Source organism: Euphorbia lathyris, chromosome 2 (genome assembly GCF_963576675.1).
Source record: "Euphorbia lathyris chromosome 2, ddEupLath1.1, whole genome shotgun sequence".
NCBI lineage: Eukaryota > Viridiplantae > Streptophyta > Magnoliopsida > Malpighiales > Euphorbiaceae > Euphorbia > Euphorbia lathyris.
This window is the reverse complement of record NC_088911.1, coordinates 70,132,914-70,205,002: the sequence shown is the minus strand read 5'-3', so window position 1 is coordinate 70,205,002 and position 72,089 is coordinate 70,132,914. Positions and strand designations below refer to the sequence as shown.

The 72,089-nt window shown below is 36.5% G+C and overlaps 2 protein-coding genes across 14 annotated transcripts; one reads left to right on the top strand and one right to left on the bottom strand.

Moving 5' to 3' along the window:
- The first annotated feature begins 15,170 nt into the window (after nt 1-15,170).
- LOC136218557 (protein FAR1-RELATED SEQUENCE 11-like) lies at nt 15,171-22,189 on the top strand. 10 transcript variants are annotated; one of them, XM_066005510.1, is made up of 8 exons: nt 15,171-15,277; nt 15,408-16,631; nt 16,717-16,767; nt 16,865-17,012; nt 17,368-17,379; nt 17,472-19,334; nt 19,436-19,876; nt 20,441-21,469. In XM_066005510.1, the coding sequence occupies exons 6-8, from the start codon at nt 18,732-18,734 to the stop codon at nt 20,648-20,650; spliced, it is 1,254 nt and encodes a 417-aa protein (XP_065861582.1). In that variant the 5' UTR covers nt 15,171-15,277; nt 15,408-16,631; nt 16,717-16,767; nt 16,865-17,012; nt 17,368-17,379; nt 17,472-18,731; the 3' UTR covers nt 20,651-21,469. The 10 variants fall into 10 exon arrangements, 9 of the variants coding, with proteins under 9 accessions (XP_065861582.1, XP_065861580.1, XP_065861581.1 ...); XM_066005508.1 differs by adding an exon at nt 17,086-17,196 and having other exon boundaries at nt 17,368-19,334; XM_066005509.1 differs by having other exon boundaries at nt 16,865-17,196.
- A 34,219-nt stretch (nt 22,190-56,408) lies between these two features.
- On the bottom strand, nt 56,409-61,619 carry LOC136218556 (uncharacterized protein At4g26450). 4 transcript variants are annotated; one of them, XM_066005502.1, is made up of 5 exons: nt 61,448-61,619; nt 57,818-59,724; nt 57,415-57,598; nt 57,126-57,180; nt 56,409-56,605 (listed from the first exon to the last, which is right to left on the bottom strand). In XM_066005502.1, the coding sequence occupies exons 2-5, from the start codon at nt 59,698-59,700 to the stop codon at nt 56,550-56,552; spliced, it is 2,178 nt and encodes a 725-aa protein (XP_065861574.1). In that variant the 5' UTR covers nt 59,701-59,724; nt 61,448-61,619; the 3' UTR covers nt 56,409-56,549. The 4 variants fall into 4 exon arrangements, with proteins under 4 accessions (XP_065861574.1, XP_065861572.1, XP_065861571.1 ...); XM_066005500.1 differs by having other exon boundaries at nt 57,818-59,721; XM_066005499.1 differs by having other exon boundaries at nt 57,818-59,707; nt 61,448-61,618.
- Nucleotides 61,620-72,089: the final 10,470 nt, after the last annotated feature.

Here is a 72,089-nt window from a genome sequence, read left to right as displayed (position 1 = left end):
TGTATACCAACCAAGTGTGGACTTTGGTTGATCCACCCAAAGGGATAAAACCCATTGGGTGCAGATGGATCTTCAAAAAGAAGACTGACATGGATGGAAAGGTTAGCACCTACAAAGCTAGGTTAGTAGCGAAAGGATATCGTCAGAAGCAAGGAATTGATTATGACGAAACTTTCTCTCCTGTGGCTATGTCCAAATCAATCAGAATAATGTTTGCTATTGCCGCTCACTATGATTATGAGATTTGGCAAATGGATGTGAAAACAGCTTTCCTAAACGGAAACCTGCTTGAGGATGTATACATGATGCAACCTGAAGGTTTCATATCAAAGGATGCAAACAAGGTTTGCAAACTTCAGAGATCCATTTATGGACTCAAGCAAGCATCTAGAAGCTGGAACAAGCGTTTTGATGAAACCATAAAACAATTTGGTTTCGAACAAAATTGCGAAGAAGCTTGCATTTACAAGAAAGCAAGTGGGAGCTATATAGCATTTCTGATATTATATGTGGACGATATATTATTAATGGGAAATGACGTAGCTCTACTACAGTCGGTAAAAGTTTGGTTATCTGGTAACTTCTCAATGAAAGACCTCGGTAAAGCAGCTTATATACTTGGTATAAAGATCTACAGAGATAGATCACGAAGACTGCTTGGTCTTTCACAGGCTACATACATCGAAAAGGTGCTAAAGAGGTTTAGCATGCTTGAATCGAAACGAGGTAACTTACCCATGCTACATGGAGTAAAGTTAAACAATCATCAATGTCCTAAAATCGATGATGATAAGAAGCGCATGGCTGTAGTCCCGTACGCCAGCGCAATCGGTTCGATTATGTATGCTATGCTATGCACTAGACCTGACGTAGCGTTCACGTTATCTGTAACGAGTCGTTACCAAGGAAATCCGGGAGACGAGCACTGGATTGCCGTAAAAAACATTCTTAAGTACTTGATAAGAACTAAAGATATGTTCCTAGTGTACGGAGAAGGGGATCTGAAAATAGAAGGATTTTCAGATGCAAGTCATCTCACAGATGAGAACGATTTTAAGTCCCAATCGGGATACCTGTTTATCCTAAATGGGGGCGCGGTCAGCTGGAAGAGTTCCAAGCAAGGAAGCGTAGCTTTCTCCACGACCGAGTCAGAGTATATCGCTGCTGCGGAAGCAGCAAAGGAAGCAGTTTGGATTAGAAAGTTCATTACTGAACTTGGTGTGGTGCCTGACATTGTAAATCCCATTACACTGTATTGTGATAACAATGGAGCCATTGCGCAAGCAAAGGAACCACGGTCTCATAATGCATCCAAGCATTACCTTATGCGATACCACATTATAAGAGAAATTGTGGCAAGAGGAGATGTGAGAATAGAAAGAGTACCTACAGAGGACAACGTTGCAGATCCGTTGAGCAAGCCAGCTTCACTCTGAGCAAGCCAGAACCAATGCTCAACTCTCTTCCTCCTCCCAATGCTCCATTGAGCAAATTAGTGATGCTGTCCGTTTACTCAACTTGAGTAAGGAAGAGATGGAAACTGACCAACTCAAGACAAATGAGCTTCTGTAATACTCCCAATCCATCTTCAAACATGTGCGTCACATGAATGCTCAACGTCAGTATTATGACTCGGCTCTGCTTAAAATGTTTCATCAAGCTTATGCCACGCTGACTGGCACTATCACCTGGGTTGGGAAGTCTCAAGAATACATTCTGAGTATGCTCAGTGCCTCGGTCAGGGTTCCCCGTTCTGTCTTGGATGATGGTGTTCCTGTTTTTTATGGTCTAAATGAAAGCACGCGTAAGCTTAAGGCATTCTCTGTACGGTTAACTCGTGCTGCCCTCAATGACACCTTCATTCCTCCTCCACCTGATGCTGGCAAAACGGGGGAGAAAGAACAAGCTGGTAGAACTCAGCATACAGGAGAAGCATCTGGCAGTCAGCAGAAACAAAAGGGAAAAGCCAAAGAGCATTTTGCCCAAGTCAACTACAAGAAAAAATAGCTTGACTAGAATGGCTAGATTTAGCTTTTAAAACTTGTATTCTTTTCCTGATGTATTTTGTTGTGCTGACCATTAATCCAAAACTATGCATGCATCTAATTTTCAAATTGACTAATCTTATGTGATGCTTACTTATGTTTTATGCTAAACATTAACGTATCTTCATTAATTCAACTGTGTTATTTGTTTACATTGCTTCATGATTGTCTGCTGTGTTGATCTATACATTGACCTCTTTTATATGTCCTCTTAACTAAAACTCATTGAACAAAGATATACTCAGCGTACTCTGATATCTAAATCTTCCGCATAACTTAACTGAGTTAAAAAGAAAATGTTCCATGAGCTGACCTAATTCTGAAAACTGACCTTAGACTTACTTGATTAAACCTTGAAATGTTTAAAGTAAAACTAAGTCAGTAGCTCAACCCTTACGGGGGAGTATCTTGAGAAAAACAAGGTCAACTATCATGGGGGAGCTCAACACTGAGTTCCTTACTGAATATTTTTGCCAACATAAAAATGTGGGAGTTTGTTGAAACACCTTTCCACATGATTTTGATTTGACAAAATTATTTATGTGAATGATAAAAATATTCCAACACATTAAATTTAAATGCTTTAATTTATTCACACTAATGTGTTTGTTCAATGTTGAGTTAATTGATTTATAAGACATTAAGATAAAAAGCCTAAAGGCCCATAAGAGGAAGTCAAGCCCAAGTCAACAGATCAAGACCTCACGGCCCAGGAAGACAAAACGCAGTCGTATCAAGTAAAACACCAGCTCAGCATGAAGAAGGATCGAGAAGCTTTCGACCAAATAGCTTCAAGACGAAGCTGCTGAGTTAAGCGACAAGGTAGTCAGGTCAGCGGCAGAACAAAACCAACTTAGAGACAAAGTATTTCTACTTTGGGTAAAGCTCAGAAGATGCAGTAAGCTGTCTAGAAGTCTTTACTATAAATGTCGAAACATTATGTTCATCTGACGAAAAGCTGCTGAGCACTGCCGTAGACAGAAGATGCAAGAATCTCATTGGCCAACGACACTGAGCACGTCCTGAGTGAAAGCGACAGGAAGCCATTAGCCTCCAACGGTTATTTCGAAATTCGAAATCACTGGTGCTTGAAGTGTCACTATAAATAGGCCCTTCAAATGCTTCATTCTAGGCAGATCTTCAATCAAGTCGAAACGCTGACCAAATTCATACTTGAAGTTCTGTGAGAAAAGCAAAGCAAATCTTACACCAATTCCAATCATTGTGTAAAAGTCTAGAGTGATTTTATTCATCTAAAGTGTCTTAGCAATTGTTGTTTAGGACAAACACTTATCATTTTTAGAAGAATAGAAAGGAGAAGCTGAGTACTCGGTTATAGTACTCAGCGGTAGTTATAGGAGTGAGTAGAGGAATAGAGGAAGGTACTCTTGTATACTCAGCTTCTGTTGTAAAAGGTTTCGTGCTCTACTTTTAAAGAGCTCAGTAGAGGATTCAAAAAGCTCGGAACGAGTTCCCAGGACTGGATGTAGGCGGAGAGGCCGAACCAGGATATGTCTGCTGAGTAACATATTTCTAACCTTTAAACTCCTTTATATATTGCTTGCTATAAAACTGACTAAGTAACAAACTCACGCTGAGTTGAGTGCACTAAGAAGCTGAGTTCAGGAATAGACTTAAGTGCTATCTCCTGACTCAAGGAAAGAAACAGACTTAGTCACCAGTTGACTAAGCTTGTGTCTTAAAACTACTTAGCGCCGCTGTGTAAACATTTTCTCAAAGAAAAGAAGTCAGCCTTAACGGACAAAATTTTAAATAGTTCCTATCCCCCCCTTGGAACTAACCTTGTCACGTTATACGGGACCAACACATATGATACATGTTTTAGAACATACGATTTAATCTTTCCAATATACAATTTATTGTCACAGAATTATTTTTTTTTTCTATGTAAGAAGTTGAAACATAAATATTTTCTTATGTGGTACACTATCTTGATGACAAAGCGGATCTAACATGTTTATAGTGGATCTAAAGATGTATAGCAGTAAAATTTAACTTCAAGCTTCTTATGCTATTCTGATGAATTTCCATATGATTACACATATTTTGTTAAACAAGCCTCTAAGCTACACACATTTCCACTCTAAACAAATATATCCGATCTACTCAGGAAATTCCCAAATCCTAGCAATTCAGTTGTTGAACAAAATCACAATTCATGGTTTGGCTCTCTAGACCTGTTTCCCCCATTGAATTTCTAACTTCCATTTCAACATTCTCTGTAAATTACAATCTTCATCACCCTGTACCCATCTCCAATCTTCATAATTATCAACCTAATCAATTTTACTGCTGTCATTTGGTTCTCATTATATCCTTCATTCTCAACACTGAGATATGACATCCAGAAAAAGAAACCTCTATTTCATCCAATCTAATTCAAAATATGTGTTTCAAACACTTCATTGCTGTTATCAAAATCGTGTATGTTCCAAAAAATATGTTTTATGTTCCAAATAATGTGTCTTATGTTTTAACATATATAACATGTTCAAAAATAAAACACAAACTTTGTCAACAGAAACTTCTACAATATATTTTATAAAAATTACAATAACTATCCCATATATATTACAAATTATAACTAACTGAACTAATAATACTTGTACAAAAAATATTCTAAAATTCTAAAATACAATGCTAGAAATATTTACAGCAATTACACAATATAAAATTATTTTATTTGTTCATTCTTCCATTTTAATGCATTCTCATTAACAGCAGCAACTTCTTTGTTTCCAGAATCTGACAAAATCTTCCAACAGTACTCAACTCTAAAATTCTTCAACTGATCAACCTGCAATATTACAAAATCAATATTATTAACCGTCTCAAAATAATAACATAAGCCTATCATAAAAAATATTTTAAAAAAACTCACATTGTTATCTCCAACTCCAATATCCTAATGATTAACATCTTGTCCAAAATAGGATTCCATATGCTTCATAAGGAAAACACCACAATCATCATTGTTGGTTGTGTCTTTCCACTTCAACTTCAAATGTCTTGCACTATAAGCACTGATATCATTCAAGCACTCAGGCTTTCTCTTTTAATATAAAGTGAATATGCTTTCACCTGGAAAACATAAAACAACATCTTATCAATATTAAAACATAGCATCAACTATTCAGAACATACAGTTAGTTTTTCCGAACATGACAATAAATATATAGAACACAATAACAAAACTAAAAAACAGTTGAGTAATATTACCAAAGCCTTTGGAAAACCCTTATATTTACTATAAACTTGTACACCTTTCTCAAGAGCCTTGTTGTCAATAGCGTCTATCTTTCCAGAAAAATGGTTGATAACAAAAAGATAGAAATGTGCAGCATAAACAACCGGAAAGAACACCTAAAAAAATAAACCATTAGCAATCATAATAATTTCAAACAAAAATTATAGTAAAACACAATTTACTTTTAATATAATTACCAAGTGATAACTCTGTAAACTATCTACTTTAGTCTCACGAAGTTCATAACTAATCCTGTCAAAAAAAAGCATTGTGTCTTTCGCTGTACTTAGTAGTTCCAGGAACTCCCTTATCAGTACATAGTATCGCCTATGCAAAAATACAACATTCATATTAATATAATCCAATTTCTTTTTAACAAAAAAAAATATCAAAAAGTAAAAACACATACAAATGGTACAGTAGAGAAGAAGAATCTATGCACAACAGTTTGACCCTTGCTCTTCCTTTCACAATTCAATATTCGAGACCACGCATCAACCAGATTACTGACCAAATGATTGTTTCCTGACAAGGTCATAATCTCGTCTCTATTGATTGTGGACAAACAATCACTATACAACAACTCACTTCAAAAAAAGCAAACAGAATAAAATAAAAACAATAAGTATATCTTAAAGAAAATTCAAATTAACACAAACAACATTCAATTAAGATCTTACTATGGGTCTTCACTACAGAAAGCATATTCCACTAACATTCTCCTCAAACCAAGCATATTCTTTAGTAAATGCTCAGACTCAAGATAAAATGGAGACTGTAGATATACAGGCAACTTTGAAATCCTTTTTGCATGATTTCCAACACCAACTTCTTGCGCTTTCTCAACTACATCTTTGTCTACTCTCCTATTAACAACATAAAAAAAATAACAAAAGGGAAAAAATTATCCATGTTCCAAAACAGAAACCACATACTCTTAAATTCTATTCTCATGTTCTAAAATATAAACCATATGTTCCAAAAACACATACACATGATCTAAATTACAAAAATTCTTAAATATCACTTACATTGCATTACTAGCAGAAACATCATCAGCAAAGCATTCATCAAGTCCAGTAACTCCTACTCTCAACACTTTTTCCACAAACTCTTTCCGAACTTCATCCAAATCAATTTGACTATATTTCATACCACACATACTTTTCCACTACAAAATATAACAAAATTAAAACCATAAAACAAACTATAATTTCAAAATAATGCAACAAAACCTTTATTATAAGTGCACTATACATTTTCAGCAAACTTCAAATCATTGTCCATCACAATATTTCTCATGTACCGTATTACAAAAAAGCCACATGTTTTATGATCTTTCTGCTCTGGCACACCCTACAACACAACAAGCACAACATTAAAATCATGTACATCAATCTAACCTTTATGTTCTAAAAAATTTCACACATGTACAAAACTAATATACAAGTTAAGAGTTACCAAAAGTGCAGTCCATTTGACTTTAATTTGATCATTCTCAGAGCATAATAGAAGAGCGCTGTTAAAATGAAATTCATTAAAATCAGGTACATAATCTTAATCTTAAAACATAATTATATATCAAATAAACTATAAAACAAAATATAAACAAAAAACATACTCATTCACAACATCCATCCATACATCTCCCTTTGGCAAACGCCTTGTCAACGGATCCAACCAATAAGCTCTAAAATTCATCACATCGATAACTGACAACGTCCAGTGTCCACTGAAAATAATACTATTATTATTTCAAAATAAAGAAAATTACTTACAAAAATATTAAATAAAATAACTAAAATATTCTGTATTATATGGACACAAAAAGATAGACTTATCCATCGTGGACATCTTCAATCGATTCATCAACTCATATGAGCGTTGGCTTACTGTTTTAGTACTTCCAATTGAATAAGTGTAATGAGGATCAACAAAATAAAACAATTTGTCCATTCCTCTTTTCTTCAACAAATTAAACAAGTAGCTACATAAAAACACAAAAGTACATAGTAAGAATCAACTACAACTAATATAAATAAAACTATAATATTTCAAAAACAAAATACCTCATATAGAAAATTATAACGTTGAAAGTTATCTCTTCCATATGAACCATAGAATATATATTCTGCCTCAACAATAATGCTTTAGCATCATGTCCAAACAATTCTTCACCAACAACATAGCTCACAAAATTCCCTTTCACCAACTCCACATTAACCCATTTGCACAGCATCTGTAACTTATCTGGAATATTGCTAGGCAAAGCTTGCAAATCTACATCCACTGCAACTTGTATCACCACGTTATCAACTTCATCATCAACAACAAACCTGTTGACAAAACAAACCACCATAAAACATAAAAAAGGAATAACATAATCAGAAACATAAAACGTATGTCCTAAACAATAAGACATATGTTCTAAAATATAACAAACATTAAAAAACATAAACAAAATATAAAATAATTCTTATCACATACATTACTTCAGGATCAGAATTATTCTTCACGTCTGCAACATCCACTTTCTCAACAAATTTTTTTGCTTGTGTAGATCCACCTTCAGTTCCAACAAAATTATGCAACTCTTGACTCAACAAATTAAAATTTGGACAAGAATATTTTTCTTCAGATTTCTTCATTGGAGTTTCACTTTCTTTCTGATCTTTCTTCTCTCTTTTTATTCTTTCAACCAAAGCATCTATCTCATCAAAAAATTCAGAATTAAGATAAGGATGACTATCTTGACTAGACAAATCACATTCAAATTCTCCAGTCATTCCTGTATCTTTTTTACTTTCCGCTTTGTTCTCATTAACTACTTCTTCTTTCCCTCCTTCACTTTGAGTAACCGGATCTTCATTGCCTCGAGTATATTTACTCCATAAGCTCTTGATTAGATTACCCATCTCAACACTTGTACCATCTTCACCAAAAACAACATTAGCTTCTTTCAAAATACAGTACATTTCATTAACTTTAGAACCCAGTTTTTTAGCTAATGATTGGAACTTAGTAAGAAATTCCTGCATATACAAATCCATAATAAAAAACAGGGCATGTTATAAATAATATTAAGCGTGTTCTAAAATTTAATAAGCATCTTCTAAAATTTAATAAGAATGTTCTAAAATTTAAAAACAAAGGGAAAGCTGTAATAACGTACAAAAATTTCAGCTGGTCCACTAGAAGAAGCTTCTCCATATTCTTTCCTATTGGCTCCTTCAGCATCTTGATTATCTTCATTCCTATTCGCTGCTTCTCTTTGCAAATTTTCTTCATCCCTATCCATACTTTCTCTTACCAAATTTTCTCCTACCAATATTCTCTTTAACACAATCCCACTTCCAAATCCCCTCAACTTCTCCAAACTCATCCTCTTTTGTATTCGTTCTTTATTCCAAACAGATATCAATGGATAATCTCTTGGATTAATAACATTAGCTCGTTGAAGCCTATCAAAAATAACTTATCTAGAAAAAATAACAAAAATGAACAAGTTATACACAAATTAAAAAATAAACAACCAACAAATATTGTCAAACACATAATCAAAAAAAGAAAACTATACTTACCAACAAGAAAGGAAGGGGTCTGTGAAAAAAGTAGGACTCCTCTTCCAATCACTGACAGAATCCAACAAATGCTTATATGTAAAAGAACACCAGTCCAGATTTGCAATCTCATTAACATTCCTACAACTATAAAGAAATTTATAGTTCATAGCCTGGTTCTTGGTTGAACGAATACAACAATTCATTGCACAAAATACAAAATGCAACAAAAACTCATCACACAATGGTTTCGTCTTCAGATCATTCAGCTTAGCAATCACAGTACTTTTAATTGGACTTCCACTCTCAAGTCCAAAATACAACCTCCATTGAGCAAAAAAATCTGAACAATCATCTTCCCCAACATCTTGTGGCTCATCAATCTCTACACCTCCACAAGGCAAGCCATAAACAGCTTGAAAATCATCCTTAACAAATTTGAATTCTTCACTATTATCCAGCATAAGGCTACACCTATCAACATTAAAACTATTGACAAGTTTTTCACAAAAAGAAGCATTGTGAACATCTAAACTTAGATGCAAAAAACCAAAAATCCAATCCGTCGAATTGTATCCTTATGAGTCTCCGGAATATCATGAAGAATACCCATAAACTGTTTAGGAGGTATTCTTTGACCAAGAGCAACCTTATTCCTTTTAGAAATATTTTCATCATCACTTACACTATCAACCTTCTTCCGCTTCTTTAAAAACCTAGAAGCAACAGATAGGTTTCTTTCAAACTTCACTTTCTTTACCTTCCTAGCATCAACATCTTCCTTTAAAGCATCAACAGAAGGTTCAGAAACTTGAGAAGAATAAAAACCTTTGCTAGATAGACTTCTTGTTTGCCGCCTAAACGTACCTTTGCTAGATGTACTTGTTTCCCGCCTCAACGCACCTTTGATAGATTGACTCCTTGTTTGCCGCCTCAACAAATTATTAGACGGAACGACATAACTAGAGAGCAAATCATTGTCAGCAGGAATGGCTGACATTGAAGGTCTTTTAGAAATTGAAGGTCTTTTAGAAGTCCTCTTAAATCTTCCAGATGTATGTCTTTTTGCACTTGTATCTTCAACAGGAACAACACTTTTACCTTTTTTCTTATTTTTCATATCTTCATCAGAACCATATTCTTCAATAATTTCATCAAGCAAATTCTGATCAATCACGTTACTTGGAAAAATCTCTTCTCCATTGCCGCCCTATACTCAACATTTTAGAACAAACAAATGCAAATATAAAACAAATATAGAACAAAACATAAAACAAATGCAATAACTCATCAACAAAACATAAAGTAATTTAACAAAGCAATAACTCATCAACATAACATATGTTTAATATTTTAGAACAACAAATGCAAAAATATAAAACAAAAATAGAACAAACATAAAAACGTTCTAAAACTGACTACATTTGAATACAAAAACCATACAAAATCATATCACAACAAACTTTGAAAGTTCAAACAAGCGAAAACCCCAAACAAACCAATATCTCATTAACAGAACAATTGTTCAAAATTTTAGAACAAACACAAGCAAATATAGAACAAACATAGAACAAAAATAAAATCATTTTGGAACTCACTAAATTTGAAAATCAAACCACAACAAACTTACAGATTTCAAACAAATGAAAGACCTACAAATCAAAAAGCAACAAAAATTAGGTCTCAAAACTTAAAAATACAGAACAAACATAAAACAAAACAATATCTCATTAACAGAACATAGGTTCATAATTTTAGAACAACAAATACAAAATATAAAACAATAATAGAACAACATAAAAACATTCTCAAACTGAATACATTTGAATACAAAAAGCATAGAAAAACATACAGAAACTTCTTTATAAAGTTCAAACAAATTAAATCCTAGAAAATAAAAAAACTATAGAAAATCGCTCTCAAAATCAAAGAAGAACATAAAACAACAAAATAAACGAAGAACATAAAGCAGCAAACCTCGTTCAAACGAACAAATTCACGGAAAAAAAACAAAAAAAAACGAAAAAATACAAACAAAAACAATGAACAGAAAAAACGAAGAAGATAAGCAACTAACCAAAGTTCAGAGGAACAAATGCACGGTATAATCGATGAAATACAGAAAGCAAATCTTCTATCAAAACCAAAGTTGATCGACTGTAGATTAGAAGCGAAATGAGAGAAGATAGAAATGAGGAAGGAGTCGAGGAAGAAGTCGAGGAACGAAGCGACAAAACTTTTCAACTTCAAAGAGTCGCACCACTTCACACCAAAAACTCACCGTTTTTGTTAAAACAATACCCTTAAAACGATGTAGTTTTAGGTGGTTCTCACCTAAGGAAGTGTCCTCACCTAAGAAAAGGTTCTCACAAGAGCCCTCTCCTATATATATATATATATATATAATTTATTTAGATAATTATAATTGAATTATAATTGTGGTTAAATTAATTATAGGATAAATGAGTTAGGAGATTTAATGTGATTACATCTCTAACTAATAATTCATAATATCCTATCTAAAATAAATATATATATTATGGATAATTAATTTATTTAGATAATTATAATTAGATTATAATTATGGTTAAATTAATTATAGGATAAAATTAGTTAGGTGATTTAATTTAATTAAATCCCTAATTATTATCATATCAATAATAAATATTATTTATTATATTTAGATATAATTATAGATGATATTAATATTAACTAAATAAGAGTGCTATTTGGAATAGGACTCTAATTAAGTGTTCTAATTCAATCTAACTAGGGATTAGAATTAAGAGGCTATAAATACCCCTCTATATGTGAATTTCGGCCTACACTATATTCCAAGAGTTGGAAATTTCGACCAACATAGATTGAGGAAGAAATCATCCCACTCGTCTCCATTCGATTAATTGCTATCTCTATTTCTTTTTCCTTGATCTTGTGTTGATTTGTTAGAGGCAATCTTTATTGATTGCTATTACTTGGTTGGGATTCTAATCGTTTACTTGTTGTTTTGTTTGTGTTCGTGAAACTCGGGATTAAGAGTTGTGGGAATTTCGTTTGCAACTGTAGATAGATCGTCAATAAAGGTATTTCGTTGATATTAATATTATCTATAATTACTAAAGCGGGCTATAATCTTATTTAACATTGAATACAACTCAACTAAACGTCCATGAGTCGAGCCATACTTCATGAAAATGTGCGTTTTGGTAATAGTCGGAGCGACCGAGCTATCAGAAAAAGGCATAGATTCATCCATATGACATGCTTATGTGGTTTTGTTTGACTTAGTTTTATATCTTTAGATGATGTATATACCGATTTACTAAGTATATTAATGGATCGCTTCATTTTCTTTAATCGTATTTGGATTGACATGTATCGTGGTAAAGTGAAACACGAATCACACATATATCATATCAAAATTTGTAACAGGTAATCCTAAGGAAAACTTCTAAGGCTAGTATATGCTGACACGGCTCATCGCGGGACCTCATAACAAAGCCCAAACTACCCCTATCGACCGGAATGAGATAATCCGACGCTTTATCATAAAGCGGAACTTGCGCTAGCTTCTTTTGAGTGACGAATGGACCTCGTTAGAAGTTTCGTGAAAATTATCCAAACGGTTTGTATAAATGAAACTGTTATGCATGTGAAAAAGAATAGAACAATCCGTCCCCCATAAAAGTGTCTTTCAGAATCAATTTCTCAACTTCCCCAGCGGAGTCGCCACTGTAGATATCAAGTCTCGCCCGGAAGATCCGAGGGGATGACACTGTTGACGACAACGTGTGATTGAAATGAATTCAATCTAAGAATAAAATTACTCGGCGGGACCAGAGTTCGGAGATAGGAGAGTCGCCACCCATTCGAAAATGGGAAAAAAGGTAACCGGGTTCCTTATGGGAGACCGATTGGGTTCGGGAAATTGGGTACGATACAGGAAGGCTAACTACTTTCCGGAGAAAGGCTATAAGGCACCCCATAATCGCTCGGTTTGAACCACAGGCCTCCTACTTGTTGGTACCTTATGAGATAAAGTCTAGTTCCAAAGAGGGGTGAATGGAACTATTAATAAATTTAAAGCTTTATTAATTTTCTCACGATTAATTTGATCGCTTAAGGCAACTCAGAATCAGAGGCAAACTTAGTTTGCTGTGTTCAACAGAAACTAATTCTGCTTACGTATATTAAACACTTATGCCACGAAAGTGGGAGCAGCCTTTGTGTGACTTGATTGAATATGCTATTGAGTATAATAGTCAGAAGCACAAGTTATACAATTATATCAAAAGTAGAGGGTTAGAGAAAATGTTACGTAGTGATTTATACTGGTTCGACTTCCTGCCTACATCCAGTCCCCAAAGTACCTTCCTCTGAGTTTTAATCCACTAGTAAAGTACCTTCGTTTACACTCAATAGATACAGAGCACAAACCCTTACAATAGATACAGAGCCTTACAATAGATACAGAGCCTCTGTAAAGTACCTTCGTTTACACTCAATATTCAGCTATCTATTCTCCCCTCTTCCTATCTACTTATAACCGAAGCAAATAGAAGAGCTTCTGAACTTTCTAAGCTATTTATGGTTTTTCTTTTAACTTAGAACACAATAGATGAACTTAGAATTTTTACACAAGTGAATACAATGAGTGTGTATGTGATTTTTGCTTTGCTTTTGGAACTTCAATAATGATTCTTTCTTGAATTCAGTGTTGATGATGAAGTCCAAATGTAGGAAGTGATGAGGCTTTTATAGTGACACTTTGAGGCTGGTTATTTTGAATTTCAAAATAACCATTGGAAGGAAACAGCCCTTCTGTCCCTTTCATCCTCAGGGGCCAGTGTCCTTAGCCAATGGTAGTTCTTCACTTTTCCGTTGTGCTGTTTGAAATACCACACTTCTCATCTTGGACAGAGGCAGACAGTTGTCTAACCAAATGAGACAAAGATTCCAGGTTGACCAAGGGACAAACCGTCTAGAGCTTCTACTCCTTTCCTTCTTTAGTTATGCATTGTTAGTTGCATAGAGTCAACATCTGATCTTGTCTCTTATGCCTTGATCTTCTGTCTTTCGAATCAATCTTCTCCTTAGGCATGGCTTTGAGCTTCTGGATCCTTCTTGCTGTTGGGCTGAAGTTGATCCTTGGGCCTTTGATCTATCTTATAAGGCCTTCGTTTATTTCTTTTAATCTTTCATCAAAACACTTAACAAACACATTAGAGTGAAATATATCAAGGGAATTAAATGTCATAATGATATCGAGATATGATCCTTGTGAATAAAAGTTAAGGAAGACAAATGTTACATAAATATGATTCAGGGTTTAGTTGTAACGTCCTTAGTCTTGTTCATGTATCAGAGCTTTAAATGAATGAGTCTCAGAGTTTTAGAATAGTTAGGTCTCAGAGCTTCTTCAAGACTCAAAGGATCATATACGTAAGTGCATTGAGGTTTACATACTTAGAGTGTTTGTCTTTGATTTATTTAGTTTAAGTGTTAATTGATTAGAGTCGATAGCTTATAAGTGTTAAAGATGTGAGATCAGAATGAAAGGCATTAATCAGAAGTAATAAACACATAGATGCAGTATTAAAACAGATAGAAGTATTATACACAACTCAACATACAGCAAATAAGACTAATCAGTCTATAAGCACAATAAAGGAGAACTAATCAATACAAGTCCCTATCTACTTAGGTTTAATGTTGACTTGAACTAAGTTAGACTTCCTAAGTTTAGATGGATGTTGTTGTTGCTGAGTTGTTACTGATGTTTGTCCTCCAGAGGTTGCAGCCTTGTCTTGTTTAGCTTTGTGTTCTTCCTTTGAGGTTTTCTCCCCCTTTTTGCCAGCATCAGTGATGGGAAAGGAACCAAGAGGAGAGGCATAGCTACCAACGCAGCTTTTTAGAGCCACTATGCCATTTTCCCTTTCACATGATACAATATATATGACAGAGATTTGTTTTCGTGTCGTCTGATTATTTTTCGTGACAGTATTTTAACTCTATGTCATCTGAAGGCGAAATAAAAAATGCGCTCGATTCTCAGATGACGTTACGATTACAGTCAGCTGTCATCCCAAAAGAACGCGATTTTGATGGAAAAGTCACTTAACCCTCAGACGACACTTCGAATAATGACTGTCATTGTTATACGAAAATAAAAAAGCGGCAACCAAATAATAGAAAGCGGGGGAGCAAAAACTCTAACTTTCATTTTGCGCGCTTAAAAAAACGGGGTATATAAGGCCAATTTAGCCTAAACCCAGTCTTTGTAACTGCTCTTCTCCTTCCATCTTCACCTCTGCAAAAACCCTAAACACAATTCATCTTCTCCTGCTTGCTTTATCTCTGTCAATCGGGTGAATCGTCTTCTAACTCGTGAATTCTTCATCTCGGTAAGGTTTTTATTTAAGACATTAAATTTAGGGTTTTCTCTTCACTTTGTGAAACTCATCTTTCTTATGGCCTCACAATTGTATATGATTCACCTTGCTTTTTCTTATTTGTGTTATATCTAATTTTTAGGGTTTCTGCTTTAGAGGCTTCTGCATGGAGAGTAAAGCGAAAAAGGATTTTGTAGCCGCCTCGTCAATATTTGTTACAAGTAATAAATTTCACCTTGCTTTTGCTTAACTCTGTTTAGATCATGGATTTACATTCACTTATCTATGTTTTTTAGTTTTTATTTCAATTAGATCTGTATGAGAACTCTCTCTTTCCTATGAACTATTGATGTTTGAGAACTCTCTCTTTCCTATGAACTCTCACTTTTTCTGATTGCATATACTGAGTAGTTATTCTTTGTAAGAAAATGGAATCTACCAGAGAGGTCCGATTCTTTCTATTCTGGTGCATAAAGATGAAGATATCATGACAGAATCTAGTATAAACAAGGAAAATGAGAGCATATCAGCAGTATGTTCGGTTATGTGATTGCTATTATTTTTTATTATGCTCTGCTAGATGGTGTTTATATGTGATAACATTTAATGTGTACTCCTTGTGCATTGTTTCCAAGTTGTATGAGCAGGACAAGTTAACAAGGTTCAGTTATGTGCCCGAGGAGGTGTAGTCCTTGTGACTTTAATCCAAGCTTTCTCTTTGGTTTTTAATTTTCTGTTGTTTCATATTCATTAGTGTAAATGTTTTGATAGTGAAGTAGATATAAGATTCTGACTTTTGGAGCAATCATTTTAGTAAGGGTAAAGTTTAAAGATGTAATTCAAGTTTCAAGTTCTTAGCTAGAGAGGCTAATTCAAGTTTCAAGTTCTAGTTCATTGTTGAATGGATATCATTAGAAGAAAGAAAGTAGTTGAAATGGGTTCTGGTTCTCAGGTTTCCCTTCACAGGTGAATTCCTTCTTCAACGTCTGATATTCCATGCTGCATTTTGTTACTGATATAGCATTTTCATGGTTTTCTATAATCTCTTAGAAATATTTTCTATTTTCTTTTTGCTAAATATATTGTGCTTGATAAATTATTGCATGTGGACTTGACATGGAAAAATATGGTTTGGTCTGTAATAACTATTTGTTTTCTGAATCCATTTATGTACGTGTGTTTTGCTTTCATGATCTGTTGCTTTTGGTTCGTGTAATGAACATTGTTCTTATGTGTCTTCCATTTGGTGATACTCAATCATTTATCAGCAATCATGCTGCAACATTTCTTCAATTAGTTAAGCTTAATTAATAAAGCCGTTGTTGATGCTGAGACAACAATCACCTTGAACCAGCAATGGGAAAAGGTAATCTGAATTTTGAATTTACTCATCATGACTTAAGCATGCATTTCTAAATATTTCTTATTTGGTGTCACTTTGATTGCCACAGGGATATTTCAGAAAAAGTTGTGTGTTAGAGGCGATGGAACAGTATGATGATGTATGCCTGACTATCTTTTGTATCCTATGAATGCATTCTGGATAACATTTTGTAGTTCTGCTCATAGTTTTTCGTTTTTAAATAATTATACAAACAGCTTTGAAATACAACTCTCAGAGCACTGAGGTATCAAGATTAAGAGGATATCCCAATTGGCAAAGGAGAAAAAACGAGCTTTAGAAGTGGAGAGTATGAAGTCTAATGTTGACATGGCTAAGCACCTGGATACTTTGAAATCTAAACTTGTAAGTGTGCTTGCAAAGAAACATGATTAATATTGCACGGACTATGGAGGTGAAGAAGATTAATTTCTTGCAGTCTGAGAAGATTGTATCTGAAGAATGTTGGAAAGAAATTTTCTCTTTCCTTGTTGAGACCATGGAGATGGCTATAAAATCTTGGCATGAAACTTGTAAAGTTGATCCAAAGGTTTACTTTCTTCTTGACAAGGAAAGAACAAAAACAGATAAATATGCTCTAGTTGTCAATATTTTGTTATGTTTCATTGGATAGGACTAGAATTCTACTATCTTTTTTTTTTAATCTCAAACAACTTCTGCCAATGCTCCTTGTGATGTAACTCATATTATACGTTTGCAGGTTGAAGCTAAGGTGTGAAAGTTCCTGAGCTAATTGTTGGCTATACAATCCAGTTTTGTTCTCGAAATTTGCTTTTGTTTATTAATAAACCATCATACATACAGGTGAAGGAAATGAAAGAATTGAGTGAAGGTTACAACATAGTTGGTCTGGTCTCTCTCAGTTTCCACATCTTGAGCTTGATTTCTATTATTTTTATTCTAGTTACTTACTTGAAAGGTGCCTTGATAGATTATAATTCTGCAGCTGGGTTGTGATGGAGTTTTTGTAGGGTCAGGGGTTTTCAAGAGTGGAGATCCATCGAGAAGAGCTCGTGCAATTGTGCAGGCTGTTACAAATTATACTGATCATGATGTGCTTGCTGATGTTAGCTGTGGATTAGGGGAGGCAATGGTTGGAATTAATCTCAATGATGATAAGGCTGAAAGGTATGCAAATCGCTCTCAGTAAATTTCCTCATGATTCAATATTATTTTTCTTTAGTTTCTGAGAGTCATCTTCAGTTTCAGATTTTTTTATGGTATTGAAACAATGGACATGAATAAGTTGAAACTTATAAGATTAGATTGGTCTGTCCAAGAGATCTCATTACATTAGCTTAATTTTGGTATATATGGATTATTTTTTAATGTGTATGACATCAATAAATACTATAGAAAAATATACGCAAATGATATATGCAACCCTAAGGGTTGCATATAAGCATTAAATTTTTTGTTATATTTTCAATAAAAACAAATCTTAATTATAAAATGAATTTATTTATATTGAAAATATAAAAATGTATTAAGGATTTGCCGCCAACTCAAAGTGTAATTTCCCTGTCCGCCTAATGATCTCCTTAATATATATTCTCACATTTGCTGTAACTGAACTTTCACAAAAAAGAAAAAAAAAGATTTGCTTCTCAATACCACCAACAATTGCTTCTCAATACCACCAACAAACATACAAGTAAGTTTTCTAGTCTTAGCATATATCATTTGCCTGATTTTATGTTAATGTTAGTTATATGATTATTTTGGTAATTCTAGGACTTTCTAATTGGGAAATTTATACATATATTTTATTTTAGAATTGAACAATGCTTGATTTGGACTTGAATAAACTTGTAACTGAGGAGGAAGATGATGAACCTTTTATTGGCCAAACCATTGAATGCCAAGAAGAGGCATATATCTTCTATAATAATTATGCAAAAAAACATGGTTTTGTGGCGGTTAAAGATCGTACGAACACTAAACATGGAAGGACAGTTAGACAATTTTCTTTGCTACCGCCATGGAAAACCCCGTTTGAAGGTAGTTGACATGTCCAAGACCCAAAGAAATAAGGGTTCTTCAAAGTGTGATTGACGTGCTCGTATGTGTATTACTCTTAAGAGTTGCTTTGATATATTTTCGGAAGAATGGCATGTCAACGTATTTGTCAAAGAACATAATCATAATATATTGTCACCTGAAGAATTATGTTTTCTTCCGGCAAATCGGAGTATCACTCTTGAGGATGAAAAACAAATTTTTTTGTACAAAGAAGCAGGATTGTCGATTAGACAAATACTCAGAGTCATGGAGCTTGAAAAAAATCTTAAACATAGTGAGTTGGCCTTTTTTGACAGAGACATCCGCAATCTTTATGGTAAAGTTAAGAGAATGCTTGGAGATAATGATGCAAAGAACATAATGCAATATATGAAATCTACAAAGGAAGAGAATAAAATGTTCCAATATGCATTTACATTGGATGAAGAAAGAAGGCTAGAAAATTTATTTTGGTGTCATGCTCAAAGTTTTGAATGGTACCAACAGTATGGTGATGTAGTGGTTTTTGATACCACTTATAAAGTTAATTCATATGATATGCCTTGTGGGATTTTTGTTGGTGTTGACAATCATGGAAAAACAATTTTATTCGGTTGTGCACTCCTTCGCAATGAGACCACGTCTACTTTTAAGTGGTTAATGAAGGTATAACGTTTGAATATTTTACTTTTGATTTAGTTTACACTTTTTTTGCTCATGTGATTACTTACAAATTCTAATTTTTTTTTACTGATTTAAAATGTCAGACTTTTGTTAGTATTATGAAGAAACCACCGAAAACCATCATAACAGATCAAGATCCTTGGATGTCTGAAGCAATTTCATTTGAAATGCCAACTACGAAACACAGCTTTTGTATATGGCACATTACTTCAAAATTTAGTTGTTGGTTTGCAGCTCTTTTACGCAATGATTATCAAAAGTGGTGTGGTGATTTTTACGAGTTATACAAGATGACTATACCTGAAGAGTTTGAGCATAACAGGTGTCTAATTGTTGAGAAATATAATCTCCAAAATAATAAACATGTCCAAGGACTGTATAAAGTGAGACATTTTTGGACACCGGCTTATCTTCGTGATTTCTTTTTCGGAGGAATGATAACTACTGGAAGATCAGAGAGCATAAATGCCTTTATCAAGAGATTTGTTTCTTCTCATACATGCTTAACAGATTTTGCAAAGCAGGTTCTTTTCTTTTCTTAAATAATTAAGGTTGATGTTGCTTTGCTTACAGTAGAGTAGGTTTGTTATTGCTATAGTATAAAGACATTATTTGAGACATGAGACATAATTGACGTTTAAAAAATGGTACTAATATAGGCTTAACGTTTAAAAAATGGTACTAATATAGGCCTCGATAACGAAATGAGACATATAATTGACATTACTTCGTTAAGTTCTGTCAATTGTACGTGGAGGGAGAAAACAGAACTTAATAGAGTAATAGGAATGACATGCCCAATCCGTTCCCGATGCCTAAATTGATACATTTTTTAAACGTTAAGCCTATATTGATGTTATTTTGTACGTGAAGCCTAAATTGATACTTCCTCAAAAATCATAGAACTATTTTGAATCCTTATTCCTTAAATTACTCATTTCAATTAAACTTTAAACTTATTATTGCTATATACTATCATTTTTCTATAAGATGAAAATGTATTAAGGCCGAATAAAAATATAGTTTCATATACCATTTTATCTTTTTTAATGTTGCTGCTTAATTATCTTTATTTGCAAAATTTTCAGTTAGACATAGCAGTTCAAGAAATCAGCCAACAACGTTCACATAATAAAGTGATTGCTACTCTTAGACCTGTTTCTTTGATCACAAAATCGCCTTTGGAAAGACAAGTTTTTGAAGTTTTTACACCATTCGTTTTCAAAAAATTCCAAGAAGAATTTGCAAGGGCTGCTTTATATGCTATAATGAAATTGATAGCAACCAGTACATGGTAAAATATTTTGAAGGGGACACTGCTAGACAACATACAATTTTTTGGAATGGATATACGTTGCTATGCAGTTGCAAAAATTTTGAGTTTTGGGGCATAATCTGTCATCATGCATTGCGCGTATTTATCCATAGAGATTGTTTCAATATCCCATCCTTCTATTTACCTGCACGATGGCATTGTGATGCATTGGAAGTTGCAAATAGTGTCCAAGAAGTGGAAGATGATGTCTTGCCAGAAGAAGAATGCACTCTCACAAACAATACACTTGGAGATGGAGATGTAGTGTTGTGCCCCCCGCAATCAAAGAGAAAAGGACGTCCGAAAAATAAGCGAGATAAGGGTGGAAAAGAATTGGGAATGAAGAAGACTAAATGTTGTTCCATATGTAAACAATCCGGTCACACTAAGCCTACTTGTCCTAAAAAGGAAATTTTTTTCACCCTAAATGCTATAGATGCAGGTATATCATCTACATCATTTCAAAAGGATATATCATCTACATCAGTAAAGAAGCAAAAACAAACTGCAGAAGATGTAGGACTAAATCCTGTTTTTACATTGAAGATATAGGTAATGAAGCAATATTGAAAGTACATGTACGCTACATTGGAGATGTAGGTTTTGTTTTTTTTTTTAATAGATTTTGAAAGCAAATTGAGAGTAATGTCAAACACACAGCTCTTGGACTGGAAAAATGCAAATTTAAAGTATTTAAAAGAATTTTGCTAAATAGTTTGCAGTAGATTTTGTATTCTTAGTTTTGAAAGTTAACAACGTATTTTTGCTTTAGTTCCATAATTTATAATTAAATTTATGTATTGGAATTAGTTTTCTATTTTTTATGAGTATTAATGGTTTAATTTTTAAATATCATTAAATTTTATCATAGATTCTTTTGGAAAGCTAAATAAACATTAATGATAGAAAATCTGTAGGTTTTTATGTACAGCCCTCAGGGCTGTAAATATCAGGACCCAAAAATATATGTGTATATTGTGTGGGACTTACAAGCTACGAACAAGTTAAAAAATTAATATTAGCTTAATAAAAAAAGTGCCACTTAAATTACTTATAAAAATCAATAAAATAACAATCCAAGAAGACACGATAAATCTTGAAGAAAATATAAAATTGTGATTTCAGATGGGTTAATTAGAGTTGGAGTTTTTGCAAAATAAATTAATTCAGTCTCTAATTTCTATCTAATTAGGTAGTTAATCTTTTACAATTATTAATTAGATACTCAATATAGACCTCTATAAGATTTTCAATCTTCAATATGTATGTTGAAACTCTAGTGAGTCGTTTCTTTTACCCTCAATTTATGTCAATACGAATTACATATAATGTCCCTAATTAGGCTATTAAAGTGTGTGGCACAATAGAGGCACTTGGCATTAAGATCGACACTTAATTAACTTGTGTATTTTATGTTGCAGGGAGAAAAGGGATGGAAGGAAACATGCAAAGAATGGGCATAACAAGTAAGGAGATTCAAGGTTTAAGTGTTTAAACTTCTTATATAGTTAAATGTTAGTTTTGTAATGAGAAATCTTTTGTTAGGATTGTGATCTTCACATATGTATAAGTTTATTGTTATATATAAAGGTTATTTGCACATTATTTGCAATTTACTTTGGTTATATATACAGGTTCATGGAAGAGGTAAAAACCAAAAAAACAATGACAAAATTCTTATAAGAAAATGTCATCTTACTTTCTACCTAATGACACAGAACTGATAACAAACTGGCATACTAATTATGTTCCAACGACAGAATTTAATACAAATTATATTATGTGAATTACGTTATGATGACAGTCGAGAAAACAAAAACGGTCATAACATTAACATAACACCTTCATTTCAACTTAATATTTTGACAGATTATTTAAAAATGGTGTCATGAGAACATATATTTCGTGACAGTTGTTATTAGATAATCCGTATATAAGTAGTGGTCAGATGACAGGTCGCTATTTGGTCGCTGTCATGTGAAGCTATTACAGATGACAGAACGTGGTCGTCATCTGAAGCATCAACAGACGGCAGCGAGCCCCGTGACAGTTTTATATCTTGCGGGATGACGGTTTTTAACCGTCATCTGAAGGGGTTTTTGGCATAGTGAGCTTTAATGGCAGATGAAGGATTGTAAGGAGGATGAATTCTCAAGGGTTATAGAGTTTTTGCAATTGACAATGAATGCTTTACAAATTGAAATTCAAACCTATTTATAGGGCAAAAATAGACCCTGAATGCCTAAGTTAACATTACAATTCAAAATAGGAAGATATAGGTTGAAACCCAACTAAATAAGGGGTTGGAATCAATCATTAATGACTGATTCGTAGGTCCAGCTCGCCGAGCTGGACCCCAGGATGACCTTGCTAGACCAAGGATGGGCCAGCTCGCCCCTAAGGGTCCCCAAACGTGAATTTTCCTCGTTTATATGCTAGATGATCTTCCCCTTTCCATATTTGACCTGCAACATCACACTAAAACTCCAAAAATGTTAGTTTTAAGGCTACATTGATTCACCAAACTTAGGCTTTAAGTACCAAATTAATGTATAGTGATATTTGGTGAATCAATTAGCCCAAAAGATTAAAGAAAAATTTAGTTAAGTGCTTAACTTGGCATTATTTTATTCAAAATGATATAAAAGTGATAAAAGTGCTAAAAGTGAACTAAAAACTAAATATTTGATAAAAGTGAAATAAAGCATGGGAAATTGACATTAATTTATTGGAATTACCATAAAAACACTCCAAAAACCGTGCTAAAAGATATGGGGTTTTCACCCCTATCAAGAACTAATCTGTCGTATTAAGGACCAACATCGTAAAGAACATTATTTTATTCTATCTCTAGCTAAGGTGTTTTGTACAAGCTACTTAGACTATGATCATTATCTGCAATTTCCCTTTGAATCTAAGCATGGAAATATATAGTAGGTAAAGTCATAGAGTAATTATTTGCATTGTATGTCTGAGTAGCATATGGAAAAGTTTGTTGGTCCCGTGTCATTAGTTCCAAGGGGGGGAGGGGTTAGGAACTAATATAACTTTTTCTTTTTAATTATGCTGACTTAATATAATTCTTTGAGTTTCACAACTCAGTTTTGGTCAGCACGGCCGAGTGAGGCGTAAGACGGCTTTAGTCAGATACTGACTAGAACTGTTTTACTTGTGAGTTGGGAAATGACACTTTTGTGGTCAGCTTCCAACTCAACACTCTGATTTACTCAGTGTCAGCTTAAACAATTTATATACTGAGTAAATATAACAAGCAACACATACAGATATATATTGAGAGAGAGTTAGAAATTACTCAGCACGACTTATCCTGGTTCGGCCTCTCCGCCTACGTCCAGTCCCCAGAATCCCTCCAGGATTTTTCAATCCAATACTGAGCTCTTTAAAGGTAGAGCACAAACCGTTTACAAGGCAGTTGAATATGCAAGAGTACCGTCCTCTATTCGTCTACTCAACTCCTACTAAGTGCTATAACCGAACACCTAGATTTCTCTATCGCTGAGTACTTAAAACCGAGTACTCAACACAACTCTCTCAATTTTACAATTGATACAAAATTGTTCTTTTTCAGACAAAGAACACTTTAGATGATTACAAAAATCACTCTAGCATTTACACAGATATGGAAATTTGGTGTAAGATCTTTTTCTTGTTTTGATGTGCTTTGTATGTATGCTCTTTTTCTCTTGTATTTCGACCAAGGATCCAAGAAGTGTACTTGTCCTTTTATAGATGAAATCTGAAGCAGAAATGATTTGAATTTGTCTGTTGGATTCAAACGGCTTTTTCTTGCGACATGTTCTGGTCAGCTTCAGATTTGCAGGCCAATCCTGTCGTCTGAATTCCGCAGGCGCCAGACTTGTCTTCTTTTCGCAGGTTTGTCTTCTTGTACAGGTTTCGTCTTTTAGTTAGCGGACAATTGACCCATGCATCTCGAAATTGACTCTTTGCGTAATTCCAAGGTTTCTATTATTGGTACAGACAGTTGTCGGATCTTGTCTTTTAGCAAACGGATCATTCGCGTTGTCCTAAAGATCACTCAGCTTGACTTTGATAGCTGTTGTCTTTGATTGTTGCCAATTCCGATACTGAGTTTCCTTTTACTCAGCTTCCATGGTCAGCTTCGTTCTACAAGATATAGTTCCAAAGAAGACTTTTCTTCTTTTATGATGAGTTGCTTTTCACTCAGCTTCTACGGTCAGCTTCGTTCTGTAAGCTTCAGTCTTGAAGAAGACTTTCCTTCTTTCGTACTGAGTCATTCTTTACTCAGCCCGTGTTATGTTATCATGCTGACTACGTACTATCTTAATTTGATTCATGTTCTTAAATATTTTTATACTTAACATTGAACAAACGCATTAGTACAATTAAATCAAAGCACTTAAATTTAATTGTCTTAATCATGGATTAACTTAAATAATTTTGTCAAATCAAAATCATGTGGAAAGGTGTTTCAACAAAGTTAACTCATGAAAAATAACATCTCAAGTGACTATGAATTTCTTATGCTTTAGATGAAATAACTTGTACCCTTTTGTGTTTGCTAGAAATCCAATAACAATACACACATCAGCTTTGCTATCAAACTTAGACTATCTAGGTCCTTGCTTAGCTGCAAAAGTAAGACAACCAAAAATTCTCAAACTAGATAAATCTAGTTGTTGTTCATATAACATTTGGTATGGATTTTGATTATCTAATAGAGGTGTAGGATGTAAATTTATAAGATAAATTGTATGCATAATACGCTCAGGCCAGAAATGCATAGGTAACTTTGCTTGATGCTTGAAAGATCTTGAAACATTCAGTATATTTTGACGCTTCCGCTACAACTATATTGTTCTGGTTTGGTGTATATGGACAGGAAGTTTGGTGTACTATACCCTTTTCCCTATAGAAATCTACTAACTTCAACTCTGATGCATTATCGGTCCTTATTTTCTTAATCGTAGAACTAAATGAACCTCAACATAATATAAAATTGCACAATGACATCTTTCATTTGAGATTTATTTTTCAACATATACACCCAAGTATACCTAGTATAATCATCCATAATAGTTTCAAAATATTTAAAACTAGAAATTGAAGCAACAAAAACTGGCCCCCATACATCACTATGAATCAATTCAAAACAATGTGATGTTTTAGAAACATTGATAGGAAAGTTGTTCCTCTTTTGTTTCACTAAAGGATATATAGAACATTGAAATTCTGGAAGTTTATATATAGCAATACTAACATGTGATAAATGACCTAGTCTAAAATGCCAAAGAGAAAATTCTAGATACATTTGAAACTAATACATGATGTTTCCTTCTAGGAAAGCTTGTATCACACTGATATAATCCCTATTTCATTTTAATTATAGCAATCATCTTTTGAGTGATAGATTCCTGAAAAATGCACACATTTCCAGTAAAAAGGATACATGTATTATCTACTATTAATTTGCTAACAAATATGAGATTATACTGAAACAAGGCATATATAAGACATTTTAAGCACTAACTTATCTTTCAAATGTACTTCTCCTAACCGTGAAACTAAAATAGTTGTTCCATTGGGTAAAACACAGTAATAGGTCTAATTTTCTTAATAGAACTAAAAGAAGCAAGTGAATAAGCTACATGATCTGTAGCTCCAAAATCAACAATCCAAGAATCAGAACTAGAATTTGCAGAAAAAGAAAAGGTTGAGGGAATAAAAGATTTACCATCAAAGTTACTATGAAGAGCTTGTTGATCCTGCATCCTTTAGAATTAGAAAGTGAAACTATAGAAATAGCATTAACTAAAGACATGTGGTTAATACTATTGTTAGTAATCTCATAATGATCCAATAGCCTAACCAATTTTTTGTATTATCCTGCAGTAAAAGTCATATTAGGAGCAATCTGTGCAGAAGTTGGCACTATATTTTCCTGTATAACAACCTCAGGAAAAGACTCTTTAAGATAACCTTCTGATTGAATATTTGCTACCATCTTCTTCTTTGTAAACTTGAAATTTTGAGGAAACCAATGTTTTCTGTAACACTCATCTACAGTATGGTTTTCTTTTTTACAAAAATTGCAAACCTTCTTAGATTTGTTGTTATATGTCCTCTCAGACCTTCTCTTGTTGAAGTTCTAGCCAGACTAACATTTGACTCTAAAGAGACATTATTAAACCAAATAGCATGCTCTCCTTGCAACTGCCTTTCATGTTGCAGCACAATATTAAAGACCATAGTTATAAAAGGCAACAGATCCATCATAAGAATTTATGACTTTATCCCAGAATAATTGCCATTCAAACCTTTGAGGAACTTGATAATGTAGTCTTGATCTTGATACTTCTTCATTTGCTTTACAGCTAGACAATTCTCATTGTTGTTTTGATCAAGATTATATTTACATATAGGGATGACCCTGAATTTACAAAATTCTTCCCAAAGAACTTGTAATTTGGTGAAATTGTTTGTAATTGACAAATCACCTTAAATAGTTGTTGAATTTCCTCTTGTAACTTATATTTTTAATGTATCTCCTTAAGAAAAAATGATACTTCATGTTTATCCACACTTCTGATGCATTCTCAAACCACAAAATACTTTGCACAATAGAAGGTGAAACAGATTATGATATCTAAGGAAGTAGCATTTCATTGCAATGCTTCCAGGCAAGTAGATTTGTTTGTTCTACCTGTGCATATGGAAGAGTACTATCTGTAATAGAACGAGAGCATGAATTATAATTTCGATCATTGAGAATAAGAGAAACCAAGCAAATCTTGGATTTTCTCCAAGATGAATGTAATGACGACTCATCACATCGGTAAAACAACTTAGAGTTGTAGATGAACTATGATTTCTAACTAGAGGATCTTGATATGTTGGCATGATTTAGTCGCAAAGAAAAAATTTGACCTAGTTGGAAAGAAGAAATTTGATTCCAAATCGATTTGGAAGAAGAAAAATTCCAAAAATGTAGAAGAAGAATGGGGAATTTCACAATCAGAATGAAAAATTGACTGAAAACGAAAATAAAACAATTGATCTCCAACAAAAACAAATGTGAAGACTTCAACCCCAGGGAGCTTTGCTTCAAAGTTAGAGGTGTTGAGTTGAGATGTGGAGATTGGGAGTTTGGACTCCTAAGTGGGTTACGGTTTGGAGATCTAGAAGCATTTAGGGCAAAGTTTAGTGTGCTAAAGAAGCCGGATAGATTTAGAAAGAAGTTTTTTTCACACTACCCTACACCAACTATCAGAGACGTGGACACAATTATGAAGCAAACTAAATGGGCTAAGGAAGATGATCAGGATGCAGTTTCATCTGCCATGTTGTACTTTGTACTTGGTAGTGTGTTGGATAACACTGCCACGAAACAAGCTCTTCCTTGGGTTTTGGAACTTGCAGAATTTCTAACACTGTTTAACGAGTTCCCGTGGGGTGTTGTGGCCTGAGATGAGACCTACAGGTCCCTTGTTAATGGTATACTTGGTGGAAAAGACCGACTGGATCAATTATGTGCTTATAGGGATGGAAAAAGGAAAGCCCGTGTCTCATATAACCTATATGGTTTTGCACGCGTATTTCTATATATACTAGAAATGTTAGTAATAGGCATAAATAATGAATTGGAACTTCGTTGCAGGCTTGGTTGTTTGAAGTATGGGATGCCACTAACGAATGCTTTGTGAAGTCATCCAATTGCATCCCATGATCGCTTCGATGGAAAAAGACCAGTACCCCTACATTGGCCAGAGTTAAAGCCATGTTTGACGTAAGTTGACTAAACATTATGCGATATCAACAATATTATGCCGATATCGACAATATTATGCCTATATCGACAATATTTTGCCGATATCGACAATATTATTTCCGATATCGACAATATTATGCCAACATCTGATCGACTTGTTTAATTGTACATGTGTATTTTAGTCGAGTAAAGGCCCAAATGCAACCAAACTTGTAGCTGAAGATAGGGAGAAAGAAAGCTCCTGGTACCAACATCTTATAGACCATGTCGAGGGTCGGCTGTCTAATTATGACCATTTATTTGCTGATTTGGAAGAGGAGGAAGGGGAGAAAGAGGAGGAAGATGAGGGAAAGGAGGCAGTGATTAGAGATGAAGGAGGAGGGGAGGATGAAGATGATGATAGTGAATCTGAAACTGATAATGAAGAAAAAGGAGATGATGATACTGACACTGATAATGATGAAAATGCCTTCATTGTCTCTCCTAGAGTACATGTCCAGAAGAAGAAACAATCTGATTTAGAACGACTAATGAGGAGGTTGTTTGTTGAGCAATAGAGGAAAATAAATGAACAGTTTGGTGAGCAAGAGAAGAAAATAAATGAACAGTTTGCTGCTTTTGGAAAAAGATTGCCCGTAGTAGTAGAGCGTGATGTGCAGCAACTGAAGGCACAGCAGGGACTAGATGATGTGGAGACCATGGTAGGAGTAGTTGATGTGGTTCATGGGATGGATGAGGAGGTGGTGGATAGGGAGGAGAACGGCCATTGTGGTTCATGGTACGAGTGCTGTTCTCAGCCATTGTGGGGATCAGCTCAAGATAGTTATATCTTGTTCAGTGAGTTGTTAAGCTCCGATACCACTTGTTGGTCCCGTGTAACGTGATAATATTAGTTCCAAGGGGGGGTTAGGAACTATTTAAAAAATTTCACGTAAGGCTGACTATTAATTTTTAACTTAAACTTTCTCGAAGTCTTTTAGCACAGTGGAACTGAGTAAGTTTTAGATACAAGCTTAGTCAACAGGTGACTAAGTCCGAATCTATCCTTGAGTCAGGAAATAGCACTTAAGTCTATTCCTGAACTCAGCTTCTCAGTTCACTCAACTCAGCTTATATTCTTTTTAGCGTTTAACTAGGCAGTGTTATAGCAAGCAATAATTTAAGGAGATAAGGGTTAGAAAGATATTACTCAGTAGACGTATCCTGGTTCGGCCTCTCCGCCTACATCCAGTCCCCGTAATTCCTTCCGAGATTTTTAGAATCCTCTACTGAGCTCTTTAAAGGTAGAGCACAAACCTTTTACAATAGCAAGCTGAGTATACAAGAGTACCTTCCTCTATTCCTCTACTCACTCCTAATTCTACCGCTGAGTACTATGACCGAGTACTCAGCTTCTCCTTTCTATACTTCTAGAAATGATAAGTGTTTGCTTGTCCTAAACAACAATTGCTAAGACACTTTAGATGATTTAGATCACTCTAGACTTTTACACAGAATTGGAATTGGTGTAAGATTTTGCTTTGCTTTTCTCACAGAACTTCAAATATCAATTTGGTCAGCGTTTCGACTTGATTGAAGATATGCATCGAATGAAGCGTTTGAGTGGCCTATTTATAGTGACACTTGATGCACCGGTGATTTCGAATTTCGAAATAACCGTTGGAGGGAAACGGCTTCCTGTCGCTTTCACTCAGTACGTGCTCAGCGTCCTTGGCCAATCAAATTCTTGTATCTTCTGTCTTCGGCAGTGCTCAGCAGCTTTTCGTCAGATAAAACATAATGTTTCCACATTTATGGTAAAGTCTTCCAGACATCTTTCTGCGTCTTCTAAACTTTACTCAAAGTAGAAATACTTTGTCTTCAAGTTTATTCAGGTCAGCCACTGACCTGACTTTCTTGTCGCTCAAGTCAGCAGCTTCGCCTTGAAGCTTTTGGTCGAAGGCTTCTAGATCCTTCTCATTGCTGGGCTTGCGTTTTACTTAGTACGAACTGCGTTTTGATCTGCTTGGGCCGTGAGACTTTGATTCGTTGACTTGGGCTTGACTTTTCTCTTGTGGGCCTTGGGGCCTTTTAACTTAATGTCTTATAAATTAAAGGGAAATTTACATATAAATTCACTTTTAAAAAACTATCTACAACTGTGTCAAGTAATGATTTTGAATTATGTTAAACTAGTAAAATCAGTACTTTTAATATATTTTGAGGATTCGAATTTATAAATTAGGAGTCTAGAATGTATTTTCTAGCGTTTATGATTTGTGAATTGAGGTCTAGAATTTTTAAATCATGGTGTAAAATCATAATATATAGAAAATAATGACATATTAAGAATTAAGTTTGGTGATATGACTTAATTGTAATTTTGTACTTAATTATGATATTCATGTATTTGACCCTAAATTAAATAACTCAACATTGAACAAACACATTAGTATGAATAAATCAAAGCATTTAAATTTAATGTGTTAGAATATTTTTATCCTGGAGATTTAATTAAAATAATTTTGTCAAATCAAAATCATGTGGAAAGGTGTTTCAACAAACTCCCCCATTTTGATGTTGGCAAAACTATTCAATAAGGAACTCAGTGTTGAGCTCCCCCATGATAGTTGACCTTTATTTCTTAAGATACTCCCCCGTAAGGGTTGAACCACTGACTTAGTTTTACTTTAAACATTTTAAGGTTTAATCAAGTAAGTCTAAGGACAGTTTTCAGAGTAAGGTCAGTACTTGGAACATTTTCACTTTACTCAGTTTCTATATTAAGTTAAGCGGAAGTTTAAGTTCAGATATCAGAGTAGGCTGAGTGAAGAGGCTGAGTAGTTTTACTCAGTGGCCAAGTACTTGGTTTAATTCTTGTGTTCATAAGCTTCAGTTACTGTGTTCAATGAGTTTGAGTAAGATGATATGTGAGAAAGGTCATGAATCTAGATCAACACAGCAGATATGCATAAAGTGATAAACAGATGACACAGTTGTTTTAGAAGAAGATATGATAATATTTAATTCAACAAAGCACAAAACATGTCAGCAGCAAATACACAAGTTAAAAATATATATCGCCTAATGTTGACAGAAACTTGGTTCGATTTGGGCTTGGTTTGCTGACTTGACTTTGTTGTATCTTGTTGCTGAGGTTGAGTGCTAGGAGGGACAGCAGAAGTGGAACAAGGATGTTGTTTCTTCGTTTGAGTTCTTGCTAGGTGTTTGTCTTTCTCCCCCTTTTTGCCAGCATCAATAGGCTGAGGGACAATAGCATAAAACTTCCCTTGATCAACAGCACGAGTTAGTAAGGCTGAATATTGTTGGAGTTGGCCCGTACTGTGCTTAAGTCCCTCAAAAACTTTGATACCACCAGCCATGTTGGATGCCAGAATTTCCATATGAGAGCTGATGACGCTGAGTATAAACTCAAGTGACTTGCCCATCCAAGTGATGGAGTCCGTCATTTTGGCATAGGATTGATGGTACATCCTGAGCAGTGCAGCATCATAATGGTGGCGCTGATGAGATTGATGTGTGACGTGCTCATAAGTAGTCTTGGCGAGTTTGAAGATTTCAGATGACTTCGCTTGGTCGGTTTGCATCTCTTCTCTGGATAAGCTGAGCATGCGAATAGCTTCAGCGATTTGCTCTATAGTACATTGAGAGGAAGAGGAAACCAAGTCTCGAGTGGTAGTCAGCTCTGTGAAGACTTGAGCTACTTGAGCTGACTGAGCTACACTGGAGTTTGCGACAGATAAGGCATTCAACTTTCCTTCAGTGGTATCTATGTGATGCACCATGTGTAGATGAAGGTTAGCCATCTTTGTAGCAAACTCCTGCTTTGGATGGTGAGCGACCATATCGGTTAGCACACACAAAAGCTCCTTAAGACTTTTTAGTTCAGTCAGAAGTTGCGTTATGGTGCTCAGTTGAGTAGGCTCAGCAGAATGACACTCAGCATCAGAGGCATGAGTGCGTTGGATGTCTGCGATCAGTTCTTGAGCAGCTTGTAGGATTCTTTTCCCAGAGTGGGAAGTAGTCAGGAAACTCAAGGGGTCAGCTGATGAATTCTCAGGAACTGAACTCTGGTAGGCAGCAAGTGTTTGGACATTTGATTGCTCACCAGGATTGGAGGTGCCTTCTTGATTAAGTGAAGGTTGAGCAATTGGAGTGGCAGACTCAATGTTGAGATCAGCAGCAGGTGCTGACTAATTTGCTAACTGCTCAGTAGGAGGAATGAGTGGTGCAGTGGCATTATCTACATGCTCAGTGTCATTCTGGAGCTGAGTATGGACTTGTGGAGGAGTCAGCTCGAGATTGTCCTGAGCAAGAGTTTTCTCACTTACTTGTTCATATAATTGAATAGTAGGTTCTTCGATCACTTGCTCAGTTGATGCATGAGCAGTGGTGTCGATAGACTTCTGACCTTAAGGAGTGTCAGCTTCGGCATGTTCCTAACTGTGAGAAACAGAGGCTTGTTTTTCCTTGACTGGACTGGGCTTTGTAATTGGTTTTGAAAAGAAGTTGAAATCCAAAGCAGTCAAGTCGATAATAAGGTTACGCAGTGGAGAGTCATCCAGAATGTCAAACACGGGTGGTTTGCGTGACTTCCTTTTGAACCTTTTCTCACTCCCTTCTTTGGATAGGTTTGGAGAAGGGATTTGGTTAGGAGAATTTGTGTTTGTTGACTCAAGATGGACGTCCTCATCCTCAATAGTTGTTGGTAACTCAGTGTCAGCAGTTGGGGATTCAGTTTCAGGTTCAGTAGCTAGTTCTTTGGCAGTTGATTTGCTCGGTGCAGTCTTCTTAGTCTTCTAAGCAGAGACAGACTTATTTTGCTGACAGCTGGGAGTTTGTGCATTTTTATCAGGTTCTTGAGCTCACAGGAAGAAGGAGTCGTCTGGAATAGCAAAATCTAGAGGAGTTGCATTTAATGGTGTAACTCCAGAAGCCTTCTTCCTCTTTAGGGGTGGCTCAGTGTCCTCCGGTTCATCCTCAACCACGTGGACAGCGGCAGGTCGTTTTTGGGCAGCCTTAGTAGGCTCAGCTTTCTTCTTAACCGACTCAGTGGGAGAGGGTTTGGCCAGCACCACTTTAATTCTTTTGGCAGTCTGTATTGCCGGTTGAGCTTTCTGTGAAGCTGACGTGTCTGCTTTTCTCTTTTTCTCTTTACTGGGCAGCTCAACTTCCTCTTCATCTTCTATCACAGTTTCCTTTCCCTTCTTTGATTTAAAGGGAAGGCTGTGTGCGAGTCCAGTAAGGATTTCAACGGTGATTTCCATTCCCACTACACTTTCTTCATTCTTAAAGCTGATCTTGTGATCCTTGAGAATCTCGGTGATGAGTGATCCCATTCGAAGAGCTCCAGTGCTTCGTTTAATTGCCCCAATTAAAAACACATGCATATTTAGGGGTTTGTAATTCAGCATGTGCCATTGAAAACACTGCTCGAAGTTGGATGCAGAGGATGTGGAGTTGACCTTTGGGAACAAGTAGTTGGTCAGGAGATAGTGGGCGTGTCTTTGATGCTGACTAAGTGAGGTGCATGAGACTTCACCAACATGCCCTTCTGGCTTACAGAACGTAGCAGTGTACTTGACCCATTTATAGTCATTGGTTTTTCTTAGCTCAGCCCCTTCGTCCTTTAAGTCTAAGAGTATGGCTAGATATAAGCGGTTGATGATGATTTGCTTGTTATTTACGTATGTGACCAAGAAATCAACATCATCTTTTGCAACGAGTAGGTTTGAGGAGAACTCAGTTACCAGCCGCGGGTAAGTTAGGTCGTTCAGAGAGAAGAGTTTGGTCCACCCGTTCTTGGATATCTAGTCGCTGTAAGGTTTCTCAGCTTCGACGAAGCTCTTAGAGAACCATCGTGAGGGAATGACGTCAAGGCTCTCAACGTCTGAGAACACTGACATAAAGGTTCTCTCCTTAGGTTTCTTACCCTTGTCCTTCTTCTTCTTTGAAGGAGTTGAGTGTTCGGTCCTTGGGTCAATACCAAGGATACTGACTTCATCCATGGGTTTGTCGTGCCGACCATGACTAGTTTGAGCCTCTTCTTCTGAAGTTTCGTCATACTCCTACTGAGGAGGAGAGCTAGGATTAATATCTGATCAGTTGTCTTCGTACTGATCATCGGAGAGGTTCTGGGAATCAGATATGATGTTCTTGAAGAGTTCTTAGGAATTTATCGAAGAGTTTGAGATTTGAGAGAGAGAGAGAGAGAGATCGAGTGCGAAAATCAAGCGTAGAAAGTGAATAGTGAGAAGTCTTTCACTATTTATAGCCGGTAGGTGTTGATTTGATATGTCGGGGAGAACGGTGGGAATTTGAACCATCGATAGTCAGTCATTAATTGCGAGAAATGGCGCATGGTTTTACTAATGATGACGCTTACGTCATCCTAGAGGCTACTTAAATACGCGTGCAAACCCTAATTGTGCAAGTTGCTTTACTCAGCAACGTAGTTACTCAGCAGTTCAAGTGCTAAGTGTATAAGTCAGTTTTATAACTTTGTATAGTAAAAGCACTCAGCATGCATAGCAGTTCAGCATGTAACAAATCACTCAGCATGAATTATACTTAGAATTTATTGAAGAGGATTAAACATACTGATAGCTTCTCTAAGTATGTTGAATTTCTCACGAGCCAGCGGCTTAGTGAAGATATCGGCAAGCTGCTCATCCATTGGGACATAGGTCAGCTTGATCTCACCTTTAAGTACGTGGTCTCTGATGAAGTGATGCCTTATGTTGACATGCTTCATCCTGCTGTGCTGGATTGGGTTCTTTGATAAGTCAATGGCACTTTTGTTATCACATTTGACTTCAATCATTGTGGTCTGAACACCATAATCTTCTAGCTGTTGTTTGATCCAAAGGACTTGGGCAACACAGCTTCCAGCAGCAATGTACTCAGCTTCGGTGGTTGACAAGGCTACTGACGACTGCTTCTTACTGAACCAAGACACAAGACAACTTCCAAGGAAATGACATCCTCCTGAAGTGCTTTTTCGCTCCAACTTATCTAGTCAGCGTCAGTGTATCCGAGAAGTGTAAAATCATGAGTGTTGGGATACCATAAACCTGCATTCACTGAGCCTTGCAAATATCTAAGGATTCTTTTTACAGCTATGTAGTGAGATTCCTTAGGGTTAGATTGATATCTAGCGCAATAACATACTGAGAACTGAATGTCTAGTCTACTAGCTGTTAAGTAAAGTAAAGAGCCAATTATACCTCGATATAATTTTCTATCTACTGACTTACCACTTTCATCAGCACAGAGGACAGTGTCAGTGCCCATTGGAGTAGATATTGGCTTACTGTTTTCAAGTTCATATTTCTTCAATATCTCCTTAGCATACTGATAGGGGTCAAAAACCCCTATCTTTGGGTACGGTTTTAGGACGGTTTTTAGTGTTATTTCGTGAATAAGCGATCAATTCTCGCATTTATATGCTTTTGTGTGAGTTAGTTAGATTTTGGAAATGTTTTATTAACTTTTCGTTGTTTGGGCTCGTTTTCTGATCATTTTAGGCAATTATGGCTAAAATGGCATGTATGTTATAATTCCGTTATCTTTTATAGCGAATTGATCCGCCAAAAGTCGCACCAAACGGAGCGTTTGCTCAAAATGAGCGATTGGCGGGTCAATTTAGCCTTGAGACTAATGCTATTTGGAGTTTTCGTGCATGCGCAGGGATAAGTTCAGGCGAAAGTTACATCATGGGACATCGAGCAACCGTGCGGAAGCATGCAGGGCAAAACCGCTCGTCGGACTGGCCTTTTTAGGCCAGCTCGCCGAGCTGGCTATGCCAGCTCACCGAGCAGGCCTCCAGGGGCCTGCTCGGGCGAGCTGGGGGCCAGCTCGCCGAGTAGCGCGCCTTGCTCGGCGAGCTGACCTGCGGGAATTGGTCAAAAATATCAGTTTTGCCCCCACGACTCCACGACCGGTCCCACGACTTCCCACCTGCATAAGGACACGAAATAGGTCAAAAAGAGGGCCCGAGCTACATCTATAAATAGAACTTTTCCATTGTAAATTAGATATATTTTATCTTTGTAATTTTCTTAGCTTTCACCTTGAGAAATCCTCTCCACCTCCTCCATATCCTTCAAACCTCTATTGAAGACACCTCCGAAGCTCCGCTCACCGAGGATTGCTCAAGCTCCATCCTTATATTCTGTCTAGCCTCTGATCCATGTTATGAATCCTAGGCTCATTGTATCTTCGTGACAATACTCTTCATCTTTGATATATATTATAGTTTTGTTTATTCAATTGCTTTATTGCTTTAATCTTTGTCTTACGCTTTGTCTGATTGGTTTAACTCATTCGATAATCCCAAAATTAAGTTGGCACATATTGCGAGCTCAATCTGACCTAGTCGGTGCCTATAGGATTGACGACCCTATAGAAGATTAAGCCCAAATTACTGAGCCTTAGAGCTAGTTTCGGCCTTACAAGGGAATCACGAACTAGGGACCTCAGGAGGATAGGTAGGGTTAATCGCCTCGGACACAAGTGACTTAGATTAGGTTTTAATTCTGTTGTCTAAACAATCTATTTTCATTATCATCGTATCCCTTCATGTTCCTTCGGATAATTACATTGGTAAAAGATCACCTAGGAGTAGTTTAACTTAATTAGGGGTAGAGTAACTTAATTAGGCGTAGAATAACTTAGTTAGAATTAGATAACTTAGCTAGGAGTAGTATAATTCAACCTAGGAGTAGATTAACTTAAGCAAAACCCAACTCAAAACCCCCAAAGCCTAGATAACATCTGACACCAAGTAGCTTGATACTTGCAGAAATAAATCCTGTGGACGATACCTGGACTTTTCTAGAATTTTATTACTTGATAACGACGGGGTACACTTATCCCTTAGATCGGCCTCAGCGGCGGGAACCGAACGAAAACATCATAAAACCGCTGAGGCCCCGTCACATACTTCGTTTGACTGATGAAGATGCCATTCTTTCCTTGTTTGATTTGAAGTTCAAGGAATAAATTGAGTTCTCCCATCATTGACATTTCAAACTCAGTCTGCATCTGCTTACTAAACTCCTTGCACATAGATTCGTTAGTAGCACCAAAAATGATGTCATCAACATATATTTGAGCCAGCAGGGTGTCTTTACCCTTTCTCTTAATGAATAAGGTTGTATCAGCTTTGCCTCTGACATAATTTCTAGTCAGTAGGAAACTGGTCAGCCTCTCACACCAAGCACGTGGTGATTGCTTGAGACCGTATAGAGCCTTTTTGAGTTTATAAACATGGTTTGGGAATTTAGGATCCTCAAACCCTGGAGGCTGATTAACTCCATTAAGAAATGCACTCTTAACATCCATTTGAAACAATTTAAAATTCATAAAACTGGTATAAGCGCACAATATTCTAATTGCTTCAAGCCTTACCACTGGGGCGAAGGTCTCACCGTAGTCAATACCTTCCTGTTGATTGTAGCCTTGAGCTACAAGTCTTGCTTTGTTTCTGACTACATTCCCTTGTTCATCCAGCTTGTTACGGAAGACCCATCTTGTTCCTATGGTCTTCTGGCTTCTTGGGTTTCGCACCAAGTCCCAAACTTCATTTCTTTTAAACTGATCAAGCTCTTCTTGCATTGCACCCATCCAGAACTCATCGTTCTCAGCTTCTAAAAAATTCTTTGGTTCCAGAACTGAGACGAAAGCTACATTATTGAGGTATCTTCTGAGTTGATTCCTTGTCATCAGGGTATTCTCAGCAGCATCGAAAATGGCGATTTCAGAGTGTCCTCTTGGGATTCTGATTTCTTTCGGTAGTGTGATGTCTTGAGCTGGTTGTGTTTCAACAATCTATGCAGGTATGGATTGGTCAGTGAAAACAATTTGAATGTCGTTTTTACCTTTGGTCAGCCCTTGAAGTGGTGACTCAGCGTCTCCACTTTGGTCAACATCTGCTGAGTGTGGATCATCCTCAGTCGGTTGACTGACCTTCCCTGCAGGGTTAGTTTCATCGAACTCAATATGTACTGACTCTTCTAAGACCTGAGTTCGTTTATTGAAAACCCTATATGCTTTGTCGTTTGTTGAGTAGCCTAAAAAGACAGCTTCATCAGCTTTTGAATCAAACTTAGCAAGGTTGTCTTTAGTATTTAAAATAATAAGTGTTTCGAATCAAACTTAGCAAGGTTGTCTTTAGCCAAATTACCGAGTACTCAGCTTTTCCTTTCTATACTTCTAGAAATGAGTGTTTGCTTGTCCTAAACAACAATTGCTAAGACACTTTAGATGATTTAGATCACTCTAGACTTTTACACAGAATTGGAATTGGTGTAAGATTTTGCTTTGCTTTTCTCACAGAACTTCAAATATCAATTTGGTCAGCGTTTCGACTTGATTGAAGATGTGCATCGAATGAAGCGTTTGAGTGGCCTATTTATAGTGACACTTGATGTACCGGTGATTTCGAATTTCGAAATAACCGTTGGAGGGAAACGGCTTCCTGTCGCTTTCACTCAGTACGTGCTCAACGTCCTTGGCCAATCAAATTCTTGTATCTTCTGCCTTCGGCAGTGCTCAGCAGCTTTTCGTTAGATAAAACAGAATGTTTCCACATTTATGGTGAAGTCTTCTAGACAGCTTTCTGCGTCTTCTAAATTTTACTCAAAGTAGAAATACTTTGTCTTCAAGTTTATGCAGGTCAGCCGCTGACCTGACTTTCTTGTCGCTCAACTCATCAGCTTCGCCTTGAAGCTTTTGGTCGAAGGCTTCTAGATCCTTCTCATTGCTGGGCTTGCGTTTTACTTAGTACGAACTGCGTTTTGATCTGCTTGGGCCGTGAGACTTTGATTCATTGACTTGGGCTTGACTTTTCACTTGTGGGCCTTGGGGCCTTTTAACTTAATGTCTTATAAATTAAATAACTCAACATTGAACAAACACATTAGTATGAATAAATCAAAGCATTTAAATTTAATGTGTTAGAATATTTTTATCATGGAGATTTAATTAAAATAATTTTTTCAAATCAAAATCATGTGGAAAGGTGTTTCAACAGGAGGAGAAGGGGAGGGAGGAGAATGAGAATGAGGGGAGGGAGAGGGAGGAGAAAGAGAAGGAGGAGAAGGAGAGGGAGAAGGAGAAGAGGGAGAGGGAGATGGAGATGGAGGAAAAGGAGAAGGAGGATAAGGAGGATATGGAGAGGGAGAGGGAGAGGGAGAAGAAAGATAAGGAGGAGAATGAGAGGGAGGAGAAGGAGAGGAAGGAGAAGGAGATGGAAATGGAGAGGGAGAGGGAGAAGGAGCAGAAGGAGAAAGAGAAGAAGGAGCAGAAGGATAAAGAGAAGAAGGAGAATGAGCAGAAGGAGAAATTGAAGAAGGAGATGGAGATGGAAATGGAGAGGGAGCAGAAGGAAAAGGAGGAGAAATTAAGGGAGATGGAGAGGCAAATTGGGACTACACCTGCTATTATTGAGATTGATGTAAGTTTGTTTTTATGTTTTAAGTTTCTGATGTGTCGATATCCCAGGGATATCGACACATTATCATTTGTGATGTGTTGATATCACCATGATATCGACACATAATCAGTTATGATATGTCGATATCCATAAAATATCCCTAGGATATCGACACATTATCGATTGTGATGTGTCGATTTCCCTATGATATCGACACACTATCGTTTGTGATGTGTCGATATCATTTGTATATCGACAACTCAAAATGTCGATATCGACATTATCTCCCTCTACTAATATGTGTTTCTACTTGGTTTGCTGTTTTAATAGGATGAGAGCCATAATGCTGATATAGACTATGGACAGCTTAATGTTGTGGTCAATCAGGACATCCAATCATCTTTACATATGCGTCAAGACAAAGAAGAAATAGAAGATTTGACTCTTGAGGAGAAAAAGGAGGAGGAAGGGAAGGGTAAAAGAGGAGGCAGAGGAAGAGGAGGAAGGGAATGAAGAGGGATAGAGAAAGTAGGTGAAGATGAGGAAGGGAATGAAGAGGGATAGAGAAAGTAGGTGAAGATGAGGAATGGAAGGGTAAAAGATGAGGCAGAGGAGGAAGAGAGGGTAGGGATGGAAAAAGGAAAGGGGAAGTTGAAGAGAAAGGGAGACCCAAACGAGAAAGAAAAGCTGGGAAAGTCTGCAAGTCACCGTGGACTGATCCTCGGAACGATTTTCATTTTACTGATGATGATCAGTATCCAATTCCACAACCAGATGGGCGCAATCGTATGAGAGGACACCTCCTACATGACTACGATGAATGGAAGAAGAATACACCCCATGATGAGATGAGGATGGTAGGTGGATGTGACTAGGGACAGACTATAGAGTGGTTTGCAGATGCAGAGATAACTGGAAAGTACATAGACAGCCAAGTAAGATACTACTCACTTTGTCTGTTTTGGGGTATATAATCGTTTGTGATGTGTCGATATCCATATGATATCGACACATTGTCGATTGTGATGTGTCGATATCCCCTTGATATCGACACATTATCGATTGTGATGTGTCGATATCCCTATGATATCAACACATTATCGATAATGTTTTGTCGATATCCCATTGATATCGATAATTCAAAAGGTCAATCGGTCCTTGCTAATATGTGTTTCTACTTATTTTGTCTTTGTTGTAGCTCGTAAATGCATTTTTTTGGTTATTGAACCACAAATATACTGAACAGAGGCCAGATTGGACTGCCATCGACACAAATTTCTTTGGATTCATGGAAATGGCAAATTTGATCGAGAATTACGACACACCCGGAGAATGGGAACACGCTTGGATGTTTATACAACGAATCAATGGACACAAAAAATTTGAGAATCACCCATGGCATGAGGTAAAACATGTGCTAATACCTATCAACTATAAGTCAGAACACTGGATGCTCGGGGTGTTCTATATGGAAGAGATGAGGCTGGAATTGTATGATAGTCTGGAGTCAAATTCCTCTAACGAATCAATAGATAAATGGATGCAACCTCGGTTTCATATAATGATGAGAGCAATGGAAAAGGCCGATTATTGGAAGAACAGTGGGTGTCCTGATAATGGGATTCAATATATAAAGTGGGCGAGGGCTCGCGGGTGCCCACAACAGCTTCACAAATCCAATGATTGTGGTATCTTCTGTTGTATTTTTGCACAACATTATGTTGAAAAAGGTCCATTGAGTACTGACTATGGCTTCTCCGGGTCTGATGGGCGTTACTATAGGTTGCGTGTGTGCTTAGAAATCTTCAACCAACGCTTGTTCGATAATAACGATCTAGTTGCCGGGGCAAATTTGTTTGGATGTGTTTTAGGGCAGCCTTAAATCTTGTAAATGTATATTGGATATTTGTAAATTGTAAATGTTTGTAAATATTTGTAAATGTTTGTAAATATTTGTATATATCGGCAGAAATCGACAATATTTGTCGATATATATGATATATCGACAGATATACCTGTGATATCGACAATTGCATTATGTAAATATGGAAGGATATCGACAAATATACATGTGATATCGACAATTGCATTATGTAAATATGGAAGGATATCGATAAATATAACTGTGATATCGACAATTGTATTATGTAAATATGGAAGGATATCGACAACCATTGTTGATAAACATGCGATATCGGCACGTATTGACAAATTAGTACAGCACATATGTAAAATAACATAAAATACATAAACTCCCAATTCCAAAATCTTCTTACACATTAGTACATCACATATATAAAAAACATAAAATACCATTATTTTCCAGCTGAGGTCTTAGAGCAGCTTGCAGAACTTGAGATTGTAGGTGGAAGCTGTGAAGGAATTCGTAACATACTAGTACAATTCGCTCAATTATGACCAATATTCTCGCACCTGGTACATCTTGTTTGAATTACCTCCTCGCCTCTCGATGGTATTCGGTTTTGACTTCTCGGATGACCCACTCTTAGTGCAGCCTTTTTAGGAGGGAGCACTTTCATAGGAGTCTCACAAACTTTCCATTCAGACTGGTGGCCAAGTGAATGTATGGACTCAACGTATGATAATTGTACAGTCTCATTTTTGTAGTAACGATGTACCCACGCATATGCATTATCTAATCGATGCATTGATGCAATTTTACATAAGTGTTTGTATGGAAACTGTGACAATTGCCATTTCCTACACGTGCATGTTCTCGCACGTAAATTCACAATTTCGCCCTTTCCTTGATCGCCGATTTGAAAATTTTGATTATCGATGGGGTTATGTGAACAACGAATTGATTTATTGACATGATTTTGCATCTTCCTATTATAAAACTCGGACAAATATGTCTCCCGTTCTCCTGAAAACACATTTCTTATGTTAGCCGTATATAATAACTAGATCAACTCTTAGTACCTTATAATAGAAATAAGTACCAATATCAAACCTGCTTTTGTGCGTCTCTTATGAAACCATGATTGGAGGATTGTCCTTATATACTCAATAATCAATGTGATCGGTAAACGTCTACCTTCCCCCATTCTACCGTTGAATGATTCTGATATGTTTTTCATCATAATGTTATACCGACGAGCGCAAAAGTACGAATGTGTCCATTTATCTCTTCGAGCTTCCTCTAGGTAGTCCGCTTCCCCCGGGTATAGTGTACAAAGTCTGGCGAATCTTTCCTCCAAATTAGAGATCTAATAGGCTTTTGCAACTCGCCAATGCACTATGTCTAACTTTTTGCCGCCTCCGAATTTAGCCTTCACATTCTGTTTTAAATGTCGAGCACAACTTCCATATACCGCATTTGGATACACCATATTGACTGCATAATCAATGCTTTTATTCCTGTCTGATATTATGGCTAGATCTTCAACATCACCAATACATTCTTTCAACTTGGTGAAGAAATAAGTCCATGATTCATTACATTCATTCGGACCAATTCCGAATGCAAGTGGATAAATTTGATTATTACCATCTTTGCCAACTGCAATGTACAGTACTCCTCCATATTTAACTTTTAAGTGTGTTCCATCTACACATATAACAGGGCGAATATGTGCTAGAAAACCCCGGATTGAAGCACCAATAGCCATGAAGAAGAATTTAAAATGATCTTCATCATCAGTTTCAATATGTGTCACCGTACCTGGATTAAGAAACTTCAATGTCTCACAATAGTCAGGTAACAACATATACGATTCTTCAGGTGAACCACTAGCGCTATCTACCACCCAACATCTTGCTCTCCAAGCTTGCATATAGGATAGGTTGATTGAAAAATCTTTTTCGATCTCCCAAATGATGTGACTTGGTCGGTACACTCGATTCTTTATATCTAACATATCTCTAAGTATGATACATGCGACTCGTTTCCCCGCTTGCCTATGATGCGGCAATAGTTATCCACCCCCTATCGCAAGTGTGACTGTCCATACTGTCAATTCTTCATAGCATGAACATATCTGAACCTAGTATGACTCCACCTCTAGCCCGCCACTTGCATGTGTCAAAATGTTTGCATCGAACCTCAAACAATGACTTATTTGATCTGTGCACCTTCCGTTCGAACATATTATCAATTGCATATCTCCCAAGTGCATCTTGCAGTTCTCGTTTACTTTTGAAAATATCGTGCGCCTTCAAACCACCCTCTCTTAAAGATCATGTAATATTCATCAGAATAGACGGTTCCTCTGGTACCTGTGGAACATATCGAAATGGATCTGTTATCCTTCTCCTTCTAGCTTCCTCATCAATCTCATTCAAACTTGGTTGAACATTATCAATCGATGGGTCTGAAACAGATTTACCGCGATCATGATCATCGTATAAATGATCGTCATTATCATATCCATGATCATCATTATCATATCCATGATCATCGTTAGCATAGCCATGACCATCATTATCATAACCATGATCATCATTATCATAGCCATGATCATCCCCGTTCCCTACATTCTCATACCCAAACATTTGATCCTTAATAATATCATCTAGCCCAAGAGGAGATTGGGTATATGGATTCATAACATGTTTTTCAAGAGGCCCACGAGTCTCAAGTTCTATGTTGGGAACACAAGAACTTAATCTGGATGGTTTACTTGGCCCAACATGCTCCTTGTTGTGCGGGTGCGGTACTTCCGCAAGACTTGTTCGCTGTACTTCCGCAACACTTGTTCGTCTTAGTTTCGCAACACTTGTTCATCGTACTTCAGCAACACTTGTTCCCGGTGTCATAGAAACATATAATAGCATCACATCGGGTTTATTCCATCGACAAAACTCTACGAATCCAGCAATATCATTGTCCTCCACTATGGCTGCTAACCTTCCAAAAAGTTTATTTGGACCGTATGTTGTGTGCATTGCCATATGTATGTCATGTGAGGTTGCATCAACGTTCAATGAAGCGTAAATTCTCTCTCTTAAAGTTTGATAATCAGTTGGCGTTGAAAAATGGAGCACCTTCATTGACCACCAACGTATATCATTGTGTCCATAGGCCCTTCTTTTTTCCATTCTCCATCCCAAGAAAGCATATACAAACAAGTATTCGGGGTGGACATATTTCTGCATTTTCATAAACAATGAATTAATTATATATTATTTGTAACTTAAAGAAAGCTATCGAAACATATCAATGGATATAGACATTTGGAACTATAACTTTGATCGGTATATGTCGATATTGTATTTGATATCGACAAATATCGGCATATATCAACATTGAAGACTATATCCTCGGTCAATATATGTCGATATTGTACTCGATATCGACATGTATCGACATTGAAGACTATAACCTCGGTCGATATATGTCGATATCAAATACAATATCGACATATAACTTCGGCCGATATATGTCGATATCAAATGCAATATCAACATATATCGACCAATATCGCTACGATGCAATCTCATCATATCTGTCGATATTGATCAGAAATCGACAGAAGAGCAAGAGACGTTTTTAAGTGCAGTTATTTAATGATCATTTTGAATAGAAGTTCAACAGTCTATTTCGAATATCAATCTATCATTAAAGTTGAGTGTTGGCTGTTGAGATTCCCCATGAACATTTCGGTGTTTTCTCCTATAAATATATGATTTGTCTGTTCATAATTCTTCATTCTAGTAACTTTCATTTTACCCTCTAGAGTTTAAGATGGAGAGAGGATCATCTTCTACATCTCAAGCACCACCTTCTTCACCACCTCCACCACATGTTGATCTTTCTGAGTTTGAAAAACTCATTTCTGAATTCCATGGTTCCTTCTATGATGGTGACACGGAAGAAATCATTAGATTCATGAGAGGCATGGTAAAAACCATGTCTTTTGTCTGTGAATCCATGACTGACTATCTTGAGTCAGTTGAGGATGAAAAGAGAAGACTAAAGAAAGAGGTGAAGGATCTCAAAAGGCAGTTGGAGAAAGCCAAGAAGGACTTTGTTGATGCACTTTTGGGTCTTGATAATACTTATTTCTAGGTTTTTTTTTTAGTTTATGTATTTTCGTTTTTTATATTTATGTACTTTTTGTTTTGTTTTGTGTTTTTTTTTTATTAATATAAAAAATATAGTTATCAATTTGAATCTTATGGTTTAGAACCAAGATATATTATTGGGAACACAAAATATGGTTTAGAACACAACATATATTATTTGGAACTTCGGTCGATATATGTCGATATTGTATTTGATATCGACAAATATCGACATATATCGACATTGAAGACTATAACCTCGGTCGATATCAAATACAAATACAAATACAATATCGATATTTAACTTCGGTCGATATATGTCGATATCAAATGCAATATCGATATATATCAACCAATATCGATACGATGCAATATCATCATATCTGTCGATATTGATCAGAAATCGACAGATATCGACACTGCCGGGGAAAAATCTGAAATTGATGTTCTAACCGAAATGCATTTTCAGACAACAATGCCACTATTTTTGGGGTTCGCACGACCAGAAAAAACATGAAAAAGGAAGAGAAACAATATGCATTGGGTTGTAGAGAAATAAAATGCTAGATCTTAACGATGAATGGACTAAGCTTTAAATCTTTTCAATGGAACTAAAAACCAATGAAAAACTTACATGATTGTATAAAATCTTGTTGTATGAACTGTGAGTTGGATTGATTGTTGTAGTATTCGTAGTCGTTCTGTAGATTATTTTGTTCTTTAGAGAGAAAGAGAGAGAGCGCGAGAAAGAGAAAGAGGGGGGAAAGACACAAAGTTATGTTTAGGAAGAAGACGATGGCAAATTTGGAAGTTATCTGTTGAAATATGTTAGTTTTGGAAATTTTATTGAAATGAGCTAGGAATGTAAACTAACCCCTTAAAAGGTGCTAGTTTAGTAATTCTCCCTTTAAAAAAACTATAAACCAATTTAATCCTATTAAACTAAACTAAATAACAATATAAAAAAAATCAGAATTTAACAATTAAAAAAATATAAAGAGACTTTAAGACTTGTAACCCATAACTTTTCTAATTTTTCATAAAGTATTATTGGTTTTTCCTTTTTTTCCAAAACCATATTCTTTAATTAATCAAATTAAACTACCAATAATATATAATGACTATCTCAAATTACATGTTTATGTTTTCTTAAAAAAAATTGAATTGAAATTTTAGATCATATATAGTTTTGTCTTATTTCTAATAACAAGTTTTGTTTTGTCTTGTTTTTTATAACAAGTTTTGTTTTCTCTTATTTCCGATAACAAGTTTTGTTTTGTTTTGTATTGCTTTGTTTCATGACATTGTCAAATAGTATCGGGACTATGTATACCAATTTGAGTCTGGAGGAAGAGGAAATAAAGGTATTCTGATTGATAATAAAGATCTCAATTCTGAGCATGTGGATCTAAGATGGTGTCTGGTTGGTAGATTCCTCTATGATGTCCAAAAACTATTTATGAGGAAAATAAGACGACCAACTAGAGATGGGTTCTGGGCAGAATTTCGCTACGAGAAAATAAAAAAAAATTGTTTTGTGTGTGGTGTTTTAGACCACACAAATTTCTCATATCCAAAAGTTTATTATTTGATTGATGGAGAAGTTGAAAAGCTCTATGGTTTCTCATATGCTTGTTCAGACCGGAAGGAAGCAATCCAACAAAAAGTGCAAAATGGCTGGTTATTGAGATTCGATCAGACATCAACGGCGGTGATCAGAGAGTGGTGGTGGAACGTGGTGGTAAGATCCAAAAGAAAACTCTCATATTTAGTTGCATTAATGATGGGACTAATGGCGACATTAGTAGAATAATTAATATGGCAGTTGATTATGAAGCATGAGTAAATCATAAATCAGTTACTATGGAAAATGTTGAACAAATTTCCATATTTAGTGGCATTAATCGTGAGACTAATGGAAACTTTAAGGGAACAATTAATAGGGCAGTTAATTAGGAAGGAAGCGTAATTCATGGGTTAGTTACTAGGGAAAGGACCAAAACGGTTGAACAAACTCCTATATTTAGTGGTATTAATCATGGGACTAATGGCGACAATAATGGATAATTAATATGACAGTTGATTATGAAGGAGACATAAATCATAGGTCAGAACATGAGTGTGGAGAAGATATTGTGGTTATGGAAGTAAAACGTAGAAGAAAATAAGATGTTTTAAATGAGGGGATGGAGACAGTTACAAATAATAGTCTAATTGTGGATCCAAAAAACAGGTTTCAGATAGGGCTCTGTTGGACAGACCCACCCATTATCATGAGTCTGTTAGCCTGGAACTGTCGTGGACTGGGCAACCCACGAGCAGTTGGCGTTTTAATGGATCTTGTCCAAATTTACAAACAATTTATTATTTTTCATTCTTGTATTGCTAGAAACTTTTAGGTTAGGGAAGGTGAAACTATTAGTATTCAAGAGGCTCTTAGGTGGATCAAACTCAAGGGTTTGGACGGTGTGGAGGTGGAGTCAGATGCGCTATCAGTGGTAGAGCATATTCATCAAGTATACTTTCGTTCTTCTTATAGTTCAACTATAGACGATTATAAAAAGTCTTATTTCTAGTATCAATGGCATTTTTGTTAGATTTATAGGTCGTTCTGCGAATGAGGTGGCTCACGCTTTAGCTAGGTATCTCATTCCTTGTCAGAACTTGTGGAGTGAGGTATTGTCCCTCCAGATTTTATTTTACATTCCTTGTATGTTGATTCTGTTTAATGAAACTTATTTTTCTTCAAAAAAAAAAAAAATTGAATAGCTATATGTTCTTTTCAAATCAGCAATTGGATCCCTGAACTTTGCAAAACCTAACGATTAAACCTAAACAAAACAGAAGAAGATAAATGGTAATGAATTCTCCGAGCAGAGTTTAGACCAAATGTAAACGAAATGCCAGTAGGTGATTAAGAGCCTTGATAAAGACCTCTTTTACTTAATGAAGTAAATACTATGTTATTCTTGTAGCATTTTATATTGATTGTCCATAAAGATGAGAAAGCATGTAACATTTTGTTTGATTCAAAACTGTGCCCAAGATATCAGATTTTGGATTGTCAAAGCTTTAGGATCAAAAGCACACCCAAGTTGCAGACATTGTATTGTAATACCACCATGTGAAAGACATGGTGATATTCACCTTATACTCTGCTCTGATTACCCTTATCTTTCTTTGTTTTGTTTGTGTTTAATTCTCGGGTTTTGCAAAGTTCAGGATTCAATTATTGATTTGAGAAGCATAAACGGCTAATTGATTTTACCTCTGTAGTTTAGAAAGAAAAAATAGGCTTCAAATCACATCTTACGATATTTTTAAGCTATTTTTCGAGATAGTCTCTATTTAATTATTTTTCAAAAAATAGACAGGAATGTAATTAAGACCATCGTAATGAAAAAAGAGTTTTAGAAGCAATAAGGCTGAGATGTCACACTAAAAATTTATATATCTACGACTCTATACTCTGAGTTTTTATATTGAACATCTGATCTTCCACTCTACCGTTTCAACTTCTTTAATTCTCTTATTGTTGTTTAAATTAAATCAAAGTTTATTTTGTTCTTGATTTTAAATGGACGGTTTAGATTATTTATCAACTTTTGATACTCTTTGCATTTCTTTCCATATATATTTATTATTACTATTAGAGACGAACGTAGATGCTCACAATATTTTACCCTGCCCCTAACATGTCAACTTAGTTATACAAACATGAAATTTCAAAAAGAAAAAGAAAAAGATATATTACCTTATTTATTATCCAACACATCATACTAATAATATTATTATTTTACTATAATTTCACATATTCAATATATGATAACTATTCAGTATTGAATTTTATTGTTTTTTAACAGATGCATGTCTTTAAGAAGACAACAATACTATACTTCATAGTGTCACACATTCACTACAAAAAATTTAAAACCAAAAATTACTAAATATAAAACCGCGCAAAGGGCCGTTAAGTTATATATATAGTATAAAAATAACTTTGTAATTTTACGTATTTAAGTGATTTAAAAATTCACAAATGCAGATATAAAATTATCTACATTTGTAATTAAGATATGCACCTCAATTTTTTCAGATTAGTCCCTCGTAACGTTTTTTTTACCCTATAGACGATCCGTCTAAGCAATGATGAACAATGTGTTTTTTTATTATTAACTTTTTTATTTTATTTTATTATAATTCTAAACATTATTATATAGTTATTAGTAAATTGTGTTATTATTTTCAAATATTTTGATTTATTTGTGTTTTCTAGTTTCATACTATAATTTAGGACTTTAAAAACATTATATTTTATTTAATCAAGTTGTTTCAGTGATATTGTTGTTGAAATTTTTAATGTCTACACATTTTAAAAGATATTTTTAGATAATAATAATACATGTTTTAATTGACTTTATATAACGATTTTATTGATTTACAAATAAAAAAAATACAAATATGCCGATAGTGTCGGGCACTGCCCAGGCGCTGCCGGCTCCTCGGTCGGGCAGTGGGCTGGGGCTGTCGGCGCAGTGCCTTGCGCGGGATCCTCTCCTCCGGGCTGTGAGGGGCAGGCAGGGGCTACGACGGGGAGGCAGGCTGCCTCGGGTCTGGATGTTTCTAATAATTCGGGAAGGGTGGGTGTTGTAGGAGTAGCTCATGGGAAGACGGTCTCCCCCAGACCTAGGGTTCAGATGAGCGAGATTGGTAAAAACTCTTGGAAGGACACGGTCATGGGGGTGGCTGAGGAAGAGCCGGTTTTAGAGGAAGTTTTAATGGTGGGAGATTCTGATGATATGTTCTCGGATTCTGATGAGGAAGATAATGGCCAGGAGGATCCTCTCTGTCCGGTCATTAGACTTTCCGCTGCAGAGAAGCGTGAGCTTAGAGAGAAGTGGAAGGTGTCTTTGATTGTTACTGTCCTGGGTAAGCGAATTAGTTTTAACTATTTTGCCCAAAGAATACAAGCGCAGTGGGCAAGGAAAGGTAAAGTCAGTATTACTGACCTGGAAAATGACTACTATGTCATTAAATTTACTAGGGTTGAGGATTATAATTCGGTTATCAAGGGAGGCCCATATATCATTTCCAATCATGTTTTGGCCTTAAGGCCTTGGGTTCCTAATTTTAATCCTCACGACTGTTCGGTTAACAGGATCTTGACTTGGGTAAGATTCCCGGGCCTTCCCATTGAGTACTACAGTGAAAACTTTCTGAGTAAAATAGGAGGTTTGGTTGGTAAGGTCCACCATGTGGACAAGACTACAATTGGGGCCATTAGGGGTAAGTTTGCTAGGGTATGTATAGATGTTGATCTGGCTAAACCTTTACTTTCTAAGTTCTGTGTTCAGGATAAAGTGTTCTTTATTGAGTATGAAGGTTTACATAACATCTGTTATGATTGTGGCATGTATGGTCATTCTCAGGAGGGTTGCCCTAAAAGGGAGAGGGTTGTTATAGAAAGGGTTGAGAGTAGTGTGCGGATTACTGGAGGGAACCAGGGGTATGAAGGGAACTTTGGTCCCTGGATGGTGGCAAAGAGGCCCGCTAGACGTAGGAATCAACCTGCAGTGGTTCACAATCGTCCTCCTGATATCAACACAAATTCTAAGTCCCTTTCTCCTAAAGCTACTGTTATTCCAAATGTCAAGGAGAAGCCTGTCCTCAAAGCTAGAAAGGAGGCTGGGGTTTCTTCAGTAGCCTTGCCTGGGTCCAGATTTGGGGCCCTGATGATTGAGGAAGTTCAAGAGTCAGACCAAGATGAGAATCATATGGATGGGAGTATTCCAGGGTTAGAGTCTGTAGATCCAGTCGAGAAGGTGGTTGAATCTGTGAACCCACTTTTTGTCTCTAAGGATGAAGCCCAGGGGGGGACCCTGACCCTTGCAGCTAGAAGGATGAAGAATTCAAATGAGGTTAGTATTCCTGTTCCTGGTATTGATCCTGGGATTGGGAAATCTATGGGAGTTAACAAAACTAATATGAAAAAGCTTAAAGGAAAACAAAAAAGTGGCCTTAACACTTTGGCGTTTCCAGATAAGAGGGGGCCCGGGGGTACCTCGGTAAGGCTCTCAGGAGCCCCTAGTAAATACCTAGCTTAGGGTAGGGGTGTGGTCAGTTGTCCTCCTTTCTATGGATTTGTTATTTTGGAATGTTAGGGGTGCGGCTAGCAAGGCTACCCGTATCCATATTAATGATCTTATTAAGCAGTTTAATCCATCTTGTTTTGCTCTTTTGGAAACTAAGATTAGTGGTGAGAAAGCAGATGAGGTGGTTAAGAAGTTTAAGAACTGGCACTGTGTTAGATCGGAGGCAACTGGCCGGGCTGGGGGGATTTGGCTTTTTTGGAGGCCAGATCGGATTCATTTTGATATTCTTAGCATGGATAAGCAGTTCATTCATTGTAAAGTGAGTATTTCCGGCAATACTTCCTTTTTTATTACCCTTGTGTATGCTGACCCTATCTTGTCTAATCGAAAACGGCTCTGGGAGGTTCTCTATTCTATGAGTGTCAGCATTTCGGAGCCCTGGTTTGTGGCGGGTGACTTCAATGATATCGCCTTGAAAGGCTCGATGAAATTGAGCTCGACCGGAGCTTTCTAGCTACTGACCCCGACCAAGCACATCCATACAATAGGCTTTTATGAGTGATCAGAGAGGGGGATCCAATCATTATGTTAATCGCTGTCTGCATCACAAGAATAGTATGGATTTATGTGGGCTTTCCGATCTGGGGGCTTCTGGTCATAAATTCACTTGGAAGCGTAATAATACTTTTGTTCGATTGGACAAAGTCTACGCTAATGTTTTAGCTCTAACTTCCTTCCCCGAGTGCTCTGTGTTGAACCTCCCGTTCCGTCATTCGGATCATTGTCCTATTTTGTTTAGACTTTTGAGAGGTAAGCATCCTAGGGGTAAGAGACCGTTCCGGTATCAGTTGGCTTGGGAGTCCCATCCTAAGTTTAAAGAGTTCGTTCATGAGAGTTGGAGACCTCATTCGTATGTACTGCAAGCTGCTGAAGGGTTCAGGAATAAGGTGCAGGGGTGGAATAGGAATGTGTTTGGGCATATTATCAGAAGGAAGAACAAGTTATTAAAGAGGATGGAGGGCATTCAACGCAGGTTGGAGGGGAGGTTTGATCATAGCCTTGAGGGCCTCCTCAGAACCCTTCAGAAGGAGCTGGAGGCTGTGCTTAGGCAGGAGGAGTTCCTTTGGTTCCAGAAGTCTCGGAAGTCCTGGATTAGAGATGGGGATTGTAATACCAAATACTTTCATCTCTCTACCCTGATCAGAAGGCAGAGAAATAGAATTGAGGCCATTAAGGATTCTAATGGTGATTGGGTTTATGAAGATGAGGTTATTCGGAACTTAGCCCTGGATTTCTACAGAGAGCTGTTCAAAGAGGAACCTGTTCTTTTGGAGAGGGCTCACTCTATTGCTACATTTCCTTTAATCAGTGAGGATTGTAGTCAGGAGGCCTTTCAACCTATTTCCCGAAAAGAGATTGACCAAGCTATCTTCAGCATTGGGGCTTCTAAAGCTCCTGGGATTGATGGTCTTCCGGCGGGCTTTTACCATAAGCATTGGGATGTAGTGAAGGAAGGCATCTATAATTTTGTCTTGGGGGTGTTCAGTGGTTCGAAGGATATTGAGCTGGTTAATAGAACCCTCCTGGTTCTGATTCCTAAGATTGATAAGCCTTCTTCCTTTTTGCATATGAGACCTATCAGTCTTTGTAATGTTCTTTGTCAGAGATTGTGGCTAATAGAATCCGTGGCATTCTTCCTGCGATCATTTGTCAGAATCAGGATAGCTTTGTGCCTGGTAGACAAATGATGGATAATGTGGTGATCGCCCAAGAGATGGTCCACACGATGAAGATTAGGAAGGGGAGGAAAGGCATTGTGGCTCTGAAGCTGGATTTAGAGAAGGCCTATGATCGAATTAATTGGGATTTCTTGATGGAGAGCCTTGAGAGAGCTAGAATCCCGGACAACTGGAGAAGTTTAATTAAGGTATGTATTTCTTCTCCTGTGTTTCAAGTTATGGTCAATGGGGATATGTCGGAGGAATTTTCCCCGGGCAGAGGAATCCGTCAAGGGGATCCTATGAGCCCTTTCCTTTTTGTTATTGCTATGGAGAGGCTCTCTCACCTGATTCAGGATGCGATTGATAATGGGAGTTTCCACCTTGTGGCGATCAACAGCTTCTGTCCCCAGGTGACTCACTTATTCTTTGCAGATGATGTCCTTATCTTTCTTGAGGGTAATGAGGAGCAGTTGAGAGTCATTATGGATATTCTGGATTGTTTTTGTTCGGCCTCTGGGCAGAAGCTTAATATCCAGAAATCTAGGATGATGTGCTCTAAGAATATGAATCAGAGAGTCTGTAAGAGATTAAGTGATCTCTCAGGTATTCCTCTTACTGATTCTCTTGGGAAGTATCTGGGCGTTCCCCTCCATAGTGAGCGTGTGTCTAAAGGCTCCTTCAAAGAGACTTTGGATAAAGCTAATTCGAAGTGTGCCACTTGGAAAGCCAAGACTCTGTCTCTCGCTGGCCGCCTCACGTTAATTCAATCTGTTAATTGTGCTGCTCCCAATCACATCATGCAGGCTTGTAAGCTTCCGGATCCTGTGCTTAATGATCTTGACAAGATTAACCGTAGGTTCCTGTGGGGGGAAGCTGCGGAGGGCAGGAAGATCCATCTTGTGCCTTGGAGTGAGGTTTGCCAGCCTAAAGATTCTGGGGGTCTGGGTATTAGGAAAGCAAAGGACAATAATAAAGTTTTATTAATGAAACTCCTTTGGCGTATGTGGCAAAACCCCTCCTCTCTTTGGGTTCGCCTCCTTTGTGGTAAGTATCGGAAAGACAAAATCTTCGGGGGCCCGAAAGTGAGAGTTGCTAATTGTTCCTTCCTCTGGAAAGGACTTAGTGCTGTGTTTGATGAGTTCTGCTTGGGAGTTGGCCTGGAGGTGGGGAATGGTAAGTCCATTAGTTTCTGGTTTGATAACTGGATTGGGGATAAACCGTTAATTGAGGTGTGTTCTTCCCCCCCGCCTAGTGATATACGCAACTGGAGGATTGCCGATATGGTTGACTCGGAAGGTGACTGGATCTGGTCAAAGTTTGATACTTTCTTTAGCCTTGAGACTCTCCTTAGAATGCGGGGAGTGAAGGTGAGTAATCAAGAGGAAGACTTGGATAGGCACTGTTGGGCGCTGACTAACAATGGAGTTTATTCTTGCAAATCGGCCTTTGAAGCTTTCTCTCTCTTTAGATCTGATCCTCCCTCGGATGTGTGGAAGTCGATTTGGACCCTTAAAGTTCCTTTCCGTATTAGGAGTTTCCTGTGGCTGGGCGTTAAGGACAGGCTTCTTACTAATTCGGATAAGCACAGAAGGCACTTGGCTGATTCTGGAGCTTGCAGTAGATGCAGAGGCCATGTTGAGACTTTGTGCCATGCTCTTAGAGATTGCTCTAATAGTAAAGAGGTTTGGAGGAAAATTCTCCCACACCATATTTTCTCTTCCTTCATGGCACATTCTGAGGTCGACTGGTTCTCTGATGGTGTTAGAGGAAAGTTGCTTCCATACATGGAGCATGGTGACATTTTCTTTGCTATTATCTGTCACCAAGTTTGGAAATGGAGAAACGAGGAGATTTTTGGAGATAAAACTGTTTTTATGACAAACTTAGCTGATTTCTTCTCGAAAAAACTTTTCTATATTATCGATAGTTTCAAAGGAGAGTCCTTTGCCAGAGCCTCTCAGTGTTGTGATGTCCATCTCGTGGGATGGAGCAGGCCAAGAGAGGGGGTTGTGAAGCTGAATACTGATGGTTCCTGCCTCAGTAACGGTAAGATTGCGGCTGGAGGTGTGCTTAGAGATGTAGGGGGCGTCTGGCTTTCTGGGTTCTCCCAGAATTTAGGGTTGGGTTCTTCCTTTTCTGCGGAGCTCTGGGCTATTCTTACTGGAATCAATCTTGCTAAAAGGCTGGGTGTTAAGAGGCTCTCTGTGGAGTCTGATAATTTGGAAGCAATCAAAATGATTTCTGAGAATCATTCTATGGGTCTTAACAGTCGCAACCTCATCAAAGCTATTATAAGGCTTTGCTCCTCCTTTGAGTTCGTAGAGTTCAGACACATTTTTAGAGAGCAGAATCGTGTTGCTGATCGCTTGGCGGCGGCGGGCCATGAAGGGACGTTAGGCGTTACTACCCTTCCTGTTTCCCCTAGTTTCATCTCTCATCTTCTCTTAGAAGATAGGATTGGGGTTAGCTTCCCTAGGCTAATTCCTGGGTAGTTTGTTGTTTTTCGTTTTTCTTTTCCTTTTCTACCAAAAAAAAAAAAAGAAAACCTATAAATATAGAGTTGAAGTTTCACCTTGTGAACTAGTCCTGAATGATTTCTTTGATCACAACTTGTTAAGATGATTAATCTTCGCCCCTACATAAAACTTTGAAAAACAAATGCAGATTTGGAACAGAAATATCCAATTCGGAGGGAGGATCAAAATAAAAATAATTTGATTTCTTAGCCAGCCACTTGTAATCAATGTGAATATAATACCAAAGCAAGCCCTACAATTCCTAGAATGAAGCATACAGACTAGTATTTGCCTTGCAGATTTGAAGAATTGCCAGATCAATCAAAAAGGTTTCCCATACTCGTTTGGCGTTGGCTGCTCCCAAGCTGGTATAAAGCCTATTCAGAAAAAATAGTAATAGAATTAAGAGAAGACAACAACCAATTCAATTTAATTCTAATTCACTCATGAAACAAAAACACACCCTAGCTAACTCATGAATGAAATGCCTAAATTTGTATCGTGCCTACAAAAAGGTGCTACATTTATCACATAGCCAGGCCAGACATATATCGTTCAGGCTACCACTTGATCAATGCATTGGACTATAATGTTTTAGCATCTTACATTTTGCATTCTTCATTTTCTATGCAAAACTCCAAATCTGTCATGAAATGCATAAATTCAATATAAACAACATGAAATCCTTCTTTTCAACCTTAGAAACTATAACCAAAAGGAAAGAAAATGTTCAATCTTAATCTGTATGATTTCCATTTTATTTTTTATGTCACTTATTGATCCAAATAGAAACATATTTGACAAAATCAATCACTCATGCGAATCTGCATTCATATCACTAAATAGTCATTGAACACAGTCTGTAACGTAGATAAACATGAAATTAAATTGTCATACTTAATGGTATTTCTCCCAGAGACATGTAAATCGAATCATCATCGCCGAGAGTCCCCTGAAATAACAGAATATGAAAGCAACTCATAAGCCATCTAAAGGAATTGCATCTACGCACAATGAGATATCAATTCAACACCACATCTCAACAAATGGATTTTCATTTAAGAAGAGAATTAAGAAAAACTCAAATCCTGCTCAAGTGGGGTGCGAGTTTTTGGATATAAATCAGATAAATGATAAATCAATGTGATATGTGGATGAGTTATTATGTCTATGTTATTATTAGTACCTCTCCATTGTGAAGACCTATCTCATTCTGAAGTGGATTGATGTCCTCCGCTACTGAAGAACAACTTGAAAAAGTTGTAAGGAACTCTGAAATCAAACCATCATAATTATCTTGACCATCAACAATCTCTCCAGCATTCTGTGCACGATTAGGGAAACCTCCTGCGCCAGAAAAATCATCCTCCCTGGATAATTGAAAATCTTAAGAGTGATCAGAAGAAAAATGCAAAGGTTGTAAAGACTAGCAATTACACCTTGCACACAGACAAACTACACATGATATATGAGAAAGGTGATATGAACCTAAGCTACCAGTTGCAAGATATGCACATGATGTCATTCAATTTCTCTTTTCAAGAAGTTCAGATAATACAAAATAAAGGAAAACATAATGATGAACATACTTTCTTTGTGAATTGTCAAAAACCTTATCTTCTTCGGTGGAATCATTCTCCAAATCAATGACTTCGATATTCTTGTCATTGCCTGTACATCTAGTATATTCACCAGATAGGTTAGAATTACTAATTGACAAATCAATGTCAATCTGTGCTGCTTCAGTTTTGCTTGCTGTCATAGAAGGATACATAAGAATTTGATCATTACAGTGATTATCATTCATATCAGAAGCCTCCATTAGATTGAGATCGCAGATCTTAAATGAACTTGGATAAAGCTGTTTCTCTTGTGGATATTCAACACATGGATCACCACTAAGCTTCGAAAATCTATGACTATTAACCAAGCTGTCTTGAACAACAGCCACCATAACCTGCTCCTCAGATGAAGCCATTGCTTCTCGTGAACTTTCTTGATTTTGACTTAAATTAGAGAGAGGAAGATGGTCACTGGTTGTACCAATCAAGGATGGAAGCCATTCTCTGGGTCTCTTGGTTGTATCATTCATATCATTATCTTCTGCAACTCGTTTCTCACCTCTCTCTTTAACTGAAATGGACCTTCCAAAACTTGGCACTGTCTGGCTCAATTCTTGTTCATTAGCATGCATATAAAACCTATCAGGAAAGGATTGAGACCTCGTACATTTACCCTGAACATCACCATATGTAGACCCTAATTCTCCTATCTCATATGCAGACTGTACGGGCACCTCTTTAGATATTTCAGGATCATGAAATTTTGAATCATTAGTATTTGGTAGCGTATTAGCTGCACCAAATTCGACAGTGCTATTTTGAATTGATACTTCAGACACTTTAGAAGGCCCAATTTCAGATGTTTTTACCTCTTCAGTGTTCAAAACTTGGTCGACCTTGGGTACACGGTATGTCAATGCTGAGCGAGTTTTAGTTGGGACCTTGGCAAATTTGCAGAGTGTTAGTAAATTAGATCCATGCTTTCCTGAGAGATGATGACTCTCCACAGTCTGGATAGTCGAGTCCTTGGGAACAATCTGTTTATCGGTTTCATTATTACAATTTTCATCCTCATTTCCTAAATTAGAGTCTGTTGCAGCATCAGATGCCTTGGAAGGTTGCCTATCACTCCCATCTTTCTCAAAACTAGAAGTGCTTACCTTGGAACCCATTTCATCTGAATTGTTGTACTCTACACCTGATTCCATATCAGCTGCTTCATCACTTTCTGGTGCAGAACCACTCAGGCCAGACTTCTGCATTCTATTACCAATATCTTCACCAATTTGCTGCTCTTCAAAATTTCCAGAAAATGTGTCATCCTCCTCGTTGTCAGGAGATACCCTACTTCTATCTGACCAAGACCCACTCCTCCCATATTCTCTGCCCCATTCTGAGCTATTACTCCGGTGATAGTACTCTCCTCGCCTCCTTCCCTTCCCATGATTCCTTGCATTAAAAGCATCAGAATACCTTCTTCCCACTCCCACATCAGAAGCACCAGTTCCGAGGCGAGCATGGGCAGATGTTCGTCCATCCTGCAAAACATCCTCTTGCAGCCTAAAATCCTGATAATCACCAACTTGCTTCTTCAAACCACCATTTTGCCATTTACCAGGAAGTGTACTCTGAGGTAACAATCCCTTGGAAACTAAATACTCAGCTGCAAGTTTACCAGCTTCCATCAAAATCTCTCCCTTGGGTTGCAGAGCCTGTGGTGCATGTTGAAAAGATTTGGGTTGGCCCTGGCCACGGCCAAAACCCCGATTATTGAAGCTTCTATATTCAGAATTGAAGAAGCTATGGCCCCTGGTTGAACTATCTGGGGATACCCTTGAGGCACCCAACCCCATCCCCACTGAACCGGACCTGTACCCATTCCCAGGACTTCGATGCCTAGCATGCATCATTCACTTCCTGATTGTTCACACCTACTATTAGCAACAATCAACAAATTGGAAGCCAAGGACAGAAAGTAAAAGAAGCTAGTTTTATAGTCCTGAAAATAAAAAACCAGCAACAAAGAAATATCTAGATCAAGTAGACCAGAGTCAGATTTATGGCCAGCTTCCAACTTCAAAATCTCGTACTTGAAAACAAACTATCAATTTTAGAACTTTGAACCACTTAAACTTCCACAATGGGCAGTGTCTTTAAGTTTTTTTTTTTTTATGTATATATACAAAAAATAAATAAATAATAGAGCCATTGCAATATCAGAAAGTAATTAGTTCTATAACAAATATATACCAGGCTTTTGCCTTTATGGATAGCTATATTCAACCCTTTTTTATTTTCTTTCTTGACAATTTCTTCTTTCTCTCTCCCCCGACCTCATTCTTCTGTCTGTAAATGCCGATGGCTGATTTTCTTTTTGCACGTGAAGATTTATTCATTTCTTTCCTCTTCTTTTACTCAATGCAAAAGATATAATGACAAATAATTGGAAGTTAAATATGACCAAAATGAATAAATGTTACCAAAAATGAACTAGGATGTGAAAATGCTCATACATATTTTTTGACTCAACCAAAAACGATAATCAACAATCAACAAGAAAGCTACGAAGCACCGACTCGGTTGTGGACACTGGTGCGGATGCGGGTGCCGGTAACGGCATTCTTAAAAAATACGAGACACGGTGCGGCGGGACACGACAATTATCTATATACTACATGTAAAAATATATAAAAAAACATAAATAAGATTTAAAAGTGATAAAAGTACACAAATTACAGTCCAATTATTTCCTAGAGCCTAGAGGGTAAATGTGTTATTTTTCAGTCCAATTATTTCCCTGAAAATAACCATATTTGTTTAAGCAAGACTATTTTAGAGACTAACTTTAGGAATATTTATAAGTGTAAATGTGTCATTTTTAAGCATATAGAGGGTAAATTCTGCGATATGGAGGGTAAATTCTGCTTGGCTCCTTACTCGAGAGGGATAACCTCTTGGTTTTTTTTTTTTTAGAAAAAACTGGACACAGGGGGACACGTTGTTGCGGTGTCGGGTGTGAGTCCAGCGGTGTCGCCAGTGAGTCCCCTGGCGAGTCTGACACCGCCACTGCGACCCTCCCCCCCAAAGAGTCGGTGCTTCATAGCAAGAAAGACTAGCGAGAATTTTCAAAGATAGAAACATTATCATATACACACATTATGGGAGACGCCCGCAACCAATTTCCAGTTCAAAGTTCAAAGTCCACCTATAGAAAAAACCAAACCCCCAAATTCCAACCATGAATCTACTGTCTAAACCCCACCTGCATGAAACCCCCACATCCAAGTTCAAGTTCAAGTTCAGATAGATCCTATCTTTCAACCTACTCATTCGTAGCATAGAATTCATCAGACATCTCCTTCTCCAGGAACCAATAACCAGTTTAATTTACCTACTGAGAAAATAAAATTTACAGGATAAACAAACAGAAAAAGGTCTGCTACAGAATTATCAAAGAAAAGAAAAAGCAAACAGATAAAACAGGAAATGCTATACCCAGGTTTGACACACATGCCTCAATTTCAATTTCTTATGTTGGAATTATCATAGACAAAACTAACAGACACGAGCTATAAAGAAGTTGAAAAATTAAGAAGAAAGATCAGGAATAAGAAATGATAAAAATAAAAGGAAGCTGTCAAATAAGAAAACAGTAACCTGGACTCTCTTGAACAGCATAAGAAATTGTGATCGCGAGTGGCGAAAGAGAGGAAGATGTGGAAACTGAGAAAGGTGAGAAAATTAGGAATAGAAAAAAAAAACTTTGTAGCAGAGGAGAGGAAACCACCGATCAGAAAAGAAACTTTATTGATTTTGTTTTTGTTGAGTTAGATAGAAGTTTGTACAAGACATGATCTATTGGCCCATACAAAATTGATGTCTAGATCCAACGGTCGTTTCCTTTTGTTCCGCTATAATCAATTTAACTTGCTACCGCTTCAAAACACAACTTCACTTCTCTACCTATATAAATTATAATCATCCTAAATATTTATTTTTTTCAATACAAAAATATGTAGGGAAAATTATTGCTGAAATAGAAGGTCCATTTACCACTTATCCAATCCATTAACTATCTAGATTATATTTTCGTGACTTTTCCAAAATACCCTTCACATATATATAACATTTAGAAATTTTTAGTATTTCTTATTTCTCTCTTCCATCTGATTTCCCATATTTCGCAATATGTGAAGCCTGCGAAGACAATATTGATTAAGAACATGAAATTGACTTCGCAAATTTCACAATATATGAAGTCTGCGAAGATAAGAATACTTAAGGATATGAAATTTACTTCGTATATTTCGCAATATGCGAAGCCTGCGAAGGTAATACTAATTCACATAATGACTTTTACTTCACATATTTCGCAATATGCGAAGTAAAAATCATGTTATAAAGCAGTATTATCTTCGCAGCCTCAAATTGCGAAATATGCGAAGTAGTATATAACATTAAAATCATAACAACAAAATTGCAACAACAATTCTAACATTAAAATCATAACATTATCAAAATTTACAACAAGATTGCAACAATAATTCAAAACCTAAACCCTAAATCCTAGAAGCAGAAGGAACTAGAAGCAAGAAAAATCGGTGGAATAAGCTTCCTTTTGGGATGAGAAACGAAACCCAAAAATCGGCGGTGTCATACAGAATCAATGGCCTTTGAGATGATAATGATGATTTTTCTTTTCTTTTCAAGAAAAAATCCAAGAATAATCAGCAGGTTCACCATCCCAATCACCCCCACTGTGATTGTTGCTCTTGTATTCAAGCTAAATGGGTACTTGAATTTGATGTTTTGTATTCAACCACCTTTACAAAAATTAAGTCGTGTTAGCAAGCTTAGGAAGACAAATTTAACAAGAAAATGACGAATTTGCTTTGTAAAACACGATTATGCGAAAGTATGCGAAGAGAAAAAATCATGATACACTTGATGATTTTCTCTTTGCAGACTTCGCATAATCGTTTTCTGTGAAATCAAAACATCATTTTTAGCCTATTTTTTCCTCGCAGATTTCGCAAAACTCATTTCGCGAAGAGATTTTCTGGAAAAAGATGTACTTACATTATTTCCGCCTTTTACCATTGAAATCGACAATAACCATATGATAAACGTAGAAAAATACCCAGAATAACGTCGAATAACCATGCCTTCGATTCGCAAAAGAAGAAAGAAACCAAGAGACGAAAAGAAATAGGAAGATGAAGAACCATGTCTTAATTTTCTAGAAACAGGAAGATGAAGAATCAAGAGATAAAAAGAGGGAGAAGAGACAAACATAGTGATAAAGAAATGATTGGTAATGAGTTCAATATAAAGGAAAGGAGGAAGATGAAAGGTCTGGGGAAGGGGAAGGGGAAACTGTAGATAGGAAGGGGAAGATGAAAGGTCTGGGGTATTTCGGGAAAGTCGTAATAATATAGTCTAGATATGTAATAGGTTTGGTAAGTGGTCTAAATATGTAAATAGGTCTCCTATTTCACCCAATTTTATAATTTTCCCAAATATGTATTGGTGAAGGACCAAATTTAAGTTACATGTGAACACTAATAGTATTATATTCGATATTTCATTTGACCGCTGTTAGACGAGGTGCCGTAGCCTAATCTCCCGGGCGGACCGGGGGGTGGACACCTCATGGCGACGTAAGCGGTGATTGGCGCCGAAAGCAACCAATCGTGGAATCAAGCTGCTCGGCAGGACCGGAGCTCGGAGATATGGAGGAGTCGCCACCCACGAATGGGAAAATGAACACCGATCCCTTGCGGGAGACCGGTGTGGGTTCGGAAAACTTAGGTACGAGCCGAGAAGGCTAGCTCCTTTCCGGAGAAAGGCTACTAGGCACCCCGACATCGCCCGATTATGAACCACCGGCCTCCTACTCAGCATGTTAGGCGATAACGGACTAATCGTATACTTCTTTAAGTTTAAAATTCATTTGAAACCTTTTCTTTCTCATTTTGGAAACCGTTTTGAGCATATATTATTGAAAAAGCCACTTTAGTAAAGAATCACCCATTTACATCAGTTCAATATACATATAAAAGAGAGGGGAAGAAGGAAGAATTGATTTGTTTACAACGTGATTTATATTTCGTGTTGCGTGTTAATTCTATACTAACTCATTTCCCCCAAAACGAGTTCATTTACATGGTTCGCACCTTAATCGCCGTTGGAACGATTTAGGTACGTTTTAAAACCCCGTTTGATGAAGTCCGCCTGAATCGCCGTTGGAACGACTCAAGTGTTTGAAAACATTAAAGTAAAAACCTTTAATAAGAAAACGTGGTTAAGCATACAAGTCAATTTATTTTGTACAAATCATTTAAGAAAACGATTCAAAACCCTATTATTTATAATGAAAACGATTTTAATTACAAGGTTCGCTTAATCCGTCGTTGGAACGGACTAAGGTTTTAAAACGTGATGTTTTAAGAAATGATTTAAAATGCCAAGAAGACACTATTTATCTACATTAGGAATCTCTAAAAAACCTTTAGTTTAGATAATTAAATTTAAAACTCTTTTTGTGATTTATTTTCCCCTTTTCACTCAATGGATTCTTTACTTGTCATAATTACAACAATAAACATATTAAATCCAAACTCACTCCCAAATAAAGCCCATTTGAAATATGGACCCATGAATGACCAAAAAAATAAAGAAAATAATATAGGCATATATATATATATATATACATTTTAGCCAAAAAGAAACATGAAATAAAGGTTAATGAAAAGATACTATATAATACATATATGAAAAATACTAAATATAATACATTTTTACTTTAAATATGTGAAAATAATAAATAAAACCCCTAAATAAGAAAATATCATTTGTCCCCTAAATAGTTTTATCTAATAATAACTAATATAGCCCAAATAGCCCAAAACTATATATATACATACCTAATGTAATTTAAATGTCAAAATAATATCCATTTATCCACAAAATATCTACTAATTAATCACTCCCAAAACACCCAAGTAAATATCATTTTAAAATAAAATTCATTACCCTTTAAGTAAAGGAAAAAGAAAAGAAAATATATATATACATATACTTATATTTAAAATAAAATAAAAAATGATATCTAAACATTCTAAATAACTATAGGTATCAAATGTCTAAAAATAGTTTGAAAATATATATTACATAAATACACATATACAAAGGACCAAAAGCTTAAAAGTTAAGAAATAGGGACCAAAACAGCATTTTTTACATTCCAGCAGATTTACCGACGGAAAATCCGTCGGTAAACAACAATTAGTGACAGAAACGGAAAATTACAGCCGCACTCCAATTGTTTCCAGATTTATTCAAAAGCTTTAAATTAAGTCTAATTCAATCGTTTTGGATTTCCGAACTACCAAAAATGGGTCATAGTCAATAACGGAAGTTCCTAAAACGACGTTTTTATTTTAAAACATTATTTGGAAATTTCTTTAAATTAAAAACTTATAATTACAACGTTTTTAATACCCGAACTACCTTTTTATCGGATCACGGTTCGTATTGGGATATCAAAACGAGGTTTTTTATTTTAAAACAAAACCCAATTTTATTCAACACGAGATGAAAATTAAATAAATACCCAAAATTAAATAAAAAGTGATAAAATAAATGAATGACTAAATAAATAAAAACATAACATAAAAATAAATAGAAGAAGGAAATAAATTAAGTAAAATAAAAGAGTCTAGTCCTCGGATAATACCTTAAGTTCGGTATTGACGGTTGACGTCGATTGATTCCACGAATCGTGCTTCCCGATGTTTTTGATAAAATTTTAACTTTTAGGAGATTTGGAATTTTTAGGAAAAAAAATGTTTTTTCCCAAAAAATAAATTTTCTCTCTCTAAAAATGTCTAGAGTGAGAAAATCCTTCCAAAAAAAGGCTCCCCTCAAATGCATGGGGATACGTGCCTTTTATAGGCCTCGGATCCCCGGAGAAAATGGGCGACGCCCGAGCAAGATCGGGCGTCGCCCAAAGGGGTTGGGCGGCCGCCCAACATTGTTGGGCGGCCGCCCAACATTTGTTGGGCAAGCGCCCAACAATCGTTGGGCGTGCGCCCAACCGACGTTGGGCGTTCGCCCAACGTCGTTGGGTGCTCGCCCAATGCCTGCCGGGGCGCGTCTCGCGCTGTCGGGCGCACACGCCCCGTGACCGTCGAGCGCGCGTTCTGCGCCGCCGGGCTCGTGCGTCCAACGGACGTCGAGCGCGCGCCATTCGCGGTCGGACGCGTGCGTCCAACGGACGTCGAGCGCGCGCCCCGTGCTGCCGGACGGGCGTCCGACTGTCGTTGGACGCGCGTCGGCTGCCGCTAGGCGCTCGCACCACGCCGCCGAGCACTCGCGAGCCGTCCAATCGACGACCGCGACCCACTGTAATTTCTCCTTCCTTATTATATATTATATATTTTTTGTTTTTAAAACTTCTGGAATCAACCGTTTCAACCGTCTCCGACTCGGTGTCTACAACCGCTTAACCTTTTGACTTTTTGCTTTGACTTAATACATCAAAAAAACTCGTGGATTTATTCAAAATGATTGATTGACCCTCTAAACTTAAATTGTGTTTTATTAGTGTCCTTAACTTGTTTAATGTAACCTACTAATCACGTGAAATTCTTTTGCTTACAATGATCATTTGCCCCTAACTTGTTTAAAGTGATATAGATTGCAATTGTCTAAATTTATAATAAAAAAATTCAAAACTTAAAAAATAAAGGCCTACTTCGTGATTCTAAGTCTTTAAAATAAATTAATTTTCTGTTTTATATATTTTTATGACGTTTTTTTTTATAGATTTAGGAACTTAATAATGACACTTTAAATAAGTTTATAGGACTAATGAGACACCATGTAAATTCATGAGAAGCTTTTTGAACAGGTTCAGGGAGCAACTCATGTATTAAGCCTTTTGCTTTTTATATAAACACAAATAATCCCTTTTTTTATGAAAAAACATATATCATTTTATTAAAATTGAATATATAATAGAAAAAACTATATGATAACTCGTAGAAAAATCCTTGATTAGAGCTCTTCCCTGTGAGACACAGTTGGGTTCGCCCGGAGACGCTCTGATGCTTAAGTTAGTAATGATCTTGAAAGAATAAACTATAAGCACAAAGTTGGGAATCAGAATGTGTACCTTGAATACCTCGAGAGTGGGGTATTTATACATGATTTCCGTAACCATCGGAGTGGTTAATGAACAATCTTGCATTTAATGCCATTGAATGTATTAAGTATACATTTTTTTATGTCTGGCTGTTAGAGCATTTAATAGACTGATTAATGCCACTTAATTGTCATCGTTTCTTGGAAAGACGGTGGAGTGGTTATATAGGCGTATCTGCTTTGAATGGCGGATATAGACCTTTTATATCATATCGGATCCTCATGGTGTATCTGTATATAGGCCACGTCTTTGACTTTGGCGAATATGTTCCTAAGGTCGTACCTTTATGCCATTTGATCATTGTATCTATGGATTCTTTAGGTTTTGCCCCTAAGGGTAATTTTCAGATGTTATCAAAAGCCCCCCCTAAAAGGATACATATGTCCTTTAGGACCTTCTAGCTTCTCATCACGTCGTAGGTCATTTATTGTCTGCTGGGTGCATTTCCCCATGCCATTGTGAGGTTGCCACGTCAGTTGCAATGTCTTGATGCAAGAGCTTTTGGAGGTGTTGGTTTATAAGGGGTCTTTTCCCCTTCTTCTTCTTTGCACTTTCTTTTGGAAAAAAACTCTCTCTTCCATTCCTGCTCATCCTGTGCTTACTTTTTCTCTCCATTGTGTTTATAAGCAACTAACGACTACTTTCATGTAAGTTTCTTTTACCCTATTTTCTTTTCTATTTTTGCATCTTCTCTCTTTAGTAAAACCGTTTCTGGGTTTTTGTTTGTCTAGAATGAGCAACGAATGCACCTATGAATTAAAGCCCATTTCTTCTGGTTCTTCATCTACTGAGTCTGATAACCCCCTATCGAACCAAAAAATGTTTCTGTTAAACCCAAAAATCTTCCTGTTTCTAGGGAAGGGGAGGGGGCTAGTTCCTAAGTACCCAAAAACCAAAGTATAAAAATTCCCAAAATAGAGATGACCCCCTCCACCGTTACTCAGGTAATGATTGATGTCCTGAAAGGGATTCATCCTTGGCTGAGGAAATTATAATGTATAGTGTTGAAACACCTTTCCAACATGATTTTGATTTGACAAAATTATTTATGTTAATCCATGATTAAGACAAATAAATTTAAGTGCTTTGATTTAATTGTACTAATGCATTTGTTCAATATTGAGTATAAGAATATTTAAGAACATGAATCAAATTAAGACAGAACGTAGTCAGCATGATAACACAGTATGTGTTGAGTAAAGAATGACTCAGTACGAAAGGAGGAAAGTCTTCTTCAGGACCGAAGCTTACAGAACGAAGCTAATCGCAAAAGCTGAGTGAAAAGTAACTCGGCATAAAAAAAAGAGAATCCTTCTTCGGAACTATATCTCACAGAACAAAGCTGATCGTGGAAGCTGAGTAAAAGGCAACTCAGTATCGAAATTGGCAACAATCAAAAGACAACGGTTATTAAAGTCATGCTGAATGATTTTAAGGACAACACCAATGATCTGTTTGCTAAAAGACAAGATCCGACAACTGTCTGCACCAATAATAGAAACCTCAGAATTACGCAAAGAGTCAATTTCGAGATGCATGGGTCAACTGTTCATTAGCTAAAAGATGAAACATGTACAAGAAGACAAACCTGCGAGAAGAAGACAAGCCTGGCGCCTGCGGAAGTCAGACGACATGATTGGCCTGCAAATCTGAAGCTGGCCAGAACATGTCGCAAGAAAGGACCTTTGAATTCAACGAATAGATCCTAATTCAAATGATTGTGTCTTCAGATTTCAATTATAAAAGGACAAGTACACTTCTTGGATCCTTTGCCGAAATACAAGAGAAAAAGCATACATACAAAAGCACACCAAAACAAGAAAAAGATCTTACACCAAATTTCCATTTCTGTGTAAAAGCTAGAGTGATTTTTGTAATCATCTAAAGTGTTCTTTGTTTGAAAAAGAACAATTTTGTATCAATTGTAAAATTGAGAGAGTAGTGCTGAGTACTCGGTTTTAAGTACTCAGCGGTAGAAAAATCTAGGTGTTAGGTTATAGCACTTAGTAGGAGTTGAGTAGACGAATAGAGGACGGTACTCTTGCATATTCAACTGCCTTGTAAACGGTTTGTGCTCTACCTTTAAAGAGCTCAGTATTGGATTTAAAAAGCCCGGAGGCATTCTGGGGACTGGACGTAGGCGGAGAGGCCGAACCAGGATAAGTCGTGCTGAGTAATTTCTAACTCTCTCTCAATATATATCTGTATGTGTTGCTTGCTATATTTACTCAGTATATAAATTGTTTAAGCTGACACTAAGTAAATCAGAGTGCTGAGTTGGAAGCTGACCACAAAAGTGTCATTCCCAAATCGCAAGTAAAACAGCTCTAGTCAGCATCTGACTAAAGCTGTCTTACGCCTCACTCAGCCGTGCTGACCAAAGCTGAGTTGTAAAACTCAAAGAATTATATTAAGTCAGCATAATAAAAACTAAAAAGTTATATTAGTTCCTAATCCCCCCATTGGAACTAATCACAAGGGACCAATTTATAGTTCCTGGACCAGAACACCGTGCGTCTCGTTCGTCTAGGGGTCACTTTACTATATACATCAGCCACATAGATAAGGTTGAGGTGAAAATTCATGTGTTGGTTGAATTACACCATCCATTGGGAGAGTGACATTCCCAACGAAAAGTGGAACAGTGGTCCTACTAGAGGTAAGGTTGGGAATGGTGGTCCCACTAGAGGAAGGGTTTAGTCCATCTGATGTTATTATGTTCATGGTGTAAACTCTATCAATTTCAGCGCTCCACGCTCGTAGAAAAATTCTTGAAAAGAGCTCTTCCATTTGAGGTGTCGTTGGGTTCGGCCGGGGACACTCTGATGCTTAAGTTAGTAATGATCTTGAAAGAATAAACTATTAGCACAAAGTTAGGAATCAGAATGTGTACCTTGAATACCTCGGGATTGGGGTATTTACACATGATTTCCGTAACCATCGGAGTGGTTAATGAACAGTTTTGCATTTAATACCATTAAAGGTATTAAGTATACATTCTTTATGTCCGGTTGTTAGAGCATTTAATAGACTGATTAAAGCCACTCAATTACCACTGTTTCTTAAAAAGATGACGAAGTGGTTATATAGGCGTATCTGCCTTGAATGGCGGATATAGACCTTTTATATCATATCGGATCTTCATGGCATATCTGTACATATGCCACGTCTTTGAATTTGGTGGATATGGTCCCAAGGCATTACCTTTATGCCATTTGATCCTTGTATCTATGGATTCCTTAAGTTTTGCCCTCAAGGGTAATTTTTGGATGTTATCACTATCAATAAAACTTCATAAAATTACAGTCTAAAGTCAGTACAATATCCATTAACTGACCCGATGTTCGATTTGAAGATTTATCTTACATGTCAATGATAAATAATTAATTGAATTCCTTGCGTGAGGAACCTTTAAATGAAATTCTTCATTCATCCTTATTTTTTGTTACTTCATTAATCTCTGTTTTGCTATATTGTTTATTTGTTTTAGTGTTAAATACATCAAATTCAAAATCCCTCTATTTACTTTTATTGTCTACCTAGTTATCAATCTAGTTAAATCAGTGCTAATCTCTTGGGTTCGACCTTTACTTCCTCCTTTACAATCTGTTTTCAGCAAAGTGAAGTTATATATTTTATTTTTGGCGGATTCGTCACTCATCATCTATCATGCCAAATCTTATAAGTATCTGAATCAGTAAACTTCTGGTTTGCTGTAAGATTTGCTTCAATCACATTGATGAACGTGAAATATAAAGCAGAGGATAAAGTATTAAATTTTTCCAGCATACATTTCTTTCCTGAAATTATATTCGTAACATAAAGACATTTTTGATTTCCTTCACTTGCAATCTCAACATGATATCCATTTTTGAGAATATCTTTAAAACTTAACAAACATCTGTGAAACTTTGGAAAAAATAATGAATTATTCATAATAAACTTTGTTCCTCTTGGTAAGACTATATTGGCTTTGCCGGAGCCTTCAATTAAATTTGTGTTACCAAATATTGTAGTATCAACTACTTCTGCCATATCCAGATGAGACATATCAATTAGTTCATTATAATTAAAGACACAATTAGTTTCAACATTTTGTCTTTCTTCATTGATGATTGGTAAAGTAAAATCAGATGCTTTGTCATACGATAGGTACATCACCAATGACTGGTCATACTACAACGGTAGCATGAAGTTTATTTCCATTTGAACTCTGACTTTTGTTATTCTTTTTATGAAATTTATCAATTTACTTTTTTCACTTGTAGTGGAAATTTGTATTTTTATTATTATAACCACCATAATTATAACCACGACCATGTCCACCACGATTATATCCACGACCACATCCACGATTGCGACCATGTCCACAATTATTATTTTCATTATTGTATGACGTTGCATTCACTTCTGGGAATGCGGTCGATCTAGTAGGACGAGACTCACGATTTTTTTGATTAAGAGCTTATTATTTTATTCTGCTATAAGTAGACAACAAATTAACTCAGAATATTTTTTAAGCCTTTCTCTCTATATTGTTGCTGTAGGAGCATATTAGATGCACCAAACGAAAGTTTTCTCTAACATAAGTTCATGAGTAATATCTCTCCACCTAATTTCATTGAGATGTAATTTTAAGTGCATCATGTCATCACAAGCTTTTGATAATAGAACCAAGTTCTGGTGATCATATATTTCTTTTCAAATTTTGCAAAGAACATATAAATCTTTAACAATAAGATATTCACATTGGTAAGATTTGATATGACTAAAGTACAATACAAAATTAGAAACAATATTATAATATGAAACAAATTAAAAATTGATTTAGAACTTATCTGAGATTAAATGGATGAACAAATTCGAGTAGAGATTAATCGAATGAGAAAGTTCGTGTGGATGAACAAATACATTCTAAAATTAACCAACGAGCAAAATCGTACTGATAACGTGTTATAAAATAAAAAAGGTAATATATAATTGAATAAAAATAAAGAAAAAGTAGATGTATTTAAGTTACATTAGAATATAAATGATTAAGTTAGGCCCTGTTCTTTATCACTTAATTTCAGTAACAATCAGTTCAGTTCA

Bases quoted from the DNA above. Each gene is read 5' to 3' on its own strand.
- LOC136218557 (XM_066005505.1), top strand. From the start codon at position 18,732: ATGTGTATTACTCTTAAGAGTTGCTTTGATATATTTTCGGAAGAATGG. The intron at 19,335-19,435 runs GTATAACGTTTG...TTAAAATGTCAG, and splicing joins CTTTTAAGTGGTTAATGAAG to ACTTTTGTTAGTATTATGAA. The intron at 19,877-20,440 runs GTTCTTTTCTTT...CAAAATTTTCAG, and splicing joins TAACAGATTTTGCAAAGCAG to TTAGACATAGCAGTTCAAGA.
- LOC136218556 (XM_066005502.1), bottom strand. From the start codon at position 59,700: ATGATGCATGCTAGGCATCGAAGTCCTGGGAATGGGTACAGGTCCGGT. The intron at 57,599-57,817 runs GTATGTTCATCA...TCAATTATCCAG, and splicing joins TTTGACAATTCACAAAGAAA to GGAGGATGATTTTTCTGGCG. The intron at 56,606-57,125 runs GTATGACAATTT...TTTTCTGAATAG, and splicing joins TCTGGGAGAAATACCATTAA to GCTTTATACCAGCTTGGGAG.